Source organism: Balaenoptera physalus (genome assembly GCF_965194825.1).
Source record: "Balaenoptera physalus genome assembly, chromosome: X".
NCBI lineage: Eukaryota > Metazoa > Chordata > Mammalia > Artiodactyla > Balaenopteridae > Balaenoptera > Balaenoptera physalus.
This window is the reverse complement of record NC_138903.1, coordinates 45013418-45085506: the sequence shown is the minus strand read 5'-3', so window position 1 is coordinate 45085506 and position 72089 is coordinate 45013418. Positions and strand designations below refer to the sequence as shown.

General features: G+C 39.7%; 1 protein-coding gene across 1 annotated transcript; it reads right to left on the bottom strand.

Moving 5' to 3' along the window:
- Window positions 1-40689: 40689 nt before the first annotated feature.
- Window positions 40690-61330, bottom strand: BMP15 (bone morphogenetic protein 15). The gene is made up of 2 exons (XM_082445227.1): window positions 54262-61330; window positions 40690-50239 (listed from the first exon to the last, which is right to left on the bottom strand). Exons 1-2 carry the CDS (start codon window positions 54587-54589, stop codon window positions 49383-49385), a joined length of 1185 nt encoding a protein of 394 aa, XP_082301353.1. The 5' UTR covers window positions 54590-61330; the 3' UTR covers window positions 40690-49382.
- Window positions 61331-72089: the final 10759 nt, after the last annotated feature.

Sequence of the window (72089 nt, the reverse complement as noted above, 5' to 3'; positions counted from 1 at the left end):
TCTGTATTGGGAACGCTGTGACCACGTCAGCTTCCCTTCTCTGATTAGACAGGTGATAGAAGAACACCTCACGGGAAATCAGAACCTAGTCAGCACCTGACCCTGACGATGGGGATGCTGAGGGAGTTGGGGGCGGGGGTGGGAAGGGTGTAGAGCCAAGAATCATCTTCAGCAGCCTTGGCGTGCTTTAGTCTAGGGCTACTTGTGAAGATTTGATGCAGACTCATTTTCTCCTCACATCTACTGCAGAGTTAGACAAGTCGGGTCAGGACACAGGGTAGATTTGACCAGAACTTTGGGTCCTTAGGCAGAGGACCCAGGATGATCCCGCAGCATTTGATGCAAGTCCCAAGAAGATGTGGTTTTCCTTCCTACCTTCCTCAGTGGCCCATTTGCCCTTCCTTCAGTTTCACGGTTTTCTTTCCTTATCGCGAGTTATGGGGGCTTCGGGCATTCCACGGAGGTCTCTCTGCCTTCCAGAATATCTCGCCTATGCCAGCAACTCCACAAGTAGAGATTCCTTTGGGTACTTCAAGGTTATCCCCCTCGTTAAAATGCAAATTCTCCTTAGATGGGCAAACTGACTTCCAAATGGTAAGAGCCTTAGGAAGGGAGCTCAGAATCCACTCTCCGTTTCGAGAAAACAAAGGAGACAGACCCTGGGGCCGGGTGTAGGGCGGCCAGGCCCCGCAGGTCGGGGAGGGCGGGGTGAATTTTGCCGGGGCTTCCGGCTCCAGACTCCCAGGAATTTCCACGGGGCCCCCTCTGGACATTCGCGCGTCAACAGCTGGAGGGGAGCGCTAAGGATGCAGCCCCCTCCTTACCGCCCCCCCCACTCGCCCGGAGCCTGGGGAAGCCCTTCCGCGGGCGGCGCATCCCAGGGGCTCCGCGAGGGCGGACCCGCCGGGCCGGGCTGGGCTCGCGGCTGCGTGGGCGGCCTGGCGAGCGGCCGGCGGGCGGCGCGGAATCTACCCGCCCACGCGCCCCTCGGCGCTTCCCAGCGGGGGGCGGTAGAGCCAGCCCCCAGCCCGGCGCCCGGAAGCCGCGCGCTACGTTGTGCACTTTAAATAGATATAATTTTATTTTTTAAATTGCCCCAAAAATAGGAGGAGCAAAATTTTATCATGTTGCTCCAAAAATTTGATTGTCCACCAAGAGAAGTGAAATGTAGGTGAAGCAATAGAAAAATACCAAAAGTTAAAAAACAGCACTTATTTAGTTGGAATTATGTCAAATAAATATATGAAATTCTATAGTTTTGTAATATGTGATCAATCACAAAATGGAAAATAGTAAAAAAAAAAGAGTGCGTTTAAAACAATTATGAATTATGTCTAACAATAAACTTACGAAAAGTGTTCCATTGCTAAACAAAAGAACATACAAAACTTTACTGAAGGCCAAGAAAAATCTGAACATATACATATATCATATTCTAATAAGACCTGCATGACATATGAGAAAATTTTAAATTTTATAATTGACCTTAAATGTGATTTAGATGCATATGCATGGCTATATAAGAGATACATAACCAAGGTAGTACTGAAGAAAAGAAAATAATGTGTGAAATTGCCCTCAGTAATAGTAAACTTAATGCAGCAATTAAGCAATGTGATTCTGGCATAAGAATTGGCAAATTAATTAATGAAAAAGTATAGCGGGTCCAGAAATCAATCCAGGTATACGTGAAAAAGTCATATATATGCCATAGGGGAAGGAAAAGAAAAAGAAACTGGAAGAGATCATCAGCATTCTAGAGAAGCAACAGAATTAATTTCTGCAGGAAATTTTCTTATCTCTGAAACAGATGAAGCCCTATAGAGCCACATCACCTCCACCCCGGCTATCAGCTCTGGAAGATCCCAGGGAGGGATGGCCAACTGAATCCAGTGGCATTTCCTTATTCTTTCTCAGGTGACTGGGAGATAAGGACCTTGGTTTGAGATGGGGAGGCCTCAGACCAGCAAAGGATCCTAAGCCCTGACTGTAGCTAAGGGGATGACCCTAACATGAGGACAAAGGCCATACTAACACCATATATATTGGACCCTATAGAGTCTGGTTGGTCCCTGCTCTCACCCCTGGGAGGTCCCAGGAAGGACTGTCAGGATGAAACTCCCCAACTTCCTCCTCAGAGGTCTCCTGGAGGTGAGAGCTAAGGTCTGAGGGGCAGGCCTCAGGTCAGCAGAGAAGAAGAAGCCCATTCTATTCCAGGACTCAAGTTGAAGGCTCAGGGGACCACCCACTCCGGAACAGTGAGGATATCACAGAATCCCACCCCTGCTGTCAGCCCCAGAAGGGCCCTGGCAGGGGTAGCAGAATGAAGTGGGTTTTTTTTTTTACTTCCTTGCAGAGGTCTTAGGGAGGTGAAGCCTTGGTTAGAGAGGTGGGGGTGTTCAGGTCAGCAGATGGGAAGGAACTCATTCCCTGCCAGGAGCCAAGATGGGGATGCTGAGTGGGAATGAAAGGGACAACCCACTCCAGAACAGAGGGTGTCCCACAGAGTCTGATCCCTGCTATCAGCCATGGGAGGCCCCAAGCAGTGCTGCCCTTCTGAAGCTTCCCCTCACTTCCTCCTCAGGGGCCTTTGTGAAGCTTGGACTTGGTCTGAGGGGTCAGCCTCAAGTCAGCAGAGGGAAGAGTCCTAGATCCTGCCAAGAATCTAGGTAAGGGGCTTGAGAGGGGATTGAGGAGACCATCCAAGCTAGAAGGGAAATGGGTGTGGGGGAAGGTGCACAGATCCTCATTCCTGATATCTGCACTCAGAGGCCTAGAGTAGAGCTGACTGGAAGACATACATGATTATTTTCTACTTTTTTTTGTGAGGTGGGGCCTTTGTCTGAGAGGAGAAGCATCAGGTCAACAGAGGAAGGAATCTCAGGTCCTGTTAGGGGTCAAGGTGAAGATTTGCCAAATTCAGCAGTTCCTAAGCATCCTCACATCTGACACCAACTTCAAGTTTGAGAGTCCTCAAGACCATCCTCAGGTTTGATAATTCACTAGAAGGACCAACAGAATCCACTGAAAGCTGTTATACTCACAGTTATGGTTTATTGAAAAGATACAGACTAAAATCAGCCAAGAGAAGAGATGCATGGGGCAGAGTCCAGGAGAGTTATACACATTCCACATACAGAGCTTCCAGTTGTCCTCTCCTCATGGAGTCGTGGACAGTGCTAATTTCTGCTGACAGCAATGTGTGAAATATACATGGAACATTGCTAACCAGAGAAGCTCAATTGAGCCTTGGTGTCCTGAGCTTTTATTGGAGCTCAGTCATGTAGATGTGGTGACCACCCACGTAGCTAACTTTTCCTTCAGCTCCTCTTGAGATGGGACTCATACCATGTGCCCCCGCCCACCATAAAGCATTGCTAGCATAGACTACTGGTATGGCCCAAGGCCCCCAAATAAACAAAGACACTTTTATCAGGCAGGACATTCCAAGGGCTTAGGGATTACCTCCCAGGAGCCACAAGCAAAGTTCATACCTTTCTTTGGGCAAGGTTAATTCTTTACCACACCACAGTACCCACAGAAGGATGAAGGGGACCACCCATCCCTGACCAGAGGGGTCCCCACAGAGCCTCACCCATGCTGTCATTCCTGGGAGACCCTGGGCACAGCTGCCTAGTGGAGGACCCCCCTCACTTCCTCTTCTGGAGTCTCATGGAGGTGATGCCTTCATTTGAGGGAGCTGGCCACAGGTCAGAAGATTGGAAGGAGCTCAGGCCCTGCCTTGAGTCAAGGTAAGGACCTTGACTGAGGACTGAGGGGACTGCTCACCCCAGATCAGGCAAGAGCCCACATAACATGGCACCTGTTGTCCACTCTGGGAGTGCCTCCCTGCTGCTTCCTTTTCAGAGGTATCCAGGAATTGAGAGCCTTGGTCTGAGGGGCCAGGTCTCAGGTCAGCAGATGGCAGTGGGTGCAGTTCCTGCCTGGAGTTAAGGTGAAGATCCTGAATGAGGACTGAGGGGACTACCCACCCCATAACACAGTTGGCCCAATAGAACCCCATCCCTGTTGTCAGCCCTGAGCCCTGGGAGATCCTGGGAATTACTGCCTTTAACTTGAGGTATCTCTTCACGTCCTCCTTGGAGTATCAGGAGATGGGCCAACAAATAAAACAGGATATTTCTGGCTGTGAGCACCTTCAGAGCCCAGGAAATAGAGCTCAAGCTCTTCACTAACCCTGCCAAGTAAAGTCTTGGTGTCCAGGAGTATGAGGGACAAGGTAGGCAGCCATGACCCATGAGACTAACATGCACACAAGAAGGCTAAATCTACCCCAGTCCTTCCATATATTCTCACACCTCCACAGGAAATGGGGAGAGATCATTTAATCTTCTCTCCTAATTCTGCTATAGACATATGGGGGTTTGGGGTTGAGGAGCAGACTTGAGCATTCTCTGTGGAGAGTGGGGAGGGTGGTGGTTTAAATGGAAACAGCCTCAGTTGAGGGAGACAGGCCCTGCCAGGAGCCAAGGTAATGACCCCTGAATGTGGACTGAGTGCCCCACCATCTGCAACTACTTCTGTTAAGGCTGGGACGCACAGGACAGGACTGGTAGTCTGAAGCCTGAGAAGCTTCTTTACTTTCTCTTTAAGGGTCTCAGGGGACAGGATGATCAGAAGGACCAGAGCCTTGCTAAGGTCTAGATCAGTATTCTGAAGTACAAAAAGCAGTGATGGCCTTCTTCCAAGTCATGGTGGAGATTCCTTGCTGAGGCCACTCACACCTCCTTCACTTCATCCTCCTGTTGCCATTTCCACCCTTCCTCTGGGTCCGCATCTCCAGCCCTGCTACCCACATTCTTCTCAAGGCCCCTACAAGAGGCCTGCTTCAAGGTCAGAAGAGTTGATGCAGAGTCCACAAGAAATGCAAGAGTTGATGCAGAGCCCACAAGACACCAGAGTTTTCTCTCTCTCCCCATGCGCATGCACTGAGGAAAGGCCACGTGAAGACACAGCGAAAACGCAGCTGTCTGCAAGTTAGGAAGAGAGTTCTTACCAGAAAGTGACCATACTGTCACCCTGATCCAGCTACCAGCCTTCAGAACTGTGAGAAAATAAATTTCTGTTGTTTAAGCCACCATGGTATTTTGTTATGACAGCTTAATCAGATTAATAAAGTATTCCTATTACACTTGGGTAAATTAGTGATTTATCTGTTGTTTAGTATCTTTTAGCGTGTTGTCTAAATAGAATGTTCAATTCACTTCAGAATCTGTAGATTTATGTATGGAATGGGTCAAACGTTCTATTGTTCTTTCCCAGATATTGAGTAAAAGTTTTGCTATTTTGGGAAAGTTTCTATCATATTCTGTGATATGGAACAGATTACATGGTATTGAAAAAGGCTGTTTCTTGTGCAAGAAATTCACCAGTAAATAGTTGGGAATAGGGGAGAAAAATATAAGTATGATTATATCCTGGTTTTCCCCTTCTCTTTTAGTTTGTTGTTTTTCAAAATTGATATACACATGGATTTGCTTAAGTACTTAAAAATATAGAGAAAATAAAACCTGATAAATTAAACATAATGCCCCTTTTATCATTTATTCATCAAACACTGATTGAATATTTGCTATGTGTAAGTGAATTTGCTAAGTGTTGGAGGTATAAGGATATATAATATATCACCAAAGACGAAGGTAGGAAATTGTAAGCCTCAAACTACTAATATTGGTTAAAGGGGATAGTGTAGGAAGAAGGTAAGAGGAAGTAGGGCAAACTGCTTTAATTGTTCACAAAAAATCCCAAGTGTGCAAGTGAATTACAGACACATACACACACATATTTGTATGAGTGTGTGTATATATAGAAAAAGAGGTACGTTAAAGGATTGTCACTATATTTGCTATTGCTGTCATTACAAACTACTACAAACTTAGTGTCTTAAAACAAAACCCATTTATTATCTCACAGTTTTCATGGTCAGAAGTCTGGGAACAGTATGGCTTAAATGGGTTCTCTGCTTAGGGTCTCAAAAGGCTGAGATCAAAGTGCAGGCAGGGCCACATTCCTTTCTGGAGGCTCTGGGGGAAGAATCTGCTTCTAAGCTCATTCCGATTTTTGGCAGAGTTTAATTTCTCGTGGTTGTAGGACTGAGGCTCCCATTTCTCACTAGCTGTCAGCCAGGGTCCTTCCTCCCAGGAACTTCAGACTGCCTGCATTCCTTCTCACATGACTCCATCCTCAAAGAAGCAACAGCTTATTGAGTCCTCGTGCCTCAGATTTTTCTGACTTCCTTTTCTGTTTCCACCATGTACTTTTAAGGGCTCATGTGATTACAGCAGGATCACCTTAAAAATCCAGGATAATCACTCTATCTTAAGGTCAACTGACCAGTAACTTTAATTACATCTGCAAAGTCCATTTTGTTATGTGATACAACATATGCATGGGAATGAATAACACTAAGGAGTGAAGATTATGGGGGCCAAGCTTGTGCCTCTCATAGTCAGCAAAATATTAATTGCTATCACTTCAAAGTAGAGAAATTTCAAAGTGGAGAAATACTTTGAAATGATCTTTACTTTTACTCACATGCATTCCTGAGTTGTTTGAATTTTTAAAATAATTCACATGTACTAATTATAATCAGGGGGAAAAAAGCTATTTATTCCATAGGGAAATAAAGTACACTAGGGTAAGAGGCCTGGCTCTTCATTATGGATTATTGTTTGGTGGTGTGTGTGGGAATTCTACAGCTACCCAGTAGCCTTGCATCTAAAGGATGTTATTCCACTCTGTTACTCCCGAGCTTAAGATTATTCAATTGCTTCCCTCACTTTCACAGTCTGGGAAATGGCAAGATCCATTTTTGTGAATTAAAGCCTAGGTGGGTATCTGTATATCACTCCACCCCAGGTGCCCAAGATGGTGTACTGAGCCTTTGAAGCAGGTCACAGGGCTTGAATTTTCCAGGCCATTTCCAAGAGAAGATCATTTCAGCAGAGTCCTATGGAGATAAGCAGCCCCAGAAAAGCCCGTGTTTTCACCATCCTTTGGAAGAGAACAGGGGGACTAGTTCCCAAGTATCATGTGCCTGGTTAACAGGCCAATGTATTTCCTTCCCTGGCCACTCTCAGGCCCATGCAGAGGGAGAGGAGAGCAAACCCGTATGTCTGCTGGTATTTTCAAGGTTAGAGGTTAGCATTTCCGGGAATCCAGTCTTCCAGGTCAAAATGATTTCTGTTTTCGCATAAGAGAGCATTATAAATGAGATCGTCAGGGAATGAAGCAAGTGCTGTATGTCCTTTTTGATAACTGGTGAGGTGACTGACTTGAATACTTTCTGTGGAGGAAGGGAAGTGTCGAATGTCCCACTACGAGCTTCGTGGGGTTACCCTCAAGTTACGAGCTCATCACTGTATGGGGATGAGCAGAGGTCTGAAATATAGCCAGGGCCATTCTTGGCCACAGCTGAGCACAGGCTGCACAGAAGGCCTCTGTTCTGAGCAGGAAGGGTCTATTTGGGGCAGACTTTGCAGAGACACTATGAATTTTCCTAATATGGGAGGGGCCTACTACAGGTCTTCTTTTAGGTATAGGGTAGAATATAACTCCATGTAAGGAAAATGAAAAAAAATGTTGACATGTGTCTGTATTTACACATCTAAATATCTAGCTCTGCAGGGAGTATAGGCTGGAGCGTTCATAGTTGTTACCTCCGGCAGTGGTGTTGGGGGTCAGGAGAATATGAGGGAGATCATCCTCATTTTACACTCATTTTTGCCATCTGAAATTTTTAACAGGTGCTTGTATTATGGAAGAGAGTGGCATTAATATCAAGGCCTAGCAGCTTGTCCCTTGGTTTTGTGAGACCTGTCCCTCTTCCCTGGTCTGTGGTCATGATCAGAGTCTTGGCAGTGTCTCCCAACCTTTGGCTGGACTCTCAGTGCCAGGCTCAGTAGCCTCTGCTGTTCGAAACATTGTTTGCTCCCTCAAATGGCAAGTTCTGCATGGAGCCCGCCACACCAACTAAGAACTTAGGGTAATTAGATGAGATCTTTCATCCTACAGAAAGTGAAAAGCAATTCAGACTTACCATATGGGAAGGCAAGCAGCAAAATCACCAGTTGTACGTCATGCTTCAGGAAGATGTGATGAGCAGGGAAGTCTAGAGGGAATCCCTGGCAGCCACCAGTTGAGTTGCTTACTGTGCAGAAAAAAAGTAGTGAGTGGTCTATACCTTGCAATGATCTGCCTTGGCACACCCTTAGACTGCAGAAAGGACCTTGATCAAAAGTTGATATATTTCTGATGTGTGGCTCAGATCTCCTCATCATTCTTTCTCTAGTTTTTCTTTTTGCTGGGCCTCCTGGCCTTGTCTGAAATTTCCAGACTCAAAGTCATGTTTCAGCTTTGCTGAGCAGAATGGTAACAACAACAAAGCCCCAAACTGAAGAGATGATGTTGGAAATACTTCCATTGCATTTAATTGAACTAAAGCCTACTGTTGTTTTTCAAATATCTAGTAGCCTATTATGGTTTGTAAAAGAAAATATACAAAAACACACTTATTATATGGATATGAGATTATTTTTATTGTGAGATATAATATTATATTATAGATATACACACGCATGTCTGTATATGTCAAGAAATAGTCATTAGACCCTCCCAGATGTTTCCTGTGTTTCTTTCCCACTCACTAAGTCTTCATTTTTAAGGATAGCATTAAATATGTATCAGTAAATGGCAGTATATGATATAAAACATATGTGTGCACTCAAATAATAATTACAAAACATACACTTGTGTAACTATGACCTAATTTAAAGATTACGTCATGTAATTTATAAACCCTTAGTGTGCCCCTTCTCAAATATATCCCCACTCCATCAAACCTAAAGGTACCCCTTTCCTGGCCTTTGTAAAAATCTTTACCTTGCATTTATTGATATTTGTACCATCTTCACATACACCCCTAAACACGATAGTTTTGTCTGTTCTTAAACCTTTTAATATGCAATCATACTCTATGTTTACTCCTTTTGACTTACTAATTTTGCTCACTCTAATAAAAGTTGTTTATCTTGATGCTAGTAGCTATAATTTCCTCATTTGTTATTGTTGCATAAATTCCATTCTATGAACATTCCAAAATATATGCACCAGTTCTAATAATGAGGAGTATTTGTGTTGTTTCCAGTTTGGGAGTATTACAAATAATGATGCTACAAATAGCATAAAATAACTTCACATTAAAAGAACTCTCAGAGATATTTGACACTTTAGTTCTCAGTATTTCTAATGTCTTAAATGACAGCTTTACTATTTAAAAAAATTCTTATACATGTATAACCAAAAGTAGGAGATTTTTAACTTTTGACAAAAATGTTTAATGTTCACAGAACAATCATAATTTTTCCTACTGATTATTACAATTGCTCTGCATAGCTTCAGCTTGAATGGTCTTCAACTACCACGCAAAGCAAAGACTGCCTGTGCTATTGAGTATCTTCCTACCTTTTTCTTCCTCTTTGGTATTCTTGACCTACTGCACTACTGCATAATATTTAAAATCGCCTTGTCAAATGTCACATGCAATGATTGTTGGGATTTTTGTTTGTGATTACATTGAATCTTTAAAGTAATCCAGAGAGAACTGATATCTTTACAATATTGAGTTTCTCAGTCAGTGAACATAGTAAATTTCCCTATTTGTTGAACCATTATTATCCGTATTGCTTTCCTATGTATTAGTTTGCAGTTTAGTTTGCAGTAACAAAGTATCACAAACTGGGTTGTTTAAATAACAGGACTTGATTGTCTCATGATTCTGGAGGCTAGAAGTCCAAAATCAAGGTATCAGCAGGGTTGGCTCTTTCTGAGGGCTGTGAGGGCGAATCTGTCCCATGCCTCTCTCTTTTGCTCTTTTGCTTGTCTTCTCCTTGTGTGTCTTCACATGGTCTTTCTTCTATGTATGTTTCTTTTTCCAGATTTCCCCTTTTTATAAGGACACCACTCATACTGGATTAGGGTCCACCCTAATAACTTTATCCTAACTAATTACAACTGCAATGACCCTATTTTCAAATAAGTTCTCATTCTGAGGTACTGGGGGTTAAGATTTCAACATATGAATTTAGGGCGGTGGTGAGGGGTACAATTCAACCTACAGCAGCATCTCTGAATAAAGTGTTATAATTTTTCCACATAGGTCTTTACTTTCTTAGATTTATTCTCTGGTATTTGTGTCAGTTATCAATTTATTGCCTCTCAGCTTGGAATGATACTTTAATATATGCTCTGTGATAAAAAATGTATTAATAATTCCATTAAGCATTTCTCCTTTTAAGTAAGCACAGTGTTAAGCTTTCCCAGTAGATGGCAATAGAGGGACATTGAAAGAGAGGCTTTCCTTCAAGTTCCAGCTGCGGCAGGGTGAGTCCACTGTGTAAGTGTGAGGTCAGCTAGTAGACTTCTGCCCCAGCCACAGGCCCAGAACTCAGGGTCCCTCAATGACCTTGCAGCTTCTGTCTAGCAATAATCTGTCCACGGAACCTCTCAACACAGAAACGGGAACACCTAAGACTCTCTATGCCAGAATGCTTCTTTTTTTTATGTTTTTTAAAATTTTATTTATTTTTTTAATCATGTAACATTTTTATTTATTTTTATTTATTTTAACTGGAGTATAATTGCTTTACAATGTTGTGTTAGTTTCTGCTGAACAATAAAGTGAATCAGCTATATGTATACATATATCTCCTCCCTCTTGGACCTCCCTCCCCCCACCATCCCACCCATCTAGGTCATCACAGAGCACCGAGCTGAGCTCCCTGTGCTATACAGCAGGTTCCCACTAGCTTTCTTACCAGCATGTTTACTCAAAGGCTTCCCTCCTGTGCCTGTATCCCCGAAGGCCACTCACCCACACCAGTGCTCTGATTCTTCTGCAGGCCACAGCACAAGCCTGCCTGTGGCCTGAAGGGGTCCCATCCTCTCTATCCACCCACTGTACCTCCAAGTGACCAGTTTACTGATCACCTTCTCCCTGCCTATGCTCCAGAAGGTTGTATTGCCTTCTACTTGTCCAGAGACTGTAGACCAGTAGCAGCCTGGCTAAACCAGCCAATTTCTCTGCTATATAGAGGATTGGACTCTTGGCCCTAGGGTATCATATAGAGTTTCTTAATATCTTATAGTTCTTTTTTCACAGCTAATAATAATTTATGTCAAATTTACCCTCTTTCTTCTGCTGTGTGATGTGTCTTTCCTGATTAGACCCATACTGACATAGTACTTCATATTTCTGATGAAATTGTTGTTCCTACATTTCAATTTTATTCATTCTCTATCTCTCATTTGCAGATGTATAGGGCTGCAAATTATATATATATATATATATATATATATATATATATATATATTCCAATATCCATAGTTTAGTCTATAGATTATTTTGAGTTTTCTAGTTCATAATCACGTCACCTATGAGTAACGACAGATTTATCTCTCCATTTATAACCCTTATACTTTTTATTATTTTTGCCTTACTGAAAGAATTAAGATCTCCAGTAGCATTGTCAAGAGGAACTATTTCTCAATCTCAAAAGGAAAACTTTTAATATTTCACCATTTAGAAGGATGTTGTAGGGATTTTTAAGATAAACTTTATTGGGTTAACAAAGTTCCTTTCTATTTTTAAATATCTGAAAAAAATATTATGAATGAAGCTTGACTTTTGTCAGACATTTTTTTTACTGCATGTATATGATTTCCATGCTCTTTTCTGTTAATATGGTGGATTACAATAATTTATTTCCAACCTTGGTCTTGATGTATCACTTTGTTTATACTTGCTGAATTTATTTGCTAATATTTTCTTGATGATTTTTCAGCTATTTTCATGAATGTAATTCATCACTTACTCTCCTTTACTTATAATATGCCCATTGCCATATTTACTACGAAAATTATTCTTACCCCACGATATGAATTGGGGTAAGGATAATTCTTACATATGTTATAATTCTTACCTCTCCTATGTTCCTTGTAAGGCTTTGTAGAAGACTGGGATTATTTTCTCCTTTAATATTTGGTAGGCCTAGAATATTTTATTTTTGCTTGAATTATTTTGGAAAGATTTTTAAAAATACTTATTCATTTGTTTTAATGGCTATAGTCTATTCATGATTTCTGTATCTTCTTGAATCACGTTTGTTAAGTTACATTTTTCAAATTAAAAAAAAAATCTTTATTTATTTATTTATTTGGCTGTGCCAGGTCTTAGTTGTGGCACACGGGACCTTCGTTGCTGGTTCAGGATCTTTGTTGCAGCATGTGGGATCTTTAGTTGCAGCATGCGAACTCTTAGTTGCAGCATCTGGTATCTAGCTCCCTGACCAGGGATCGAACCCGGGCCCCCTGCACTGGGAGTGTGGAGTGTTAGCCACTGGACCACCAGGGAAGTCCCTCAAATGTTTATTAATTGATTTAAATTTTCAAGTAGGTTGTCATAAAATTTTGCATATTTTCTCATTATTTTTAAGTTTTTATTTTGATATATCACATATATACAAAATGTGAAGGAAATATAGATATGCATATAAAAATGAACACCTATAGATTTCCACCAAGGTCAAGAAATAAAACATTGTCAACATTCTTGAAATCCCCATGTGCCTCTTCCTTGCTACGTGCATCACCTTAACTCCTTGAAGTATCCACTATTTTTTTTTAAGAAGAAATTACTTCTTTTCTTTGCTTTGTAATTTTCCTACATACACATATCTCTGAAACAATATAGTTTCATTTTCCATGTTTCTTAGATTTATATAAAAGAAATCAGAATGTATGTGTAATTTGTGTTTGGCTCAACTTACCCAACATTATATTTGTGAAAAAAATTCATGTTATTGCTGCATAATGTTCCATTATATTAACATACCAAAATGTACTTGTGCAGCCCACTGTTAATGGACATTTGGGATTTTCCAGTTTTTAGCTATCATGAAAAATGCTGCTGTTAATATTCACGTCTATGTATCCTTCTGCACAGATGCATACTTTTCTGTTAGGTACATACGTAGAAATGAAATTAGTGAGTCATAGGAGAGTGATAGTGAGTCATAACCTCAATTCTGCTAGAAAATGCCAAAATGTTTTTCAAAGTGGTTGTATCCTTTTACACTCCTGCCAGGTATATGTAAAAGTTCTTGGTTCTCCACATTGGTGACAACACTTAGTATTGTGAGATATTTTCATTTTGAGCAGATAGATGGTTTTCTCATTGTGGTTTAAATTTGCTTTTCCCTGTGGGGTCTGGATCAATAAGGAGGAGTAGGAAGATCCTGAGCTCACCTCCTCCCACAGGCATATCAATATTACAACTACTTACAGAGCAACTGTCTCTGAGAATGACCTGAAGACTAGCAGAAATGATTTTTCACAATTAAAAACACAAAGAAGGAACCACAACAAAATGGGTATGAGGGGTGCAGATGTGTTCTAGCCAGGAACCACACCCCAGTGCAGCAACCCACAAGGAGGAGGAAAATCACAACCATGGAAGTCCTCCCCAAGGAGCAAGGAATCTGATCCCCACATTTTGCTCCCAAGCCCAGGGGACCTGCACCAGGAAGACAAGCCCTCAAAACATCTGGCTTTGAAAACCAGCAGGACTTATGTTCAGGAGGGTCAGAGGTTATAGGAAACTAAGACTCTACTCTTAAACGGCATGCACAAAAACTCACTCACTCTGAGTCACAGTGCAGAGATAGCAGTTTGAAAGGTGCCAGGGTCAGACCTACTTGCTGATCTTGGAGAGCCTCTAAAAAGAGACGGGGCAGCTGGCACTCCCCTTGGGGACATAGATGCTGGCATCAGCCATTTTTGTGATCTCATTCTACTGTGCTGACACTGGTGCTGGTGGATCCCATTTTGGAATCCTCCTTCTAGCTTATTAGTCCTGGGGGCATGCCACGCCCACCAGCATGTCTACAGCAGTTGTGTACCACTGGGCCACACAGTCAGCTGTCCCCGCAGGAGTTGCATGCTGCGGGGCCTCACAGCCTGCTGCACTGGGGGCCTGCCCCACCAAATAGTGCACCCATAGCAGTTGCACACCATTGGGTATCACAACCAGCTGCCCAGAGGCCTGCCTAGCCTGCCACCATGCCAGCAGTAGTAGCATGACACTGGCTGCACAGCCAGCCATGATGGGGGTCTGCCCTACACACCCATGTGCCTGGAGGAGTTGCATGCTGCCAAGACTCACAGCCAGCTGCAGTGGGGGCCTATCCTGCCCACCAGCAAGCTTGCAACTGTTGCATGCTGGTGGATCTAATGGACAGCTGTGCTGGGGGCCTGCCTTGTCTACCAGTGTGTGCATAGCAGTCAGCCTTGCCACAACAGAAAGGCACACACAACCCACATAGGGAATACTCTTGAAGTATTTGGCTCTGGTGGCCAGAGAGGACCCTGTTGCTAGGCCCCATAGGACATCTCCTACAAAAGGTCACTTATCCAAGATCAGGAGGTGTAATGAAACTACCTAACAAAGAAATAAACACAGAGAACTAGGCAAAATGAGGAGATAGAGGAATATGTTCCAGATTAAAGAATAGGACAAAACCTCAGAAAAAGAGCTAAATGAAATGGAGATAAGCAATGTACCCAATATACAGTTCTAGGGTATGATCATAAAGATGCTCACCAAACTTGGGAGAAGAATGGATGAGCACAGTGAGAACTTTAACAAAGAGGTAGAATATACAAAAAGAAACCAATCAGAGTTGAAGAATACAATACCTGAAATGAAAAATACACTATAGGGAATCAACAGTAGATTAGATGATATAGAGATCAGTGATCTGGAAGACAGAGTAGTGAAATTACCCAAGCTGAAAAGAAAAAAAAAAGAATTAGGAAAAATGAAGATAGTTTGAGGGACTTTTGGGACAGCAACAAGCATACTAATATTTGCATTGCAGGCGTCCCAGAAGGAGAAGAGAGAGAAAAGGGGGCAGAAAACTCAGCTGAAGAATTAACAGCTGAAAATTTCCCTGATCTGGAGAAAGAAACAGACATCTAGGTCCAGGAAGCACAGAGAGTCCTAAACAAGATGAACCCAAAGAGGTTCATAACGTGACAAATTATAATTAAAATGTCAAGAAATTAAAGATGAAGAGAGACTCTTAAAAGCAGCAAGAGAAAAACAACTAGTTACATACAAGGGAACTCTGAGAAGACCATCAGCCAACTTTTCATTAGAAACTTTACAGGCCAGAAGGGCATGGCATGACTTATTCAAAGTGGTAAAAAGGAAAAATCCTACAACCAAGACTACTCTACTTGGCAAGGTTGTCATTAAGAATTGAAGGCAAGATAAAGAGTTTTACAGACAAACAAAAGCTAAAGGAGTTTATCAACACTAAACCTGTCTTACAAAAAATGTTAAAAGGACTTCTTTAAGAGGAAGAGAAAAGGCCATAACAAGAAATATGAAAATTATGAAAGGCAAAATCTCGTTGGCAAAGGCAAATATACAATAAAGATAGTAGATCAACCACTTATAAAGTTAGTAGGAAGGTTAAAAGACAAAAGTAGTAAAATCATCTGTATCTACAATAAGCAGTTAAGGGATAAAAAATTGTAAAATATGACATCAAAAACATAAAACGGGGGGATTAAAAATGTAAGAGTTTTAGAATGCATTGGACTTAAGAGATCATCAACTTAAAATGCTCAGTTATATACACAGGTTGTTACATATGAGCCTCATGTTAATCACAAACCAAAAATCTATAATAGAACCACAAAAAATAAAGAAAAAGAAATGCAAACATAACACTAAAAATAGTCATCAAATTACAAGGAAGGAGAGCAAGAGAAGAGGAAAGAAACAGAGAAGAACTGCAAAAACAACCAGAAAATAATTAACAAAATGGCAATAAGTACATACTTAGCAATAATTTTTAAAAGTAAATGGATTAAATGCTCCAATCAAAATACATAAGGTGGCTGAGGGATTAAAAAAAATAAGACCCATTTATATGCTGCTTACAAGAGACTCACCTCAGATCTAAAGACACACACACAGACTGAAAATGAAGAGATGGAAAAAGATATTCCATGCAAGTGGAAACAAAAAGGAAGATTTTGTCTGATATTTTGTCTGATATAGCAATACCTAGACAAAATAGATTTTTTAAAAGGCTATAAGAAGATAGTAAGAAGAACATTACATAATGATAAAGGGATCAATCCAACAAGAGGATATAACATTTGTAAATATCTATGCTCCCAACATAGGGACACCTAAATACATAGAGCAAATATTAACAGACATAAAGGAAGAAATAGACAGTAACACAATAATAGTAGGAGACTTTAACACCCTGCTTGCATCAATGGTTAGATCATCCAGACAGAAAATCAATGTGGAAACATTGGTTTTAAACGATACTTTAGACCAGATGCACTTAATAGATACCTACAGAACATTCCATCTGAAAGCAGCAGGATACACATTCTTTTCAAGTGCACATGAAACAATCTCCAAGATACATCACATGCTAGGCCACAAAAAAGTCTCAGTAACTTTAAAAAGATTGAAATTGTATCAAGTATCTTTTCCGACCACAATGGTATGCAACTAGAAATCAATTACAAGAGGAAAACTGGAAAACACACAAACACGTGGACGCTAAACAACATGGTACTAAACAAACAACCAATTGATCAACAAAGAAATAAAAAAGGAAATAAAAAAATACTTTGAGACAAATGAATGGAAACAAAATGTAACAAAATCTACAGGACACTGCAAAAGCAGTTCTAAGAGGGAAATTTATGGTGATACGGACTTACCTCAAGAAACAAGAAAAACCTCAAATAAACAAGCTAACATTACACACAAAAGAACTAGAAAAAGAAGAAAAAACAAAGCCCAACGTGAGTAGAAGGAAGGACATAATAAAGATCAGAGTGAAAATAAATGAAACAGAGACTTAAAAAATAAAAAATAAAAAAGGTCAGTGAAACTAAGAGTTGGTTCTCTGAAAAGATAAACATAATTGATAGCCCTTTAGCCAGACTCATCAAGAAAAAAAGAGGGCCCAAATAACTAAAATTGGAAAAGAAAAAGAAGTTACAACCAACACAACAGAAATACAAAGGATCATAAAAGATTACTATGAACAATTATATGCCAACAAATTGGACAACCTAGAAGAAGTGTATAATTTCGTAGAAAATGTACAAACTTATAAGACTGAATCAGGAAGAAACAGAAAATCTGAACAGATTGATCACTAGTAGTGGAATTGAATCAGTAATAATAATAATAATAATAAACTCCCAACAAAAGTACAGGAACAGATGGCTTCACAGGTGAATTCTACAAAACATTTAAAGAAGAGTTAATACCTATCCTCCTGAAGCTATTCCAAAATATTGGAGAGGAAAGATCACTCCCTAATTTGTTTATGAGGCCAACATTACCCTGATACCAAAACCAGAAAAAAACACTACCAAAAAAGGAATTTACAGGCCAATATCCCTGATGAACATAGATGCAAATCTTCAACAAAATACTAGCAAACCAAATACAAAATAAATTAGAAGGATCACACACCACGATCAAGTAGGATTTATCCTAGGGATGCAAGGGTGGTTCAATCAATGTGATCCCCAAATCAATCAACATGATATACCACGTTAACAAGACAAAAAATAAAAATCTCATTATCATCTCAGTAGGTACAGAAAAAGCATTGGAAAAATCCAACATCCGTTTTTGATAAAAACTCTCAACAAAGTGGATATAGAGGGAACATACCTCAACATAATAAAGGCTGTATATGATAAACCCACACATAACATCAAATTCAATGGAGAAATGCTGAAAGCTTTACTTCTAAGATCAGCAGTAAGACAAGGATGCCCACTTTCTCCATTTTTAACCAACATAGTATTGGAAGCCCTAGCCACAACAATAAAAAAAAAATGAAGAAATATAAGGAATCCAAATTGGAAAGGAAAAATTAAAACAGTCACTATTTGCAGATGACATGGTACTATATACAGAAAACCATGAAGACTCCACCAAAAAAACTATTAGAACTAATGATTGAATTCAGTAAAGTTGCAGGATACAAAATTAATATACAGAAATCTGTTGCATTTTGATGCACTAACAATGAACTGTGACAAAGAGAAATGAAGAAAACAATCCCATTTACAATTGCAACAAAAAGAATAAAATACCTAGGAACAAATTTAACCAAGGAGGTGAAAGTTCAGTACTCTGGAAACTCTAAAACATTGAGGAATGAAATTGAAGATAACAAAAATAAATGGAAATATATAACGTGTTCATGGATTGGAAGAATCAATATTGTTAAAATATCCATACTAACTAAAACAATCTACAGATCCCATGCAATCCCTATCAAAATACCAGTGGCGTTTTTCACAGAACTAGAACAAATAATCTTAAAATTCTTATGGAACCACAAAGACCCCCAATAGCCAAAGCAAACTTGAGAAAGAAGAACAAAGTTGGAGGTATCATGGTCCCTGATTTCAAACTATACTGCAAAGCTATAGTAATCAAAACAGTACGGTACTGGCACAAAAACAAACATATAGATCATTGGAACAGAATACATAGCCCAGAAATAAACCCACACTTATATGATTAATTAATCTATGACAAAGGAGGAAAGAATACACAGTGGGGAAAAACAGTCTCTTCAATAAATGATGTTGGGAAAACTGGACACCTACAAGCAAAATAATGAAAATGGACCACTTTCTTACACGATATAAACTCAAAATGGATTAAAGACTTAAATGTAGAGGAGGAGCTTCAAGATGGTGGAAGAGTAAGACACAGAGATCACCTTCCTCCCCACAAATACATCAGAAATACATCTACATGTGGAACAACTCCTACAGAACACCTACTGAACGCTGGCAGAAGACCTCAGACCTCCCAAAAGGCAAGAAACTCCCCACGTACCTGGGTAGGGCAAAAGAAAAAAGAAACAACAGAGACAAAAGAATAGGGACAGGACCTGCAACAGTGGGAGGGAGCTGTGAAGGAGGAAAGGTTTCCACACACTAGGAAGCCCCTTCGCGGGCAGAGACTGCGGGTGGCAGAAGGGGGAATCTTCAGAGCCACGGAGGAGAGCGCAGCAACAGGGGTGCGGAGGGCAAAGCAGAGAGATTCCCTCACAGAGGATCGCTGCCGACCAGCACTCACCAGCCCGAGAGGCTTTTCTGCTCACCCGCTGGGGCGGGTGGGGGCTGGGAGCTGAGGCTCGGGCTTCGGTTGGATCGCAGGGAGAGGACTGGGTTAGGCTGCGTGAACACAGCCTGAAGGGGACCAGTGCACCACAGCTAGCCAGGAGGAAGACCAGGAAAATGTCTGGAGCTGCCGAAGAGACAAGAGACATTTTCTTGCCTCTTTGTTTCCTGGTGCGCGAGGAGAGGGGATTCAGAGCGCCACTTAAAGGAGCTCCAGAGACGGGTGCGAGCCGCGGCTATCAGCGCGGACCCCAGAGACGGGCATGAGACGCTAAGGGTGCTGCTGCAGCCACCAAGAAGCCTGTGTGCAAGCACAGGTCACTATCCACACCTCCCCTCCTGGAAGCCTGTGCAGCTTGCCACTACCAGGGTCCCGTGATCCAGGGACAACTTCCCTGGGAGAATGCACAGAGCACCTCAGGCTGGTGAAACATCACACTGGCCTCTGCTGCTGCAGGCTCGCCCCGCATCCGTACCACTCCCACCCCTGGCCTGAGTGAGCCAGAGATCCAGAATCAGCTGCTCCTTTAACACCGTCCTGTCTGAGGGAAGAACAGACGCCCTCAGGCGACATACACACAGAGGCGGGTCCAAATCCAAAGCTGAACCCCAGGAGCTGTGCAAACAAAGGAGAGAAAGGGAAATTTCTCCCAGCAGCCTCAGGAGCAGCGGATTAAATCTCCACAATCAACTTGATGTACCCTGCATCTGTGGAATACCTGAATAGAAAACGAATCATCCCAAATTGAGGAAGTGGACTTTGGGAGCAATGATATATATATATTTTTCTCCTTTTCTCTTTTTGTGAGTGTGTATGTGTACGTTTCTGTGTGTGATTTTGTCTGTATAGTTTTGTTTTTACCATTTGTCCTAGGGTTCTGTCTATCCGTTTTTTTTGTTGTTGTTCTTATTTTTTATTACTTAAAAATTTTTTTTCTTAATAATTATTTTTTTATTTTTTATTTTAATAACTTTATTTTATTTTATTTTACTTTATTTTATCTTATCTTCCTTTCTTTCTTTCTTTCTTTTCTCCCTTTTATTCTGAGCCATGTGGAGGACAGGCTCTTGGTGCTCCAGCCAGGTGTCAGGGCTGTGCCACTGAGGTGGGAGAGCCAAGTTCAGGACACTGGTCCACAAGAGACCTCCCAGCCCCACATAATATCAAATGGCGAAAATCTCCCAGAGATCCCCATCTCAACACCAAGACCCAGCTCAACTCAACGACCAGCAAGTTACAGTGCAGGACACCCTATGCCAAATAACTAGCAAGACAGGAACACAACCCCATCCATTAGCACACATGCTGCCTAAAATCATAATAAGGCCATAGACACCCCAAAACACACCACCAGCCATGGACCTGCCCACCAGAAAGACAAGGTCCAGCCTCATCCACTAGAACACAGGCACCAGTCCCCTCCACCAGGAAGCCAACACAACCCACTGAACCAACCTTAGCCACTGGGGACAGACACCAAAAACAACGGCAACTATGAACTTGAAGTCTGCGAAAAGGAGACACCAAACACAGTAAGTTAAGCAAAATGAGAAGACAGAGAAACACACAGCAGATGAAGGAGCAAGGCAAAAACCCACCAAACCTAACAAATGAAGAGGAAATAAGCAGTCTACCTGAAAAAGAATTCAGAATAATGTTAGTAAAGATGATCCAAAATCTTGGAAATAGAATGGAGAAAATACAAGAGACGTTTAACAAGGACCTAGAATAACTAAAGAGCAGAAAAACAGTGATGAACAACACAATAAATGAAATTTAAAATTCTCTAGAATGGATCAATAGCAGAATAACTGAGGCAGAAGAACGGGTAAGTGACCTGGAAGATAAAATAGTGGAAATAACTACTGCAGAGCAGAATAAAGAAAAAAGAATTAAAAGAAATGAGGACACTCTCAGAGACCTCTGGGACAACATTAAACACACCAACATTCGAATTATAGGGGTCCCAGAAGAAGAAGAGAAAAAGAAAGGGACTGAGATAATATTTGAAGAGATTATAGTTCAAAACTTCCCTAATATGGGAAAAGAAATAGTTAATCAAGTCCAGGAAGCACAGAGAGTCCCATACAGGATAAATCCAAGGAGAAACACGCCAAGACACATATTAATCAAACTATCAAAAATTAAATACAAAGAACAAATATTAAAAACAGGAAGGGAAAAACAACAAATAACACATAAGGGAATCCCCATAAGGTTAACAGCTGATCTTTCAGCAGGAACTCTGCAAGCCAGAAGGGAGTGGGAGGACATATTTAAAGCAATGAAGGAGAAAAACCTACAACCAAGATTACTCTACCCAGCAAGGATCTCATTCAGATTTGACGGAGAAATTAAAAGCTTTACAGACAAGCAAAAGCTAAGAGAATTCAGCACCACCAAACCAGCTTTACAACAAATGCTAAAGGAGCTCTTCTAGGCAGGAAACACAAGAGAAGGAAAAGACCTACAATAACAAACCGAAAACAATTAAGAAAATGGTGATAGGGACATACATATTGATAACTACCTTAAATGTAAATGGATTAAATGCTCCCACCAAAAGACATAGACTGGCTGACTGGATACAAAGACAAGACCCGTATATATGCTGTCTACAAGAGACCCAGTTCAGACCTAGGGACACATACAGACTGAAAGTGAGGGGATGGACAAAGATATTCCATGCAAATGGAAATCAAAAGAAAGCTGGAGTAGCAATTCTCATATCAGACAAAATAGACTTTAAAACAAAGACTATTACAAGAGACAAAAAAGGACACTACATAATGATCAAGGGATCAATCCAAGAAGAAGATAGAACAATTGTAAATATTTATGTACCCAACATAGGAGCACCTCAATACAGAGAAGAAGAGCAAAACTTTCAACAAAATTCAACACCCATTTATGATAAAAACCCGCCAGAAAGTAGGCATAGAGGGAACTTTCCTCACCATAATAAAGGCCATATATGACAAACCCACAGCCAACATCATCCTCAATGGTGAAAACCTGAAATCATTACCACTAAGATCAGAAACAAGACAAGGTTGCCCACTCTCACCACTATTATTCAACATAGTTTTGGAAGTTTTAGCCACAGAAATCAGAGAAGAAAGAGAAATAAAAGGAATCTAAATTGGAAAAGAAGAAGTAAAGCTGTCACTGTTTGCAGATGATATGATACTATACATAGAGAATCCTAAAGATGCTACCAGAAAACTAGCTAATCAATGAATTTGGTAAAGTAGGAGGATACAAAATTACTGCACAGAAATCTCTTGCACTCCTATACACTAATGATGAAATATCTGAAAGTGAAATTAAGAAAACACTCCCATTTACCATTGCAACAGAAAAGCATAAAATATCTAGGAATAAACATACCTAAGGAGACAAAAGACCTGTATGCAGAAAATTATAAGACACTGATGAAAGAAATTAAAGATCATACAAATAGATGGAGAGATATACGATGTTCTTGGATTGGAAGAATCAACATTGTGAAAATGACTCTATTACCCAAAGCAATCTACAGATTCAATTCAATCCCTATAAAACTACCACTGACATTTTTCACAGAACTAGAAGAAAAAATTTCACAATTTGTATGGAAACACAAAAGACCCTGAATAGCCAAAGAAATCTTGAGAAAGAAAAACGGAGCTGGAGGAATCAGGCTCCCTGACTTCAGACTATCCTACAAACCTACAGTAATCAAGACAGTATGGTACTGGCACTAAAACAGAAATATAGATCAATGGAACAGGACAGAAAGCCCAGAGATAAACCCATTCACATATGGTCACCTTATCTTTGATAAAGGAGGCAAGCATATACAGTGGAGAAAAGACAGCCTCTGCAATAAGTGGTGCTGGGAAAACTGGACAGCTACGTGTAAAAGAATGAAATTAGAACACTCCCTAACACCATACACAAAAATAAACTCAAAATGGATTAAAGACCTAAATGTAAGGCCAGACACCATCAAACTCTTAGAGGAAAACATAGGCAGAACAGTCTATGACATAAATCACAGCAAGATCCTTTTTGACCCACCTCCTAGAGAAATGGAAATAAAAACAAAAATAAACAAATGGGACCTAATGAAACTTAAAAGCTTTTGCACAGCAAAGGAAACCTTAAACAAGATGAAATGACAACCCTCAGAATGGGAGAAAATATTGCAAATGAAGCAACTGACAAAGGATTAATCTCCAAAACATACAAGCAACTCATGCACCTCAATAACAAAAAAACCAACAACCCAATCCAAAAATGAGCAGAAGACTTAAATAGACATTTCTTCAAAGAAGATATAGAGATTGCCAACAAACACATGAAAGAATACTCAACATCATTAATCATTAGAGAAATGCAAATCAAAACTACAATGAGATATCATCTCACACTGGTCAGAATGCCCATCATCAAAAATTCTAGAAACAATAAATGCTGGAGAGGGTGTGGAGAAAAGGGAACCCTCTTGCACTGTTGGTGGGAATGTAAATTGATACAGCCACTATGGAGAACAGTATGGAGGTTCCTTAAAAAACTAAAAATTGAACTACCATACGACCCAGCAATCCCACTACTGGGCATATACCCTGAGAAAACCATAATTCAAAAAGAGTCATGTACCAAAATGTTCATTGCAGCTCTATTTACAATAGCCAGGACATGGAAGCAACCTAAGTGTCCTCTGACATGTGAATGGATAAAGAAGATGTGGCACATATATAGAATGGAATATTACTCAGCCATAAAAAGGAACGAAACTGAGTTATTTGTAGTGAGGTGGATGGACCTAGAGACTGTCATACAGAGTGAAGTAAGTCAGAAAGAGAAAAACAAATACCGTATGCTAACACATATATATGGAATCTAAAAAGAAAAAAAAATTGGTCAGAAGAACCTAGGGGCAAGACGGGGATAAAGATGCAGACCTACTAGAGAATGGACTTGAGGATATGGGGAGGGGGAGGGGTCAGCTGGGAGAAAGTGAGAGAGTGGCATGGACATATATACACTTACGAAACGTAAAATAGATAGCTAGTGGGAAGCAGCCGCATAGCACAGGGAGATCAGCTCTGTGCTTTGTGACCACCTAGAGGGGTGGGATAGGGATGGTGGGAGGGAGGGAGATGCAGGAGGGAAGAGATATGGGGACATATATATATGTATAACTGATTCACTTTGTTTTAAAGCAGAAACTAACACACCATTGTAAAGCAATTATACTCCAATAAAGATGTTAAAAAAATAAGAGTTAAATGTAACCATAAAATTCCTAGAAGAAAACCATAAAATTCTTAAGCAGTAAATCTTTGACATTGGTTTCTTAGCAACATCTTTTTAGATCTGTCTCCTCAGGTAAGGGCAATAAAAGCAAAAATAAACCCATGGGACTACATCAAACTAAAGTTTTTTTGCACAGCAAAGGAAACCATGAACAAAATGAAAAGGCAACCTACTGAATGGGAAAAGATATTTGCAAATGATATATCCCATAAGGTGTTAATATCCGAAATATACAAAGAACTCATACAACTGAGTATAAAAAAATCCCTCAAAACAAAGAAACTGTCTGATTAAATAATGGGCATAGGACCTGAATAGACATTTTTCCAAGGAAGACATACAGATGGCCAACAGACACATGAAAATATGCTCAATATCACTAATTATCAGGGATATGAAAATCAAAACCAAAGTGAGATATCACCTCACACCTTTCAAAATGGCTATTATCAAAAAAACAACAAATAACAATTGTTTTAGACGTCATGGAGAAAAGGAAACCCTTGTACATGTTTGTGGGCATGCATATTGGTGCAGCCACTATGGAAAACAGTATGGAGGTTCCTCAAAAAACTGAAAATAGAACTACCATACAATTCAGCATTTCCACTTCTGTGTATTTACATGAAGACAATGAAAACACTAAATCAAAAAGATATATGTACACTTGGGTTCATTGCAGCACTATTTACAAAAGCCAAGATATAGAAGCCACCTGTGTCCATCAATTAATGTATAAAGAAGATGTTTTATAAATATTCAAAACCAAGCAGGACCCTATGGGGCCTTCCTAGGACAGACCTCCTAGGCCTTCCCTGAATTCCAAAGAATAAATTTTGTCAGAGAAGTGGGAAAATGCAGAAACAAAGAAAAACAGTCAAGCAAGACAAAATAATGTCAGTTTAGCCATTAAACAAATTCAAGGACATTTAGTTCCTTTTCAAGGGCTATAGATAATATTCTGAGCCAAATTCTTTCATCCTTTTTGCAGATATTGAAACCACCACCAGGTGGAAGAAGTTAACTGTATGCTGCTCACAAGCACATTAGACCCAAGACTGGTTGGAACCAGAAGGTTGATGATGTTGACTCCCCATTATCTCACCACCAACCAATCAGCAGACCTTCCATGAGCTGATCACACACCCCGCAACCCTCTTCCTCACCCTATCTTTAAAAAGCCTTTCCCTGAAAGCCACTTGGGAGTGCTAGCTGCCTGGGCTCCTTGCTTGGTACCCTGCAATAAATGCTGCACTTTCCTTCACCACAACCTGATGTCAGTAGATTGGCTTTACTGTGCTTGGGTGAGCTGACCCAACTTTGGTTCAGTAACATTTTATATATATATATATATATATATATATATATATATATATATATATATATATATATATATATATATATATATATATACACACACACACACACACACACACACACACACATAGACACACATATATATAGTTATATGTATATAATATATATATAATATATATTTCACACACACACACAGAATATTATTCAGCCATAAAAAAGAATGAAATCTTGCCACTTGTGGCAAAATCGATGGATCTGCTATTTTGCTAAGTGAAAGAAGTCAGAGGAAAACAAATACCATACGATTTCTCTAATATGTGGAATCTAAAAAACAAAACAAATGAACAAACAAAACAAAACAGAAACAGACTCATAGATACAGAGACCAAATTGGTGTTTGCAAGGGGGAGGGAAGAACAGACAATAGTTGAAGGGGATTAAGAGGTGCAAACTTCCAGGTATAAGTCACAGGGGTATAATGTACACGTAGGGAATATTGTCAGTAATATTGTAACAAATTTTGTATGGTGACCAATGGTAATTGGATTTATTATGGTGATCATTTCGTAATGTATAAAAATATTGAATCAGTATGTTGTACACCTGAAACTAATATAACATTGTGTGTTAATTATAACTCATTTTTTAAAAAGAGTTAAAAAAAACTCCTCTCCTCTTTCTTGATAAGTTTGTTCACCAGGAGGTTGAGTTTGGTGTAGATGTGAACCTCATAATCTGACTCCCTCAGATAGATCTGTCATTTACTGTCTGGGCTTGCCATATGAGGACTGTAATTACCTTACCTGGCACTCCCTCCACCCACCAGGAGGTGACGTGGACCAGAAACTTGGGGTGGGGTAGGGAGGATAGATCAAATGTGTAAGGGGGGGCAACAATATCCTAAATAAGGGAGCTGTGAGAGAATATCCCTCCTCTCACACATCTTTCTGGAAAGTTACATGACTCAAGGACACGGGAAGATACTTTCTTTCAGGAGGTTTACTGGTTATCCAAATTTTTAATAGGGGTGTGATCATCACCAGAAGGTATTATTTGCCTTTTGCTCCCCAGGAATGACCAAAGAGCAAAGCCCAAATTAAACAAAACAAGACATTGTTATCTGAAGTCAACAACAATCTCCCCAACTGAGTCCTCCTAGCCTAACCTATGGAGTAAAGCTTTACTTGGAACAGTCTGTATTCTTGAAAAAATTTATATAAATTACACCTGTTCCTTTGGTTATGCATTCATTCAACACTGTTCAAGGCAATATATACATGTAGCAAATCATCGTATTGTACATGTTAAACTTACACAATGTTATATGTCAATTATATCTCAATAAAGCTGGAATAAAAAGTGCATGAACATTGGCTTTTGAGCAAGAAATTATAGCAGAATTTTCTTCCAACTCTGTACCAGCCAAATGGACCTTCAGCTAGAGTTAGGAACATATGATTCTGGAGGTAGTACTTAGGTCTTTAACTATGGCACTGTGGCCCACAATTAGCACCCTAGTTTTGTGCAAAATGTTCATATCTTGAAAAGATAAAATTAGAGGAGGGAACAACCATTTCTCTATTTAACATGAGAGTTTGAACTTAAGGCCAGGCTGAGAGCAGATCTAAAATGTGTGTTTTGAAAGCCATCTTTGGAAAATAGACCCTCTTTTTCATGAGAATGGACCCAGTGCAAATGACAAGAACCATAAATACTGTTGTTCCAAATTTTTTGTATTGACAACTTCTCTAGACTCCAGGAGACTTTTTATGGAGAAGAGGACCTTAGAGCATACTTGGAAACCTGAGCTCAGGTCCAGTCTGTAGGAAAACAGTGATTAATCTATAGAAAAATGGTACTGTCCCACCCCTATGCTACCATCTCACTCTAACACTCACCATGTTGTCTGTCACAAGCAAACACAGGGACTCCATGAGATCTGGAAACTGTGTAATGATGTAATAGTAAGATTAGAGAAAGAGCACTGGATGAACAAAGAAAAAGCACTGACATTACTGAGCCATTACTGTCTGCCACACCCTTCACATCCATTTACTATTCACCACAATCCTATGAGATGGGTACTATTTTTCCACACAAGAAGTTGAGGCATGTAGATGTGAAGTAATTTGTCTAAGGTCAAAGGGTAAGTGCAAGAACAGGGACTCAAACCCAGGTTTGACTGACTTCAAAGTCATACATTTTCTGTGGTAGCATTAGGACATCATAATTCCACTCATAGGAGTGGCATCCTAATACCAGCTGAGTGGCTTAGAGTATAAGAAATATCCTTCTCTTGGGGCCTCAGGTTCTTCATCTATACAGTGAAGAAGTAGATATAGAGTTGGATTTCTAAGTGCTCTTTTTTTTCTGATCCCATTTGATTATCACATCATCCTATGAAAGAAATTGGGCAAATATTGTGTCCATTTTATAAATGAAAAATGGAAGTTCAGAGAGGTTTTGGGTCTTGCATACAGTCACATAACTAGTTTCTGGGAATCAGACTGAACCTATGTTTCTGAACTTCGAGAATGAAGCATCACAGGCCACTGGTCAAGATCATGTGATCCTCTGTTTCTTCTCACCATGGGAAAATTCCCCATTCCCATAGACCAGGGCTCCCATGAATAAAATGTTTGCACATTATAGTATGATCTGAAATCCTCACATATTTTCTCTGAATCTGAATAAGTCATCAGTTAGAGGTTTGTTCTTGCTGTTCCAGAGATAGAATAACCCATGACTGACACCTTTTTCCAAAGGGTTTTGATGGGAAGAAGTGATGTTTAAAATGCAAGAGCCTATTGTATATACTAGATCCTGGACATTATTTCTGCAGTTTCTAAGCTTGTTTGATAATCATAATACCTAGAGAACTTGTTAAAAACACAGATTCCTACAATCCACTGAGAGCTGCTGATTTGGAATAAGAATATGAATTTTTAATAAGTCCCCCCACACAGTGGATCTTCGCCATGAGCTAGGGCTGTTTTTTAATCAGTCAGCCTGTTTTTATGGCTGACTAGTTGGTTTTTGGGCAGTGTACATTCTGATTGGTCAGAGCACATGCCATACCAGTTGTTAAATATTCTGAACACAATCAGCAAGGTAGAGGTCAATATGTTCATCTGAGGAACTAACGTCCCAGGAAGCTCAATAGCTTGCAGAGATATTAAGCAGGTAGGATGGGGAGGTGAAAGTATAGCATGCTCATTTTTTTCAACTGCAATAAGTGGTCACTGTCAATGATAGCAGACCACAGAGTGTGTATCAGTCAGGGTTCTCCAGAGAAACAGGACCAATAGGAAATATATAAATAAAGAGATTTATTTTAAGGAATTGGCTCATGTGATTATGGGAGCTGGCAAGTTCAAAATCTATAGGCCAACAGGATAGAAACTCAGGCAGGATTTCTATGTTACAGTCTTGAGGCAGAATTCCTCCTTTCCCAGGAAACCTCAGCTTTTGCTTTTAAGGCTTGGATCAGGTCCAAGCACATTATCAAGGGTAATTTCCTTTTTTTTTAAGGGTAATTTCTTTTACTTAAAGTCAACTGATTTTACTTGAGAAAGAAGAAAAAAGCTTTAGGCAACTTGCTCCCTGATTTCAAACTGTATTACAAAGCTACAGTAATCAAAACAGTATGGTATTGGCATAAAAACAAACACACAGATCAATAGAACAGAATAGAGGACCCAGAAATAAACCATGTATATATGGTCAATTAATTTATGACAAAGGATCCAAGAATATAGAGTGGGGACAGGACAGTCTTTTCAATAAATGGTGTTGGGAAAACTGGACAGCCACATGCAAAAGAATGAAACTATACCCCTACTTTACACTGTACCCAAAAATTAACTCAAAAAAGTCTTCAGATTTGAATGAAGGGGTGAAACCATAAAACTCCTAGAAGAAAACATAGGTGGTAAGCTCCTTGACATTGGTCTTGGTGGTGACTTTTTTTTTCTTTTTTTTGAGATGACTCTAAAAGAAAAGGCAACAAAAGCAAAAATAAACAAGCGGGACTGCATCAAAAAGAAAATCTTCTCCACAGCAAAGGAAATCATCAACAAAATAAAAAAAAACAACTAAATGGGAGAAAATATCTGCAAATCATATATCTGATAAGGTGTTAAGATCCAAAATATATAAAGAACTCATACAGCTTGATAGCAAAATACAAAAAAACACCAATCCAATTAAAAAATGAGCACAGGACCTGAATAAACATTTTTTCAAAGAAGACATACAGATGGCCAACAGGCATATAAAAAGATGCTCAACATCACTAACCATCAGGGAAATGCAAATCAAAACCACAATGAGATACCACCTCACACCTGTCAGAATGGCTGTTATCAAAAAGGAAAGAAATAACAGGTGTTGGCAAGGATTTGCACTGTTAGTGGGAAGATTAAAAAGGGGGAGCGAGTTCTGTACACCCTCCGAGCATTAGGAATTACCTTTCCTGATCCTCAAGACAGTAATAGAGGACTTCTGGAGCTCTTTGTCTGTGCCATTGTGCCCACTTCTTTGTTTCAGGCTGTGTTAAGACTATGGGATACTAAAGGGGGAAAAAAGGTTAAAAATGGTAAACTTACTGCTAAGAGGGTGATTCTAATTCTGGTATCCATTCTTAAAAAACTAAAAATAGAAGTACCGTATGACCCAGCAATCCCACTCTTGGGCATATACCTGAAGAAAACCATAATTCAAAAAGATACATACACCCCAATGTTCATTGCGGCACTATTTACAATAGCCAAGACATGGAAACAACCTAAATGTCCATCAGCAGAGGAATGAATAAAGAAGATGTGGTACATATATACAATGGAATATTACTCAGCCATAAAAAGGAACAAAATAGTGCTATTTGCAGAGACTGTCATACAGACTGCAATGTTTATATGAGTATATGGAACCTATAATTTTTATATAAAGGAAAAATCATTATTTTTTTGCTCCTTTCTTCTGCCATTACTTTTTCCCCTTCACCTGCCAAAGCTATTGTTATTCCCTAATTTAAAGAAAAAGTACAAAATGTGTGCACCTTATTGTACATAAATTTTATCTCAAAAGAAACAAGGAACTGCAAAATATTGATCTCTAGTTAATTATATGCATCCAATAAAATATTCAGATGTAAAAGGAAGAATCTAATTCATGTATTTGTAGACTTGTTTATTCTCCTTTTTCCATGGAAATTTCAGTTCTCAGAGGGCAGAAATTCTCTTAGTCTTTCTTGTTCACTGCTGTATCCTCAGTATATAGCATAGCACTTTACACATAGTAGATTCTAGATGTGGCACATATATACAATGGAGTATTACTCAGCCATAAAAAGAAATGAAATTGAGTTATTTGTAGTGAGGTGGATGGACCTAGAGTCTGTCACAAAGAGTGAAGTAAGTCAGAAAGAGAAAAACAAATACTGTATGCTAACACATATATATGGAATCTAAAAAAAAAAAAAAAGGTTCTGAAGAACCTAGGGGCAGGACAGGAATAAAGACGCAGATGTAGAGAATGGACTTGAGGACACGGGGAGGGGGAAGGGTAAGCTGGGATGAAGTGATAGAGTGGCATGGACTTATATATACTAACAAATGTAAAATAGCTAGTGGGAAGTAGCCACATAGCACAGGGAGATCAGCTCAGTGCTTTGTGACCACCTAGAGGGGTGAGATAGGGAGGGTGGGAGGGAGATGCAAGAGGGAGGAGATATGGGGATATATGTATATGTATAGCTGATTCACTTTGTTATAAAGCAGAAACTAACACACCATTGTAAAGCAATTATACTCCAATAAAGATGTTAAAAAACAAATAAGTAAAAAAAATAAAAATAATTTGTTCAGTGAATGAACATCTTTTGTATCTTACTTTTATGCATACATTTTAAAATTGTAAAACATTTTTGGTAAAGGCTATGTTTAGTAGGGCTTAATATTCTGTTTCATTAAATGTATTTCAACAACATCACCTCAAGAGCTGCTTCATTGCATTGGGTGCTTTTGCATGAAGTGGCATAAGAATCTGCATTCAGCCATTCCTCCAGTATCTAATTTGCTTTGCGCTGGAATTATAATCTTGTCTTCATTCATCTTGTCATTTTCTCATCCTTTTAAGATTTTAGATGTCTTTTCATAAAGCATTTCTTCACTGAAATCATCTTTATTAGATTACTTGATTATTTTTATGCTTACCCCTTAACAATATAAGCTTCAGAATTACTATTTTGTTCACTGCTCTATCCTTAATTTCCAGAACAGGCACTCCATCAATGTTTGTTGAATGAATACATCATATTTAACTTCTTCAATTGCCTCACTTGTAAAACAGGGATGGTACTACCTATGTCATTGACTCTTAGAGAGAACAGTAGTGCTGTATCATGACGTGGATGCTAGAGGGCATATGAGATGCTGTGACTAGCTAAGGGTCTGGTTGCTACATACCAGCTTCCACAGCAACGCTAATTCAAATCTGTGTTTCAGCAAAACTGCAAACTCTAACCTGAAGTTGAACATTGGCATTGCACTTATATAGTTAAAACTGCAAGTGTGAAATCCCAAAGTGTTGTTTCCACTCCATACGAAGACAATGAGTCCTGTAAAGAACTTTATATGCTGGGAAATAGGGGTGAAATCGATTATGAAACACCTCATTTCTAAAATCAGGGAATTTCAGAACTTGGGCTTGATGTAGTGGGCACTGGAAATAATTTTAAATTTGTGAGCAGGGGGGCAGTGTTATAAAAATGGTGTTTGCACGAAGACTGCCTCCGTGTCCTACCTGTCGTCTGCCCCACGTGGTGGGGTGTCTCTCCAGGACCTTGCTTCAGGCGTGTAAGCTCTCCCATCCTGTAAACCACTGATGTCTCAAAAAAATGGTGTCTGTGTGTGAGTATGTTTTTCATTGCCAAAGGAGAACCAACAGTTCCATGCTATTGATTCTGGTGGTGCTGTTGGTCAGGTAAATGGGAAGAGTAGGTAGGTTCTTTGTGGGACTTTCAGTATTGGGAAAAGCTTCCCAGCAGCAGTGTTTGGTGGTGGGGGAGGGGTGTGGAACAGAGTAGGGATGAGGGACTTTTTTGTAGCTGTGTTTGTTTGCAAATTTAGACTATTTTGCTATGTTTCATGATAGGTAAAATGCCAATAATATAAAGGTATTATGTGTTCTAAGCCTCCTCCCTTTCACACACATTCCTTGAGGCTACCTCAGCTTGGGTAGCTCTTTGCTTTTCACTCAATAATTACCTTTCTCAGTATGCTGCAGTGAGCTTGGAAAGTACTGATGTCTCATTCAGTGATTCATCCTATTTACTGCCTAATTTAGAAGGACAGTGAAAGCACTCATAATTGCTTTGTGATTTTCCACATTGACAGCTTAGCTAAGATATGGCAAGTCCCAAAGTAATTCAAGTATTTTCAAGTTCTCTGCAGCCTGGCAGAGTGCGTGTCTAGAAAGAGAGAACTTTACAGGGATCCAGTCTTAACACTAGACTCTCCAGCAGTCTTTGCTGTCATTCCTCTGCCAAGCTAAGAGCTATAAGGAGACTTCTTTAATCTTCTGCCTCCACCTGAATTGGCTTGTCAGGAAGATGGCCACCTTAAGTCTAAGGTCTAGACTTTACACAAAAGTATGCTTTGGGAGCATCCCTAAAAGAACTCCTGCCTCCAAATCCCTCCCCCACTATCTTGCCACACTGCCTAAACATTCCAACTGTATGAATTAATTCCTGTATGACATTACCAAGAACATATGCTAAAATTATGTATAACAAGGAGAAAGATAACTGTTTAATTCTGGAAGGCATCCTTTTTTGTCCATGTAAAAAATCTATCTTCATCATGATTCTTTCCATAGCCTAAAGAAATTACAATTTAACTTCTAAAATTCCTTCTTTTAGATTCATGCTTTTTGCATCTACATGACTCCTGGTTTGAAATACAAACTCTGTTTAAGTTAGGAGTTAAGCCATTTGAAGCCATGGGTATCTTGGGATGCATTAGTGTGGCAGAGTGGACAAAACCCAGGCTTAAGTCCCGCATATCTGGGTTTGAATCCCTGCTATACCAGTTAGTAACTGTGTGGCTTTGGGAAAGTCCCTTTAACTCTTTGGGTTTCAGTTTCCTGAGGATGGTGTTACTTAATTCTTAGGGTTTGATTAGGAGAGGGAAAGAGAAGAGAGGGCCAGTTTATGTGGGTAATGTAGAGCTATTGTGTGGCCAGCTTTAGAGTCTCCATAATTTCTCTGTAAGAGGTTGATAATGGGGTGAAAAGAACAAAAGTGGTGGGCACAGGCTAGGGGGCTTGCTTGTCCTGTTTTAATGTGGCATCATACTGTTTTTACTCATATATCTATTGGGGGTAGCTAATGCTGATGTGGAGGAGAGGGGCTAAAGCCCTCCAAGTTTCCTGCTGTCACTGGATCTCAAGAACAGGCCAGGGCTTCCCTGGTGGCACAGTGATTAGGAATCCGCCTGCCAATGCAGGGGACACGGGTTTGAGCCCTGGTCCAGGAAGATTCCACATGCCACGGAGCAACTAAGCCCGTGTGCCACAACTACTGAGCCTGCACTCTAGAGCCTGCGAGCCACAACTACTGAGCCCACGTGCCACAACTACTGAAGCCCGCGTGCCTAGAGCCCATGCTCCGCAACAAGAGAAGCCACCGCAATGAGAAGCCTGCGCACCTCAACGAAGAGTGGCCCCTGCTCGCCGCAACTAGAGAAAGCCCACACGCAGCAACAAAGACCCAACACAGCCAAAAATAAATTAATTAAATAAATAAATTTATTAAAAAAAAAGAACAGGCCAATATCAAAAGAGGTCTTGAATACAAATTTGCTGACTTCACACTATTGCAGAGGTCTCTACCTAGGATGCTGCTGCTGCTGCTAATAATAATAGTAATAATAGTAATAATAGCAACAACATTAACAACAAAACCAGCTAATATACAGCTAACATTTATATAATGATTATTAATGTGCAAGGTATTGGTTTAAGCACTTTAATTCGATTTCATCCTCCCAAAACCCCTAAGAGGTAAACAGAATTGTTATCTACATTCTATAGATGAGGAATGTCATCTGTTGGATGACAGATATATGACAAAGGTAGGAAACCTCTTATTTTTTAGGTCATTTGTAGGCAGGACTCTGATCTCTCTCCTTGCTTCTAACCTCAGTAATTTCCCTTTCAGGGACAGAGAGAGCATGGTCCAACATAATAGGCACTGTATTTTTAAATTTATTTATTTATTTATCTATGGCTGTGTTGGGTCTTCATTTCTGTGCGAGGGCTTTCTCTAGTTGCGGCAAGCGGGGGCCACTCTTCATCGCGGTGCACGGGCCTCTCACTATCGCGGCCTCTCTTGTTGCGGAGCACAGGCTCCAGACGCGCAGGCTCAGTAATCGTGGCTCACGGGCCCAGTTGCTCCACGGCATGTGGGATCTTCCCAGACCAGGGCTCGAACCTGTGTCCCCTGCATTGGCAGGCAGATTCTCAACCACTGTGCCACCAGGGAAGCCCGGCACTGTATTTTAAATCTGGCTGAGTCACTGAGTCTGGAGGTTCCAATCCTGATAAGCACTTTGGTGAGGCGGTAGCAGATTTTGTCTTTGGGGATCAAACCCATGCTGCCCCAAAGATGTCCACTCCCCCCAAACACCCCATAATTGTTAGTTTTATATGTTAATTTGGCTATACTATGGTGCCCAGTTGTTTGTCAAACACTAAACACTGTTTTTGTAGATGTGATTAATATTTACAATTGGTTGAGTTTTTCACAATTTTAAAATTTACTTTTATTTTTTTATTGAAGTATAATTGACATATAGCACTATATTAGTTTCAGGTATACAACACAATTCAATATTTTTGTACATTGCAAAATGCTGACCATAATAAGTCTAGTTAACATTTGTCAGCATACATAGTTAGTTGTTTTCTTTTTTCTTTTTTATGATGAGGGCTTTTAAGACCTACTCTTAGCAACTTTCAAATACGCAATACAGTATTTTTAACAATAGTCACTATGCTTTTGACCCCCCGTTCACTTGTTTTGTCCATCTCCCCCTGCCACCCGACAACCACCAATCTGTTCTCTGTATCTATGAGCTTAAGTTTTGTTGTTGGTTGGTTGGTTTTGTTTTTAGATTCCACATATAAGTGAGAACATATGGTAGTCGTCTTTCTCTTTCTGACTTACTTCACTTCGTACGATAATCTCTAGGTCCATCCATGTTGCTGCAAATGGCATTATTTCGTTCTTTTTAATGGCTGAGTAATATTCCATTGTGTATATATACCACATCTTTTTTATCCATTCATCTGTTGATGGACACTTAGCTCTCACTTGCAGTATTTGATTTCACATTCTATGGTCTAGCGCAAGCAGTCCCAACATATTTGCCATGAAGGATTCTATAGAATGTAGTCATCCTAGCCACCTGGAGATGATTGGTAGACCCATGCCATCTAATGGTTTTGCCACAGCCTCACTTACAGCTTCAAAAACATTATCTTCAGCTGGGTTTGAGTAAGGGTCTGAAAAAAAAGGAAAAAGGAGAAAGTAGATTCAATCTAGTGCTCAATCCCATCTCACCCACCTCCCAAGGCTTAATATTGTGAAGTTCTATCAGACTTACCAGCTGAGGTGCCAGCAGCAGTAGTAGCAGCAAAACATGTCATGATTCCAGTAAGGTATAATATGCACATAGTGCCAGAAAAGAATCCTGGCAGATTTCAGCTGAGTTTCTGTTATTTCAGTGAGAAGTAGTACAGTTACACTAAGCTTCCTTATGCTCCATAGCCCATCCCCCCACACCCACTCTTGAGATTGCTCCTCCTACCTAACAGACATTGTTCAAGTATTTGATACATTTCTGGTGTATGGAAATCCCTTTGCCTCTGCCTCTCTGACCCAAACACCTCCCATCTTCTTTCTCTGATATTTTTCTGTTGGTACTCCCAGGGTCAGATAAAAGCACAAGGTTTAAGGTTAATTTTCCACTTACTGAACATAAAAACACTCAAAATCACAAATATGAGAAAGTGATAAAAGCATTTGATTCCCGTGTGTAGGGACACCGTCTTCCTCCACATTAACTCTCCTTGCAAACGAATTCTAGCAATGAACTCTAGTTGCAAATGAGACTGCATATTGGACAGATGGATGGATAAATGAATAGATGAATGGATGAATAGATAGATGGACATATATAGATTTATATCCATCTATAAATAAATCTATATATGTAGAAGGTGGGATATATGTGTAGGTATGCAGAAAAGCATAAAAGTATATAAACTCTCTGGTTTCTCAGTCTATTTAAAACTTAGAGAATGATTAGATATAGCTGAATTATAGGGGTCCTAGAAGAAGAAGAGAAGAAAAAAGGGACTGAGAATATATTTGAAGAGATTATCATTTAAAACTTCCCTAATATGGGAAAGGAAATAGTTAAACAAGTCCAGGAAGTGCAGAGAGTCCCATACAGGATAAATCCAAGGAGAAACATGCCAAGACACATACTAATCAAACTATCAAAAATTAAATACAAAGAAAAAATATTAAAACCAGCAAGGGAAAAGCAACAAATAAAATACAAGGGAATACCCATAAGGTTAACAGCTGATCTTTCAGCAGGAACTCTGAAAGCCAGAGGGAGTGGCAAGACATATTTAAAGTGATGAAAGGGAAAAACCTACAACCAAGATTACTCTACCCAGCAAGGATCTCATTCAGATTCAACAGAGAAATAAAAACTTTACAGACAAGCAAAAGCTAAGAAAATTCAGCACCACCAAACCAGCTTTACAACAAATGCTAAAGGAACTTCTCCAAGCAGGAAACACAAGAGACGGGAAAGACCTACAATAACAAACCCAAAACAATTAAGAAAATGGTGATAGGAACATACATAGCGATAACTACCTTAAAAGTAAATGGATTAAATGCTCCCACCAAAAGACATAGAATGGCTGAATGGATACAAAAACAAGACCTGTATATATGCTGTCTACAGGAGATGCACTTCAGACCTAGGGACACATATAGACTGAAAGTGAGGGGATGGAAAAAGATACTCCATCCAAATGGAAATCAAAAGAAAGCTGGAGTAACAATTCTCATATCAGACAAAATAGACTTTAAAATAAAGACTATTATAAGAGACAAAGAAGGACACTACATAATGATCAAGGGATCAATCCAAGAAAAAGGTATAACAATTGCAAATATTTATGCACCTAACATAGGAGCACCTTAATACATAAGGCAAATGCTAACGGCCATTAAAGGGGAAATTGACAGTAACACAATAATAGTAGGGGACTTTAACACCCCACTTTCACCAGTGGACAGATCATCCAAAATGAAAATAAATAAGGAAACACAAGCTTTAAATGATACATTAAACAAGATGGACTTAATTGATATTTATAGGACAATCCATCCAAAAACAACAGAATACACTTTCTTCTCAAGTGCTCATGGAACAGTCTCCAGGATAGATCATATCTTGGGTCACAAATCAAGCCTTGGTAAATTTAAGAAAATTGAAATCATATCAAGTATCTTTGCAGACCACAACGCTATGAGACTAGATATCAATTACCGGAAAAAAACTGTAAAAAATACAAACACATGGAGGCTAAATAATACGCTACTAAATAACCAAGAGATCACTGAAGAAATCAAAAAATACCTAGAAAAAAATGACAATGAACACACGACTACCCAAAATCTATGGGATGCAGCAAAATCAGTTCTAAGAGAGAAGTTTATAGCAACAGAATCTTACCTCAAGAGACAAGAAACACCTCAAATAAACAACCTAACCTTACACCTAAAGTAATTAGAGAAAGAAGAACAAAAAAAACGCCAAATTTAGCAGAAGGAAAGAAATCATAAATATCAGATCAGAAATAAATGAAAAAGAAATGAAGGAAACAATAGCAGATATCAAAAACTAAAAGCTGTTTCTTTGAGAAGATAACAAAATTGATAGACCATTAGCCAGACTCATCAAGAAAAAAAGGGCAAAGACTCAAGTCAATAGAATTAGAAATGAAAAAGGAGAAGTAACAACTGACCCTGCAGATATAAAAAGGGATGAGAGATTACTACAAGTAACCATATGCCAATAAAATGGACAACCTGGAAGAAATGGACAAATTTTTGAAAAGCACAACCTTCCAAGACTGAACCAGGAAGAAATAGAAAATATAAACAGACCAATCACAAGCACTGAAATTTGAGACTGTGATTAAAAATCTTCCAACAAACAAAAGCCCAGGACCAGATGGCTTCACAGGTGAATTCTTTCAAACATTTAGAGAAGAGCTAACACCTATCCTTCTCAAACTCTTCCAAAATAGAGCAGAGGGAGGAACACTCCCAAACTCATTCTACGAGGCCACCATCACCCTGATACCAAAACCAAAGATGTCACAAAGGAAGAAAACTACAGGCCAATATCACTGATGAACATAGATGCAAAACTCCTCAACAAAATACTAGCAAACAGAATCCAACAGCACATTAAAAGGATCATACACCATGATCAAGTGGAGTTTATCCCAGGAATGCAAGGATTCTTCAATATATGCAAATCAATCAATATGATACAGCATATTAACAAACTGAAGAATAAAAACCATATGATCATCTCAATAGATGTAGGAAAAGCTTTCAAGAAAATTCAACACCCATTTATGATAAGAACCCTCCAGAAAGTAGCCATAGAGGGAACTTATCTCAACATAATAAAGGCCATATATGAGAAACCCACAGCCAACATCGTTCTCAATGGTGAAAAACTGAAAGCATTTCCACTAAGATCAGGAACAAGACAAGGTTGCCCACTCTCACCACTACTATTCAACATAGTTTTGGAAATTTTAGTCACAGCAATCAGAGAAGAAAAAGAAATAAAAGGAATCCAAATCAGAAAAGAAGAAGTAAGCTGTCAGCGTTTGCAGATGACATGACACTATAAATAGAGAATCCTAAAGACTCTACCAGAAAACTTCTAGACCTAATCAATGAATTTGGTAAAGTAGCAGGACACAAAATGAATGCACAGAAATCTCTTGCATTCCTATACACTAATGATGAAAAATCTGAAAGAGAAATTAAGGAAACACTCCCATTTACCACTGGAGCAAAAAGAATAAAATACCTAGGAATAAACCTACTTAAGGAGACAAAAGACCTGTATGCAGAAAACTATAAGAAACCGATGAAAGAAATTAAAGATGATAAAACCAGATGGAGAGATATATGATGTTCTTGGATTGGAAGAATCAACATTGTGAAAATGACTATACTATGCAAAGCAATCTACAGATTCAGTGCAATCCCTATCAGATTACCAATGACATTTTTTACAGAACTAGAACAAAAAATCTTAAAATTTGTATGGAGAGAAAATAGACCCCGAGTAGCCAAAGCAATCTTGAAAAGAAAAATGGAGATGGAGGAATCATACTTCCTGGCTTCAGACAATACTACAAAGCTACAGTAGTCAAGACAATATGGTACTGGCACAAAAACAGAAATATAGATCAATGGAACAGGATAGAAAGCCCAGACATAAACCCACGCACCTATGGTCAACGAATATATGAAAAAGGAGGCAAGGCTATAAAATGGAGAAAACACAGTCTCTTCAATAAGTGGTGCTGGGAAAACTGGACAGCTACATGTAAAAGAATGAAATTCGAACACTCCCTAACACCATACACAAAAATAAACTCAAAATGGATTAGAGACTTAAATGTAAGACTGGACACTCTAAAACTCTTAGAGGAAAACATAGGCAGAACACTCTATGACATAAATCACAGCAAGATCTTTTTTAATGGAAAGTAAAACAAAAATAAACAAATGGGACCTAATGAAACTTAAAAGCTTTTGCACAGCAAAGGAAACCATAAACAAGACCAAAAGACAACCCTCAGAATGGGAGAAAATATTTGCAAATGAAGCAACTGACAAAGGATTAATCTCCAAGATTTAAAAGCAGCTCATGCACCTCAATATCAAAAAAACAAACAACCCAATCCAAAAATGGGCAGAAGACCTAAATAGGCATTTCTCCAAAGAAGATATACAGATTGCCAACAAACACATGAAAGAATGCTCAACAGCACTAATCATTAGAGAAATGCAAATCAAACTACAATGAGGTATCACCTCACACCAGTCAGAATGGCCATCATCAAAAAATCTACAAACAATAAATGCTGGAGAGGGTGTGGAGAAAAGGGAACCCTCTTGCACTGTTGGTGGGAATGTAAATTGATACAGCCACTATGGAGAACAGTATGGAGGTTCCTTAAGAAACTAAAAATAGAACTACCATACGACCCAGCAATCCCACTACTGGGCATATACCCTGAGAAAACCATAATTCAGAAAGAGTCATGTACCACAATGTTAATTGCAGCTCTATTTACAACAGCCAGGACATGGAAGCAACCTAAGTGTCCATCAACAGATGAATGGATAAAGAAGATGTGGCACACATATACAATGGAATATTGATCAGCCATAAAAAGAACCGAAATTGAGTTATCTGTAGTGAGGTGGATGGACCTAGATTCTGTCATATAGAGTGAGGTAAGTCAGAAAGAGAAAAACAATACCGTTTGCTAACACACATATATGGAATATTAAAAAAAAAAGTTCTGAACAACCTAGTAGCAGGACAGGAATAAAGACGCAGATGTAGAGAATGGACTTGAGGACATGGGGAGGGGGAAGGGTAAGCTGGGACGAAGTGAGAGAGTGGCATGGACATATATACACTACCAAATGTAAAATAGATAGCTAGTGGGAAGCAGCCACATAGCACAGGGAGATCAGCTCGGTGCTTTTTGTCCACCTAGAGGGGTGTGATAAGGAGGGTGGGAGGGAGACCCAAGCCGGAGCAGATATGGGGATATATGTGTATGTATAGCTGATTCACTTTGTTATAAAGCAGAAACTAACACACCATTGTAAAGCAATTATACTCCAATAAAGACGTTTAAGAAAAAATGAAATAGCCTATTATCTGGAGAATTTCCTATCTGTTGAACAAATGAATGAGTAGAGAAGACATGGAGCTATAGATCTCTGGCGAAAGTCACAGTGAAATGGGGCTAATAGAAGACCACTTCAGCAATCGTGCAGCAAGGAGCTCCAGAAATCCACTCAATAAAATCAGTAAGAACACTGCAAAAAATATATATTAAAAAAATCAACTTTTGGGGAATTCCCTGGTTGTCCAGTGGTTAGGACCCCGTGCTTTCACTGCCGAGGGCGCGCGGGTTCCATCCCTGGTCAGGGAACTAAGATCCCGCGGCACTGCATCCCCACCCTAAAAAAATCAACTTTTTCAGAATTCTGGATTTAACCAAAGGATTGCAACAATCCAAAAAGCAATTATTCAAGGAATATGACTAAACCTCCATGAGAATACTGAGCTGTATGGCATTTTAACTTGTTCTATTCTAATCCCCATCTCGTCACCTCCATAGTAGCCCTGAAAAATAACAGCCTGACAACAACCAGTAGTTGTGAAAATCTGTAGCCTAGAAGCCACTGGAGGGGGCAGACTGGGTTTGAGGTCCCCCAAAAGCCCCATTCCCAGAGAATTGTCACAATTTGACCTGTCTGGCAGTTCTTGGAAACACCCACTCACATGACTCATCATTATTTGCCCTGGCTCAGAGCTCACTGCACACAAAAAAGCCTTTTTTTGTTTTAATAGACTTTCTTTTTTTAAGAGCATTTTTGGTTTTAGAGAAAAACAGAAGAAAGTACAGAGAGTTTCCATATACTACCCTTCCTTCCTCTCCCCCCACCACAGTTTTCCCCTATTATTAATAGCTTGTATTATTGTGGTACACTTGTTACAGCTGAGGAACCAATATTGACACATTATTATTAACTAAAATCCATAGTTTACAGGAAGTTCACTCTTTCAGTTGTATATTGCATAGGTATTTTGACAAATACGTATGCCATGTATCTACCATTACAGTGTCATACAGAGGCATTTCACTGTCCTAAAAATACCCTATCCTCCATGTATGCATCCCCCACTTCCCTCCTTCTGAACCACTGGCAATCACTGATCTTTCTTACTGTTTCTATAGTTTTGCCTTTTCCTGAATGTCATATGAATGGAATCATACAGTATGTAACCTTTTCAGACTGGCTTTACTTAGCAATATGCGTCATAGCTCATTTATTTTTTATTGCTGAATAATATTACATTGTATACATGTACTAATTTGTTTATCCCATTTACCTATTAAAAGACATCTTGGTGGCTTCCAAGTTTTGGTAATTATGAATAAGGCTGCTGTAAACATTCACGTGCAGGTTTTTGTGTGGACATAACTTTTCAACTCATTTTAATAACAAGGAGTGTAGTTGCTGGATTGTATGGTGAGACTATGTTTAGCTTTGCAAGAACTGTCAGACTGTCTTCCAAAGCATCTGTACCATTTTGCATTCCTACCAGCAACTGGTGCTGTCAGCGTTTTGGGTTTTAATCATTCTAATAGTTGTGCAGTGGCATCTCGTTGTTTTAATGACGTATGATGTGGAACGTCTCTTCATATGCTTATTTGCCATGTATATGCCTTCTTTGATGAGGTTTCTATTCATATATTTTGCCCATTTTATAATTTGGTTGTTTGTTTTCTTACTGTTGAATTTTAAGAGTTCTTTGCATGTTTTGAATACAAGTCCTTTATCTAATATGTGTTTTGAAAATATTTCCTTCTAGTCTGTGGCTTATCTTTACATTCTCAACAGTGTCTTTTGCAGAGCAGAATTTTTAATTTTAATGAAATCCAACTTATCAGCTTTTTCCTTCTTAGACCATACTTTTGCTGTTACATCTAAAAAGTTATCATCAGGGCATCAGACAGATTCAGGTTAGGATCCAACTACCCACTCATTTGCTATGCTTTATGACTTTGGGCAAGTCTCCAGAAACCTTCGTTTCCACAAATGTAAAGTGAGATGATATTTGTTCAAGCCAAGATGAAATAAAATGATAAAAAGCCCTAAAAGAGCAAAAAGTAAAATATAGGAAAGAAATAAAAGTCATCACCAAAGCAAAGTTTACCTATGTTATCTTCTAGAAGTTTTATAGTTTGTGTTTGACATTTATGTCTATGCTCCATTTCCAATTAATTTTTGTAACAGGTATAATGTCTTTGTACAGATTCATTGTTTTGCATGCGGTTGTCCAGTTATTCTAGCACCATTTGTTGAAAAGATTATTTGTTATCCATTTAATTGCCTTTGCAGCTTTGTCAAACATTAGTTGACTATATTTGTGTGGGTCTATTTTGGGGTTCTCTATTCTATTCCATTAACCTATTTGTTTATTCTTTCACGAATAGCACACTGTGTTGATCACTATAGCCTTAAAGTAAGTATTGAAGTTGGGGAACTATGAAAAACCACAGTTAACAAATTTATTGGTAAAAGACTGACTGTTTTCCCTCTAAGATCAGGAAAAAGAATGTCTGTTCTCACTACTTCTATTCAACATTGTATTGGAGGTTCTAAATAGGGTAATTAGGCAAGAAATAAAGAAGAAATCCAGATTGAAGGAAGTAAAACTATATATATTCACAGATGACATGATCTTGTATATAGAAAATTCTAAGAAATCCATACGAACTATTACAGCTAATAAATGAGTTTAGTAAGGTTGCAGAGTACTAGTTCAGTATACAAAAATAAATTGTATTTCTATATACTAGCAATTAATGGCCTGAAAAAATCCTTTAATAATAGCATCAAAAAGAATAAAAAAACTAAGGAATGGATTTAAAGTGTGAGACATATACTGAAAAATGACAAAACTGTTGAAAAAATGAAAGAAGTCCTAAATAAATGGAAAGACATCTCATTTTTACAGATCAGAAGATAATAATATTAAGATGGCAATACTCCCCAAACTTATCTATAGATTCATTTCAGTCTGTAATCAAGAAAAACTCAGCTGGTATTTTTTTAGAAATTGAAAAGCTGATTCTAAAATTCATATGGAAATACAAGTGACCCAGAATAGCCTAAAAAATCTTGGTAAAGAGGAAAACATTTGGAGGAATCACATTTCCCAATTTCAAAACTTACACAAAGCTACAGTTATCAAGAGAGTGCTGTCTTGGCATAATAGACATATGGATCAATGAACAAAACTGAGAGTCTAGAAATAAACTCTGATGGTCAATTTTCGTCAAGAGTGCCAAGATAATTCGATGGGGAAAAAAATTAGTCTTTTCAACAAATGGTGCTGTGACTATTGGACATCAACATGCAAATTAATGAAGTTAGACCTTTACCTCACATAATATGCAAAAATTAACTAAAATGGATTAAACACCTAAACATTACAGCAAAAACTATAAAACACTTAGAAGAAGACATAGGTGTAAATTCTCATGATCTTGAATTATTCAATGTTTTTTAGATGACACCACAAGCGTAAGAACAAAAGATAAAAACAGATAAATTGGATTTCTTCCAAATTAAAAACTTCTGTGTTTCAGAGGACACCATCAGGAAAGTTGAGACAATCCACAGAATCAGAGAAAATATTTGCAAATCATACATCTGATAAGAGACTAACATCCAGAACATACAAAGAACTTTTACAACTCAACAATATGAGAAAACCCAAATAAAAACAAATGACTTGAATGGACATTTATCTTAAGAAGATATGCAAGTTGCAAATAAGCACATGAAAAGATGCTCAACATCATTAGTCATTAGGGAAATTCAATCAAAACCACAACGAAATACCACTTTACCTCCACTAGTATGGCTAAAATAAAAAAGGCAGACAAAAGAAGTGTTGGTGAGGATGTAGAGAAATTGAAACCCTCAGACATTTCTGGATTGTAAGATGGTACAGCCACTTTGGAAAACAGTTTAACAGTCCCTCAAAATGTTAAACATAGACATACCATATGATTCAGCCTTAATACTCCTAAGTATATATGCCAGAGGATTGAAAATATATGTCCACACAAAAACTTCCACATGAACATTCTTGTCAGCATTATTCATAATAGCTGAAGAGTAGAAGCAACTCAAATGCCCATCAACTGATGAATGGAAAAATAAAATGTGGTATATACTACAATGGAATTTTATTCAGGAAAAAAAAAAAGGAATGAACAACACAGATGAACTTTGAAAGCATAATCCTAATTTGAAGTAAGTCACAAAAAGCCAAATATTGCATGATTTGACTTGTATGAATATCCATAATCTATAGAAAAAGAAAATGGATTAATAGTTGCCAGGGGCTGGGGTCAGTGAAATGGAGATTAACTGCTGCTAATGGGCATGGGGTTTCTCTTTGCGGTGAAATCACTTTGTAGTGTTTTTTGCACAACTCTGAATATACTAAAAACCACTGAATTGAACACTTAAAAATGGTGGCTTCTATAGTATACAAATTATATCTCAATAAACCATTCTTTTTTTAAATGGGGCTAATAGCTCCTGCTTTATAGTGCTGTTGGGAGAATTAACTGAAGACATTTGAAAACTTACAAAATCAGGCACCCAAATATTTGGTGAAACTGAAGATAAATTTCACCTGCTTCCTAACTTTGCCCAGAATTGGACAAAATATACTACCTAGGTAAATGTAACAGAGCTCCAGGGTCAGAAGAAAGCTTAATCGCCTGCTCCTTTTGCACCCACACATTGAACAGAGTTCTGGCCTATTCACTGGGGGAGCTGGGACAAGGTGGACTTTGTGCTCTGCTTTCCCTTTCTGGACCAAGTAACTATTTCTCCCCACCCACCTGGGCACAATCCCATACACACACACTCCTTCACTAGCAAGCATGTCTCCTTCCTCCTAGAGAAAGGTTTGAGGTATAGATCTCTCACTTTGGACTTGAGAAAAAGTGCTGAGCTGAAAGAAATATTTCAAAAGAAAAGAATCCGTAACATCAGCCACAACTGATTCTGTCCTGCCAGTGTTTTCTTTGGGTATTCTGACAACTCAGGGCTTAATGGATAATGGGGCCAATTAACCCTGAGCCCTCCATAAACAGATTAAGTTTCAGACATATTCAGGACTCAAGGCTAGGAGACCATGATTTCCTGAAAATTCCAAAGAACACTGAGATGCTGAATTCAGAATCTGGTCCGGTGACCAAGGTCTGTATTCAGGCCTGTTAGGTATTTGTGCCTACCCCAGCTAGGCTGGGGGAGTGACTGGCCTGGAAGCCCATATTTACATTCCCATTTTAACTCCCAACATATATAACAATTCCATGAACTGCCTTACTCAAGAACACAGCTGTCACATTCTATTGTAATCTGAATCACGATTTTGAAATAATGGGGCACAAGAATTCATCTTACTTTATATACAAAGTATATCTTGTATTGCATTTATTCCAATGGAAAATGAGATGTGAACATTGAAATAGTCCATGTTAGGAAGGATGCGTCCCTCACAAAAAAAAAAAAGTGTGACTGTCCTATGTTTGTATCCATCAAGGACCTACTATGTGCCAGGCTCCAATAATATGGAAATGGATAAAACACAGTTGAAACTCTCAAAAGGAGCTCCATCTTTTGGCAACAAAGACAGTTACAACAGAGTGTGTTAAAGGAAAGCAAATAATGCTGTGAGCACAGAGAGGGAGATCCTACCTGAGTCTGGGGTATTATGGGGGCATTGAGATGAAGAGAAATGCCTGAGCCTATTCCTAAAGATACAGTAAAGAAGACAGATGGACAAAAGGATGTTAAGGAATAGCTCCTCAGGCAGCAGAATAAAATTTGTGTATTTATAGACATGTAAGGTGTTTAGCCTAGCTGGAACCAATTTAAGGGGGTGGTAAAAATGAGTTAATCTACAATGGATACGGGAGAAAGAGATAGGGATTTACATTTGGCAAATATATGAAGCCACCCTAAATCAGTCCCATTCCACTGATAATGACCATAAGACTAGTCAAGGAACAGTTGGGCAGGGGAAATGCCTTACTGGGCTTCCTCAGCGGGGCCCTTTGGTGAGGGCTGATTGCTAGCAGGGCTGCCTTAAGAGAGAACTTCATTGGCGCCTCCAGCCCCACCCTGGGGGATTAGGGTTGAGTTCCTGGCCATAGCTAAAGGGAACAAATGAAATAAATCCCTTCCACCCACTCTCTCCCAATCCCCAAAACATTCAAGATTTTCTTTAACAGCAAAAAATGATTTATTTGCAACACAGCCCAGTCCCCATCATTTCAATACAGCACAGGAGTAGGAAAGAGTCACACTGCAAGCATCATTTAGTCCAAGGCAGAGCTCCATGCCTCCCAATACAGCAAGCCCATCTCCCCCAGAGACCCATGCCCGGAGCCCAGCTGAACACACAAACAGGCAAGCTCAGAATGAAGAGGGCCCCAGGCCTCATCACATTTCACCCTTCCCCCACAGCCCTTTTAAGCTTCCTAACTGCAGCCATCTACCCCCTCCACTTCCAACCAGGCCAAGTCCCAGCCTCCGAGCCACCAGGGAGCTTTCTTTGTGGGATCATTAGCAGGGGTTTAAGGGTTACCTAAAATGAGAAAATACCCTGTGAAATCTATTGTTCCATAGAAAGTTTAAAATGACTCACCCATACATAATCCTAATCAGCAATGACAGCTCTTCATCTCTTCACTATAGACACAGGCGATTTTGAAGTGACTGTCATCTCAGCTCCATACACATTTCCCTACTGGCCTTATTAAAGACTGCTCTCCTCACCCTAGGGTATAAAGGAAACCCAGGTATTTCCCCCAGGTTCAGAGCCTGAGAGGAAAAGCCCTGATGGCTTAGAAAAAGATTCCCTTCCTTCTGTTCCCCTCAAAAGATTTTTATGGAGATTATTGCTTAAAAGTTTTCTAGTCCATCTGAGAAACGGTTTTAGATTTAGAGGGAAATCCAAACACAGAAGCAGGCAGTCTTTCCGATAAGGTACTAGTTTCTAGGATTCAGGAGGCAAGGAAGAGGAGTATAAAATCTCAAGTTGCTTTCTTCACCCCAAATCTTCTAGATCCTCAGAAGCTGGACTCTAGGACGATTCCACCTCTCCCAGGACTTGGCAGTACGATTCCTAAAGTTCTACCATCATGGACTGGTGACGTTTGACAAAGTCACAATAAAAAAAAGACAAGGAAATAGAGAGGGCCTCTCCAAAGGAAGATCTTAAACATTAAGGGCTCTGACTAATGGTCAAAACATACTGATGTTTGATATCAGAACTATTTTTATAAAGTAAGGAGCTCATAAGTAGGGGAAGAGACGTAAGTAACAACACTGAAGGCAAGGAGTAGAGCCTATAGATTGGGTAGAGCATCACTTGCAGCTTTAACATTAATATTAGTTTATTTTAAACCCTTTTCTAATTTCTCAGGCAAACCTGAGCTAGCTGTACTTCTGCTATCACCTGCACGTGCAGGACTGGGCAATCATATCTTCATATTCCTTGTACAGGATACTCCCATTTGCTTCAATAAGAAGAATGCTAATGGGAACATACTTATAAGGGACACAGGAGGGCTGAGGGACGCTCTGGTCCACCAGCTCATTGACAAGGTTCTGGATGATGGCATGATTGGGAGAATTGAGACCATAGTGTAGTACCCGAGGGCAGACTCCCTTACAGTAGTTTGGGGTATAGAGATGGGGAGCAATGATCCAGTGATCCCAGCCCAGCTGCTGGAAGCTGACTTGGAAAGGGTGGAGGGAACACTGGTTACTTTCAGGCCCATCACTCTCCCTGGAGCGGCCAGGAACCTCAGATGCAATACTGCCTGCTTGACGAGCCCTCCGCAAGAGAAGAGAAGGGTCTCTTTCCGTAAACTCTTCCAGGCCTCTGGGGAGAAGTTTGGCCTTCTGAACACTCTGAGTGTCATTGAAATAGAGTAACAAGAAAGCAGTGTCCAAGGATGAAGTGCCATGCCACCGGAACTCAAGAACCTCGCTACCTCTTGGCTGCTGACACAGGAAGCGGAGTCGTAGAACCCTGCGCCCCTTGTGATTCCAGAGTTTTTGCCCAACATGTTGCGTGATATCCATCTCTGTCCAAGCTTCGGGCAGCAGGGAAGGCTTTGAGGAGCCTCTTCCTGAAGAAGAAAAGTGATCGGTTGGGCTTTTCTGGACCCAGGGCTCCACATGGCAGGAGAGGTGGGAGTGAGCTAGGTGAAGTTGATGACGGTAAACCACAGTGGCTCTGACTAGTTGGTATGCTACCCGGTTTGGTCTCAGAGGAAAGTCCAGGGTCTGTTTGTGCCAGGGGCCTGCATCAGTAAGAGGGAACAAGAGCAGAGCATTAGCTTCTTACCTCCTAGCCTGAGTCTCGCTCACAAACCTGCTCAGTGCAAACTGACAAGCAGCCCTAAAATGAATTCAAGATCATAATAATAGCTATCATCTATTGAGCACTTACTAATGTATTAGATGCTTTACATGCATTAGCTCTTGAATCTGCAAGAGCCTTATGAGATAGTTATTTTCCCCATTTTGTAGACAAGGAAATTGAAGCTCAGAGAAGCTATGCCAGAGGACACACAGCCAGTGTGTTAGAATAAAGATTTGAGCCCAAGTATTTTTCCCTTAAGAAGACAAATTGTGTCTAACTTTTAGATCACTCACAGCACCAGGCTGAGAAAAACACCTCAAATGCAGAATTGTGTGTATATATTGTATGTATTAATAGCTGACTATTAAAAGTGACCAATTAGGAGGGTCATTGAGACATACATGAATAACAAATCCTCATGCTATATCACTATACAGATGCAGCTTTAGGGTGACAGTCCAATACTGGGGGCTATGGTCCGCCATCACTTCAAATCCAGGGCTGAGATGGCACAAAATAATTTTGTCTATCCACTCCTAGTGGGGGCAGGTATTTACCATTTCTGCCTTCTATTTGAATTTGTTCTTGAGCAGCTATTCCCTTCTTGGGCCGTTTTCCCCCTTAACCCTCAGTCTCTCCCTTTTCCATTCCTTACTGGAAATGATTCTTCATTTACCCCATTCATTGTAAATACCACTTTCAACAAGGCCCTGTTCATGTAAATATTTCGTTAGCTAAGAAGTCTACTTAGAAGCTACATGCCTCTTAGTGATTAAGAGTTTTAATCTAAACTGTGATGCTGACACCCAGTGGCCAAAGGGTTGGAAAGCTGGGCCTGCAGTGCTCTGACCTTCTGCGCCCTCTCCTGGCAAAGGTCAAGAGCAACAATTACAAAAACCACGCACAGCAAGAAAAAGCCTTCTGTCATCTTCAAACATCAGTAAACATTCCCATGTTAATTTACATATTATTCACCTAACCTTCCTTCTCCACTGAATCCACGAGCCTGGAATTCTTCATAGGCCTGGGACGTTCAACATAGAAACTCTTTAATGTTTTGATGCATCAGGATTTTTTAAATATTATGTATCTAAGTTTCAGGTGTAAAGCATCATAATTCAACATCTGTGTACATTACAGTGTTATCACAACACAAGCCTAGTTACCATCATCTGTTACCACACAGTTGACTCCCTTCACCTATTTCACCCACTAACCCCCCAACCCCTTTCCCTGGTGGTAACCACTAATCTAATCTCTCTATCTGAGTTTGTTTTTATTTTTTTTGTTCATTTGTTTTGTTTTTTTATATTCCACATATGAGTGAAATCACACATCAGGATTTTTTTTTAAGTTCATGTTCCAACTCATGCTTAATACACCCTCAAGTTTGGGGCACTTGGATATCATTCAGACAAGGCCCAAGCCAGGCTTGTATTTGCTTTCTCAAATTACTCCATACTCCCATCCTACAATAATCTTTCCAAGAGACCCACGCATACATCTGCCCCACCCTGCCTGAAAAGGAATCCAAACCCAGCCTCTAACAGGCTGTCTGGTGAGGAACTGCCCTTTCCTTTCAGACCCTGACATCACATATTTCCTGAAGCAGGGTGGGGTTGCTAAGGATCAGAGCCAAGAAGGGTCTGCTCAGAACTTTTCAGGGAAATGGCTGACTCACACATCCTGTGTGATTGAACCTGGAATAGCTCTCCAGGCAAGCTTGATTCAGCTGGGTCATCTCCTGATGGAAAGATCAGGCCCAGCTCTCTTGTCATCCATTTCTGGATCCTTTCCAGAGTCCCTAGATGCCAGTGTGTCCCACAGGCAGACCAGGGTACTGGCCTAATTCTAGGCATCTTCCTTTCTAGCCTCATATCGTCTGTACAGAATTGATTTGTGCAGCTTCCGGTTGCACTTGGGAGTGAAACCCAGATCCCTTGTAATGACCTCTGAGTCTCATATCCCATTGCTCTCCACAGTCTCACTAGGTTCCAACCATCCTGATCTTCTTTCTGTTCTTCAAGTCGGACAAGCTTCTTTCCACCCTTTAGGCCTTTGCACATGCTGTTCCCTCTGCCTAGATCAGACTTCTCCCTCCTCTTCTCATGCAGAGCTTCTTATCTTACAGGCCTCAGCTCGAATATCACCTCTTCAAAGATGCCTCCCCTGACAATCCCATGCAAAGGGAAGATCTCGTTGCTATTCTCTATCAAAACCACCTATTTCATTCTTTGATAGCATTTACCACAATTTACAACTATCTGTGTTTACTTACTTGTCTCACCCATGAGAACCATGCCTATCTTGATCATATTCCGCCACCTAGTACAATGCCTAGCACTTAGCAGTTACCAAATAAATATTTGTTGAGTAAATCTCCACCCACACCAAGTTATCTTCTTTTTCCTTAATCAGAATGCATTCCCCTCCTTGTATGCATAATCTCTTTACTCCTTACGCAAAAGTCCAGCTCAAATGCCACCTCCTCAATGAGGCCTTCCGACTGTCTCACTGCTTCCCTCCCCTTGCACTAAGCAGCAACCTATTTCTTCTTTGGATTCCCGGAAGCCCTGCTGCTTATCCTTTTCAAAGCATTTGCCACACTGCACCACCACTGTGTGATTACTTATCTATCTATTCTACCATAGTGGGGGCTCCTAGAGGTCAGGGGAGCGGTTATTTGCCTCTTTATACCCAACCCAAACACAGTGCTTGGTGCTCAATTAAAATCTGTTAAGCAGTCAGCACAACAGGGTAATTAAAAGCACAGGCTCTGGAGCCTGAAACCCTGGGTTAGAAACCCAGCTCTGTTAATTACTAGCTGTGTTACATTGAGCCTCAGTTTCTTCACCTATAAAATGGGTATGTTCATAGTACCTACCTTGTATGATAGTGGGGAGGATTAATGAAAATAATGTTTGCAAAGTACTTTGCCCAATGCCTGGCACATGGTAAGCTCACACTAAAGGTTAGCTTAGGGAAATGGTAGTTGTTTTACTTGGAGGGAAGGAGGGTAAATCGTGTCTGTTGTCATCGCTGAGACTAGCAAAGGCTTAAGACTGATCTCACCAGGTTCCCAAGATTTCCCTGAATGATGGCTTTCTGCATTTCATAGAGAGCCCCACACTGCAGGAGCCCACTACTGCCCTGGAACAATGTCTAATGCAGATGTTTAAAGCAGAAGCAACCATAATGGGAACAAAGAAAACTCCAAAATACATTTGGTACCAAAAACCCAAAGTAGCAACCACAGTCTGAATAGAAAAAGTGTTTGGTGTACAAGGATATCAGGGTACCACATTCAAACACAAGTAGTTACGGACAGACTTGAACTCAAATCCTGTCTCTGCCACCCACTGTCCTTGTGACCTCTGCAAGTTATTTAACTTCTGTGTTTTACTTTTCTTATCTTTAAAAATTAGGCTAAGTGCTCCAGGACAGCTAATGAGAGTAGCTCTCATTAAGGATTAAATACGATAGCAGATGCTCATGGAGCCAGGTATACAGGCTCTCAGATGTAAGCCTGTTTCTGTCCTTTCTGAGGCCTTGTAAATTTCCCCACTTCAGCATCCTGTACCCTTTGCCTTCTAAGAATAAAACAACACAAACAGCCCTGCACAGGAACATATATGGCTATTTCTCAATTATAGCTTTCAGTGATATAACAAGCATTAAGACTTTCTTTGAAAGATAGGAGCTGACACATCACTCAGTTGCCCTGGGGCCTGGAAGAGCTTCCTCAGGTAGGCCCCAAGGCAATCTGTTCTTAAATTGGGCCCCTGAAGGGAAGCAGGCTTGGAGCCAGCTTCTCCCAAGTTTGCCATCTTTTGAAAACCAAGCCTGAGAAAACCACCTTCCGGGCAATGAAGCCTGACAGTAAACTCGCAGATCCCCTTTTCTCTACGCTCTTCTTCCCCATTTTTCTCCCCTCCAGGACAATATGGTATGATAACTCACCTCTGAGAGGTCTTGCTACATTAGCCAACGGCCTCACCAGCCTCACCATGGTGGCCCCAATGGTGCGGTTCTCCCTAGGGTGCCCACTCTCATCAGCTGAATGCTGGTACAACTCCAGCATATACCGCAAGGGAGGCCCCAGGACCCGTGGCTTCCTCTCCTGCTTGCCAGGGGCTTCTTCTAGCAGCTCCCAAATCAGGGGCAAGGTAGGGGCCTCAGGCAGGAGGGCAACAGAAGGCTGCCCTACCTGTACCATTTGGACCCCGTGTTCCATAAAAAACACCAGTCCCCAAAGAAGAAGGATTCTAAGGATGCTCAGGAGGACCATCTTGAAAGGCTTGGTGTTCAGCAACACTTTCCGGCACAAGCCCAAAGGACGCCACTCTGACCCTTTCCTTTCACAAAGGTAACAGCATCCAGGCTCCACTACCACAAAGGATAGGGCAAGAAAAGATGAAAGGCAGGCAGGCAGGTTCTATGTTGCTTCCTCTAGGAGGATCTCCTGGACCAAAAGGAGGTCTTCTAAATTGTCCTCTTTGCATCAAAACAAACAGAAACGCAGGTGGGACAAGGCAGCATGCCCCTCCTGCTCTCCAGGGCCAGGAACAAGACAGCACTTAAAAGGAGAGGTCCATCCCAGGACCTGCTCCCTTACCTTATCCACTAGGATGAAAAGAAGCAGCCCTATCCTGCTCCACTCCAGAGCTTTAAAGGCAGCCTCTTAATCAGTCCTTAAAGGGCCAGAGGCCTCCTGCTCCCATCCCACTTCCATGCAGTACTTTTCCTAATGCAGCATTTCCCAAAATGTGGTCTCCTAAGGACTTGCAGTGAGACTATCTGAGGTGATTGTTAAGAATTCAGGCTCCGGGGCCCAGCCCAAAACATGAACTCTCTGAGGGTAGGCTCCAGAAATCTGAATCTTAAATCCTCCAAGAAGTTCCCACTAAAATATGGGAACCTCTGTGTGAGTATGGCTGCTGGAGCTTGAAGAAGATGCCTTAACAGTGGTTCTCAATCTTGACTCTGCACTGAAATCACCTGGGGAGTTTTAACTACTATGGATTCCTGGGTACCATCCCCAAAGATTCTGATGTTGTGGGTCTGGGGTGTTACAAGGGCATCAGGATTTTTTAAAGTTCTGCAGGTGATTTTAATGCGCAGCCAGGTTTGAGAACTCTGACTTAGAATTTTCTGGTTTCCCCATGGAAGGTGTTGAGATCCTGAGTGGGCTTCATCAGAGAAGCCTGGGGCAGTGGGAGATGAATCTGGAAGTTGGCTGGGAGCTGACCTAGCTTGGCTGGTTAATGGAGGCATCAGGGCTGAGCCAGTTGAGGTTACCACAGACCAGGATTCTTCAGAAAAGTGGTAGGTGTAGTGCTGGCCCTGTCCAAGTAGAATCAGTTTGCTGGGGCTCTAAGGAGAAGGTGGGGCAGGAGGTCAAGACGTGGCTCTTGTGGAACAGGCATGGACTTTGTAAACAGACAGACCTGTGATTCTGTCTCTTATTAGCAGTCATTTAACCTCTCCAAGGCAAATCTCTTCATCTCCCTGAGCCTCAGTCTCCTCACCTGTAAAATGGAGATAATATGTTTTATCTCATAGCTTGTTGTGAGGATACAAGGAAATAATCTGTGTTAATTCCACAAAACCTAATTAGGCATATGATATATGGTTACATGCTAGAAATTGTTTCCTTCCTCTGTTTTTTCTAACATGGCCTTGGTCCCTGGCATGTATTGTAAAACAAAAGATATGGGCCCTCTAGTTCTGGACTCAAATCCCAAGTCAACAACCCATTAGCTGGTGACCTCAAGCAAGGTTACTCCCAGACTGAGTTTCTTCATTTGTACTGCTGGCTCCTACAGAGAGTTGTTGTGAGTGTTGTATTGTGTACAATGACATACAAGTAAGGGATATAAGCAGATGATTCACAATAGGCAAAACCTGAATGGCCAAAACATGAAAAGATGTAAAAGAAATCAGAAAAATGCAATTTAAAACCACATGTGCTTCCACACCCATTGAATTGGCAACATATTAAAAGTCTGATGCTATTAAATCCAGGTGAGGATGTAGAATGCAGGTAACTCTCTTACACTGCTGGTGGGAATGTGATTTGGTACAATTGTTTTAGAGAGCAATCTGGCATTACCTCTACTGAGTTTGAAGATGTGCAATTCAGATATTGCTACTAGTGCTAGAACAGTAGCTTTTAGATATTTTGGTCTGTGATTCACAGGAATAAATATATTTTACATCAGACCCAATATAAACACAAGCACACACACACACACACACACACACACACACACACATATCTGAAGTAAACATTTCCTGAAACAATTTTTATCTTTCCAACATGTTGGGAGGGATAATATATCATGATGGGTAAGAACACAGCTCTGGAGTCAGGATCCTAATTTCAAACTCCAGCTCTACCACTCATTAGCTTGACTTCGGGTAAGTTACTCAACTTCTCTGTGCCTCAGTTTCCTCATCTGTGAAATGGAAACCATAGCCTCTCTCTGCTTCAATTTTCTAATATATATGTAAAATGAGGTTAATCAAAAGACTTACCTCATAGGATTTTTGTGAGTACTTAATGAGTTAACACATGTAAAGCACTTAAAAGAGTGCCTGGCACAAAGTAAGTACTAGACAAAGGTTAATTATTATTACATTTGATGCAAATTGTGCTCTCCAGAAAGCTGGGCTCACCCTGAAGTGCTAGTTCTGACCTCATATGAGCTGTGGAGAGGTGGCCCATAAGTTTCTTTGTCCTCCATGTCCACACCGCTTCTCCCTGCTTCCTTTCCCCCTTCTCTGCCTCCCGACATTCTCTTTGGCCCTTGACCTCTGTTACCAATTTAAACTTCCTATTTTCTATCCAACATAACTCAGTAAAAGAGCAAGTTATCAGGACAACTAGCAAAGGATCCATACAAGAGTTCCCAGCACAGTTTTCTTTGATGTTTCTGTGGTATTTGAGTGGGATTATATACGTCAAGAACATTTTTCTGCCATAGTAGTGAGATTTTGATACAGGATCAAAAGAAGTAAAAAGAGACAACATATTCACTGGAAATAACATGATTTGGGTTAGAATTCCTGGTTCTGCCATTTTTGTTTGTTGCTTAACCTCTCTGCATCTCAGCTTTCTTAACTGTAAATTTGGAATATTCTTTAGGGCTGTGGTGAGATTTAAATGAGATAATGTATACAAAGTATTAGCATATAGATACTCTTAAATAAATGTTAAAATTTATCATTAATAACCTATGATTTTAAACTGTATGTAAAGTGTAACTGACTGAAGGAAATATCTACTCAGCATCCTTCTAAAGTTCAGCTGAATTTTTATTCCATCCCTCTACTCACCAGGGCTTCAGAAGACTCACCTGAATGAATAGGTCAGCTTTCTTATTTTCAGAAAAAGATCCCAAAACTAACTCCATTCTTACCACCAGAGTTGAAAGAAGCTGACATGATTATTTCCTGGAAATGCCCCCTGGTGGGCCCGATGTATGCTACTGCCCCAAACCCCCAGAAGAGGGCACCAACTGTCTTTCCAGCCTTTATGGTTGGAGGGGTGGGGTGGAGTGGAGGGGCAGGTTATAGGTGATTGGAACAGGATCTACTAAATGATATTTACCAGGCCTTTCTGCTTTAGAAAAAGCCAGTATGTGAAAACACTAATTATTTAAATTGGACAGTTTAGGAGGTGATTATTGACATGACTAAAAGGGTTCTTGACACAACAAAATAGGTCACCACGAGTTGCTTTGAGCAGCAGGAAACCTTAATGCACATTGTGGGTTAACTTTTCAAACTATGATATGCTGGGCACACTGGTAAAAGGCATGAAATTTACAAAAGAATAGATTTTTATCCAATTTGGGGGAGCATGGGTATTGTTTAAAGTCCATATGTACTTTAAACATCATCTTTTACATGATTATAATTTACATTTCCTTACAATTGTGTTCATTCAACAAATATCTAATAAGTACCTCCTATGTGGTTGTGTAAGGTGTTAAGGGTACAGGCCTATTGCCAGACTGCCTGGGTTCAAATTCCAGCTCTACCACTTAACTAGCTTGGTAATTTTTGCAATTGACTTAACCTCTCTGTACCTCAGTTTCCTCATCTAATAACAAGAATAATAATAGCAATATTTTAGAAGACTGTTGTGAAGATTAAATGAGTCAATGCATATAATAAGCATACTATGTTCTAGATACTGTACTAGACGCTAGGAGTACAGAAATTAATAAGACAAGTTCTTGGTCTTTAACACTCCCAGTACTATGCTTGGCACTGCAGTAGGTTGGGGGACACCACGATCAAACAGTTTCTATCTCAAGAAGATAACAACCTTGATAGAGACATAAAAGATAGGAAATATTTCCCATAACCATGATATTTCCTCTGATTACTCTTCTGAGTTCTTAAAATATGGACCTATTTTCTAGATGTTCTGTTAAAAAAATCATTTTCCTTAAAACAGAGAGTATGGTATATTTTATAGAAATATTTATTTATTTGACACTAGACTGTATCATTTTACATATTATATCTCATTTTATCTTCATCTCAACTCTGTGAGTTAAGTATTATATTCCCATTTATAGGTAAAGAAGTTGAAAATCAGAAAAGGAAACTTGTCCAAGGTTGTACAGCTCACAAATGGTGGAATCCACTGGGATTTGGACCCAACTCAGAGGATACTTCAGAGCCCCTCTCTTTGTATCTTGTAGGTTGCTATATAAGCTGCCAATGAACATTTAGCCCCTTAAGAAGACTCAGTTCCCCAATAAGATAATCCCACAAGGATTCCTGAGTACAGAATTTTAACTCTCATCATTGCTTATAGACCATATCATTTCCAGACAACTAGAAGACCAGGTTTTCTTTTAGCCAAGTAAGCAAGCGAGAGCTAAGTAAGAGCTAAGCATGATACACTCTGAAGTTCCTTTTGGCCTCAGAGACACCTGCTGTCTTTGGAGCTTTTGGTCATTTTTGGGTAATCAAGTCATCAGTAATCATTGACCGTATTCCCATTCTATGGCCTCCCTCTGTTTGGTCCCAGTAGCTACTTGTATTTCTTTAATTTGATAATAAAGGAAATAACTAGGTAACTCATTTCCCACATTAAAGGTAGGGAGACTGTGCTTCCCCTGAAAGACCTGCAGAGACTGGTTGCATACGTATCACTCCATCTTCTATTGTATGTCAGCTTCGCAGGGATTGGCATGGCTGAATACAAATGGATCCTGAGCCACAACAACTCAGTACAAGGAAGACATTCTGGATACTTGGGACAGGGAAGAAGGATGTTAAGAGTCACCTCTTCAAAGATTCAGCAGCCATTCTGCTCTGCAGGTCTACAAGCCCTGCTCTCATCATAAAAGTAGAGTCTGGTGTTAAAAAGGGAAAGATCTAGAGCATGGACCTAAGCCAAGCACTTGAGATCAACAGTGGGGAGTATAAGGGCTTTTCTTATTTTATTTATTTATTTTTATTGGAGTATAGTTGATTTACAATGTTGTGTTAGTTTCAGGTGTACAGCAAAGTGAATCAGTTATAATTCTTTTCCCATATAGGCCATTACAGAGTACTGAGTGGAGTTAAGGGATTATTTTAGAATGGTCACTTTCTCTCTCTAAATAAATTGTTGACACTGTCTTGCTGAGTCAGACAGGGCTAGAAATGACTTTATCTAACTTTTCACTTCTGACGTCAGGAAGAAAACGTGCAGGTTGATGTTTCTTCTGTCCATAAGAAGTATTCCCTTCCCCTACTACTATGGCAAGACTTCTGGAAAGACCAGAGCATAAGCCCCCATTGACCTGGAAGCCAGAATCTGGGACACAGACACTGTGGGTCATGAGGTTTGGAAGTACAGATTCCTTGTCTCACCTTTTACACCTTAGACTCTAAGATTTACTGCTCCACTGGGGCCATGAGGAGAGTCCAGTTCCATCTCTCACCCTGAAACAGAAAGTTGAAGGAGAAGCAAATTTGTGAAAGATAAATTAGTTGCATAAACTTGGAGACATCCCCAAACTTCAGCCAAATTTCAAAGCAGACTTCAAATCTTTTGGATTCTCAGGAAAATCTAGTGACCACTTTAAGGCTATTTTTCTTTTTATCTCTTCTCAGGTTAAGGAAAAGCTGGTAGATTCTATTTAACATAATATTGGAAGTCCTATCCACAGCAATCAGACCAGAAAAAGAAATAAAAGGCATCCAAGTTGGAAGGGAAGAAGTAAAACTGTCATTTTGCACATGACATGATACTATATATAGGAAACCCTAAAGTCTCCACCAAAAACTATTAGAACTAATAAACAGATTCAGTAAATTTGCAGGATACCAAATTAATATACAGTAATCTGTTGCTTTTATATATACAAATAGTGAATATCAGAAAAAGAAAGCAAGAAAACAATCTTGCTTAAAATCACGTCAAAAAGAATAAAATATCTAGGAATAAATTTAACTAAGGAGGTGAAAGACCTATACCCTGAAAACTATAAAGCACTGATGAAGATATGAAACCATAAAACTCCTAGAAGAGAACATAGGCAGAACACTCTTTGACATAAATTGTAGCAATATTTTTTTATCAGTCTCCTCAAGCAAAATGAACAACAGCAAAAATAGACAAATGGGATCTAATTAAAAGTAGCACAGCAAAGGAAACCATTGAGAAAATGAAAAGACAGCCCATGGAATGGGAGAATATAATTTGTAAATGATATGACCAAGAGGGGTTAATGTCCAAAATATATAACCAGCTCATACAAATATCAAAAGTATTAAAATATCAAAAAACCCAGACAACCTGATTAAAAGATGGACAAAAGACCTGAATAGGCATTTCCCCAAAGAAGACATACAGGTGGTCAACAGGCACATGAAAAAATGCTCAACATCGCTAACCATCAGAGAAATGCAAATCAATACCACAATGAGATATCACTTCACACCTGTCAAAATGGCTATCATCAGAAAGAACACAAATAGGTTGCTTCCATGTCCTGGCTATTGTAAATAGAGCTGCAATGAACATTTTGGTACATGACTCTTTTTGAATTATGGTTTTCTCAGGGTATATGCCCAGTAGTGGGATTGCTGGGTCATATGGTAGTTCTATTTTTAGTTTTTCAAGGAACCTCCATACTGCTCTTCATAGTGGCTGTATCAATTTACATTCCCACCAACAGTGCAAGAGGGTTCCCTTTTCTCCACACCCTCTCCAGCATTTATTGTTTGTAGATATTTTGATGATGGCCATTCTGACCGGTGTGAGATGATATCTTATTGTAGTTTTGATTTGCATTTCTCTAATGATTAATGATGTTGAGCATTCTTTCATGTGTTTGTTGGCAATCTGTATATCTTCTTTGGAGAAATGTCTATTTAGGTCTTCTGCCCATTTGTGTATTGGGTTGTTTGTTTTTTTGATATTGAGCTGCAAGGGCTGCTTGTAAATTTTGGAGATTAATCCTTTGTCCATTGCTTCATAGCAAATATCTTCTCCCATTCTGAGGGTTGTCTTTTCGTCTTGTTTATGGTTTCCTTTGTTGTGCAAAAGCTTTTAAGTTTCATTAGGTCTCATTTGTTTATTTTTGTTTTTTTTTCCATTTCCTTAGGAGGTGGGTCAAAAAGGATGAATGGATAAAGAAGATGTGGCACATATATACAATGGAATATTACTCAGCCATAAAAAAATGAAATTGAGTTATTTGTAGTGAGGTGGATGGACCTAGAGTCTGTCATACAGAGTGAATTAAGTCAGAAAGAGAAAAATAAATACCGTATGCGAACACATATATATGGAATCTAAAAAAAAAAAAAGGTCATGAAGAACCTAGGGGCAAGACGAGAATAAAGACACAGACCTACTAGAGAATGAACTTGAGGATACGGGGAGGGGGAAGGGTAAGCTGGGACAAAGTGAGAGAGTGGCATGGACATATATACACTACCAAATGTAAAATAGATAGCTAGTGGAAAGCAGCTGCATAGCACAGGGAGATCAGCTCAGTGCTTTGTGACCACCTAGAGGGGTGGGATAGGGAGGGTGGGAGAGAGGGAGATGCAAGAGTGAGGGGATATGGGGACATATGTATATGTATAACTGATTCACTTTGTTATAAAGCAGAAACTAACACACCATTGTAAAGCAATTATACTCCAATAAAGATGTTAAAAAAAAAGATGTTAAAAAAACAAAAAAGAAAGAAAGAACACAAATAACAAATGTTGGCGAGGATGTGAAGAAAAGGGAAACTTTGTACACTGTTAATGGGAGTGTAAATTGGTGCAGCCACTATGGAAAACAGTATGGAGGTTCCTCAAAAAAGTAAAAATAGGACTGCCATATGACCCAGCAGTTCCACTCCTGCGTATAATATATCTGAAGAAAACAAAAACACTAATACATGCACTCCAATGTTCATAGCAGCACTATTTACAGTTGCTAAGATATGGAAGCAACCTAAGTGTCCATCAATGGGTGAATGGATAAAGAAGATGTGGCACATATATGCGATGGAATATTACTCAGCCATAAAAAGAATGGAATTCTGCCATTTACAACAATGTGGATGGACCTAGAGAGTGTTGTGCTTAGTGAAATAAGTCAGACAGAGAAAGACAAATACTCTGTGATCACTTATATGTAGACTCTAAAAGATAAAACAAACAAATGTATATAACAAAACAGAAACAGAGTCACAAGACATAGAGAACAAGCTAGTGGTTAACAGTGGGGAAAGGGAAGGGGGAGGGGCAATATAGGGGTAGGAGATTAAGAGACAAACTATTTAAAATAAATAAGCAACAAGGGTATATTGTACAGCACAGGGAAATATAACCTTTATTTTGTAACAACTTTAAATGGAATATAATCTATAAAAATATTGTACACCTGAAACTAAAATAATACTGTAAATCAAGTATGCTTCAATTAAGAAAAGAAAAGCTGGTAAAAATCCCCAGGGAGAGATCTTGGGGCAAAAAAAGAATAAGGGAGTATAATAGCCAGATCCAACTTGGGAAATGATTATAAAAATGTTTGGGAACTTTGTTGAGAACTGCAATGGGTTGTCAAAAACAGATGTCAATCTTTCAGACTATCCACTCATCAGATCCTGAAGTAGGCCCCCCAAACTCAGAAGGCCTTTCTTCTTTAGTAGGAGGGTGTATGCTCTTTGAGAAAAACCTGTACTCATTCACTCATTCATACCTATATTCACTGAATGAATATTTATTAACTACCTGATATGTGTCAGTTCTCAGTGTGGAGGACATAAAAGAGAACAATACTGATAGTGTCCCTGTCCTCGTGGAGTTTACAGTCAAGTAGGGGAGACAGATAGTGTGTAGACATCCTCAAAATATGAATAAATATTTCAAATTGTAATGGAGTGCTAAGAAGAAAAATTATGGGCCCCGGGAGTGTAATTCAGGGAGAGATGAAGGTGTGATGGAAGAGCCAATTTAGTCAGATGGGTCCAGGAAGGTTCATGCAAGGAAGCGACATTCAAGTTGAGACATAAAGGTTAAGTAGGAGCTCACCAGGTAAAAATTTGTGGAAAGAATGTTCCAGGAAGAAGATTCATCAATATAAAGAGTTTGAGGCAAAAACAAAACAAAACAAAACAAAAACCAGCCGGGTGTCCTCAAGGAATGAAAGAAGGCAAGTTTGGCATGAGCATAGAACATAAAATGAGGCTGGAGAATTCAACAGTGGCCAAACCATGCAGTCGCCATTTAGACTATATTAATTATTTTGTATTTGGGAAAGGAAGGTATCAAGAATAGTTGAATTCTGGTATGCTTCACTGGAGGAATGGTGTTCTTTTTACTGAGTTACAGAGCACTGGAAAATGAGCAAGTTTGAACAAGAGGGAAGATAATGAGTTTGATTTTGGATATTAATGATTTCGGATGCATGTCAAGTAAGTGATTGAATATACTATTTTGAAATTTAGAAGAGAAATCTAGAAATACTGGGAGTTGTTGGCATATATGTTATTATTGAAGACATGGGGCTGGTTGAGCTCATCTGGAGGAGAAAGTACAGAGTGAGAAAAGGAGAGGGTCTAGGGTGAAACTTAGACGATTCCAACATTTTAAGATTAAGTAGAAGTTAAGAGGTCCGAAGAGGCAGGAAGAGAGCCAGGAAAAGGCTGAACTCAGAAGCTAAAGAAAGATAATATTTCAAGAAGGAAATAATGAACTGTATTGAATTATGCACAGAAGTCAAGAATATGAGAACAAACAAGTGATCATCAGATTTAGCATCAAGGTCATTGACAACCTTAGTGAGAGCTGTGTTTGGTGAAGTAATGGTAGCACTAATCTGATTGTATTGGGTTGGGGAGTGAACAGGAGGTGAGACAATAAAAATGTGAGACTAGAAATTCTTTTCAGAAGTGTGGTTGTAAAGGAGAAAAAAGAAATAAAGTGATAGCTAGAGGAATGTGTGGGATCCAGGAAGTTTTTTTAATGGGAGAAACTCATAAGTGCTGATGGGAAAGTATCATGTACCAACTCTATTTTTCAGGCTCCAAGGACCATAAATTAGTCAAGGTCAGACCATAGATAGAATGCTTGGGCCCACTGCCAACAAAAGCAGATTCCCTTGGGGTGTCCTGAGCAGACACAATTGCACTGCTCTCAGCTGCTTTTAAATAAGCTATACTTTAATTTTTCTGATGACACCTATAAAGGAAGAAGGGTTTTCCTGTAACTTTTATAGGCTAAGGACCTATTTTTCACTTGGATGATATCTTGAAGCTGTCTTTCTCCACTACCTTCAAGACAAAGTCCCAAACTCCTCAGAATGACAAGCAAGGCCCTTTCTGATCTGACCTGTAACTATTTCTCAGGTCTCATCTATATTCACATGCACATTTGCATCTTGCACTTCATTTAAGCTCAAGAACTTACAGTTCTTGGAATCAGGCAAGCTCTCCCTTAATTCCCCCATCTTTTCTCATGTTGTTCCCCTTGCCTAGAATGCCTTCAGCTGAGGTGCTCAACAAAAATTGTTAAATAAATGAATAAGTGAATGAATGAATGAATGTGTTTATCTCAGCTTCCTTGGTCATTTTTGAGAGCGGCTACATGGCTGTGCGTGATCATGAGTGGGGTATTTATTTGGGGAAGTTGGAGGATATTTACATGGTAGGATTTCAGGGAATCATTGAGATCCTCACTGCATTAAACCATCACTCCTGTTAGCTTATCACTGGACCTTATCCCATGAGCTTTATTTCCCTGAACAAAGGCTTAGTGTTACTGGAAGTCTCTGAGGGAGGGAGGAGTGCTAAAAAAGAAAGAGGGGGCCAGACAGAGAAATTGGAAGTGGGAAGCAGCTGATGGGAAAAGCTAACAGTACCACTTTGCCCAGAACAGATATTGTTGTGATGACACTGGAGCAGAAACAAGCCAATCTGAAATATAACAAAGTGCAAGGGGAAAAAATTGACTTAGAGCCTAAAATATACTGTGGGCAATTTTAATCATCCTGTTGTTGACCTAAAAGGCAGATTAAAATCACGTATACTCCTAATCCCAGATACCTAAGGTAGAGAGCTGGGTGGAACGCAGCAGGGTTTTGGGCCATTTCCGGAGATAGATCATTTTCAGTAGAGCCCTTTGGGCTTGAGAAGGAACGGCATGGGGCATGGGTGGGTTAGGATCCCCTAGCAAAGCCAAGTCCATTAGACAAACAGCTCTAAAAAACCACAGGCTTTTCATAGTCCCTGTGGAGGGACAGGAGAGGCCTGGATCGCAGATATCAAAAACCTGGTGAAAGACCAAGATATGTCCTCTTCTGGTCACTTTCAGGCCTACCCAAAAGACGATCAAACTCATCTAGTCTACTAGGCTTTTCTGGGATGGCTAGGATTGATGTTTATGGGAGTCCAGTATCCCAGGTCAAAAGATTTCTACCCTTTTCCAAGAGCCTGGACTGGAATAGTAGGTGAGAAATAAGAGAATCAAATCAAGCTCCATTGTACTTTCCCTCTATACTCTGCTCCCTGTCAACTACTAAGCATAACTTCCTTCCATTGGTGAATTTTATTAGTTCTTTGAAGAAACAGGAAATTGGAGAATTGAATAGGAGATAACACTTGGGAAAACATAGGATACAAATGAGCATTCCGGGCCTGGTTAAATAAAGGTCCCATAGAAGTTGTCCCATAGAGGGGTAGTGGAAAGCATACAGACCTTGGACTCATTTTGTTCAAATTCCCCTTTGCCAACTTATTTGGTACATAATCTTAGAAAAGCCCCTCATTGAGCCTCAGTTTCTCACCTGTAAAATGAAACTAATAGTACCAACTTTGCCCATATGAAGGTTGAATGCCTGGCACCTAGGTTGTAGTCAATCAATGTTAGTTAATTTTCCCCTATTTGTGGAAAATCGTGGAGTGGTAGGTGAATCTGGTCCTGAGAGACAAGAATTTTGAAATCCTGAGGTCTGGGTTGAGCAGAAAGGGCTTGGCTAAGCACTCAGATCTTATAGATTTGGTATGTAGAGGGGAAGGTCATTGGATGGATGAAGTACAACTCTAGCTGGGAACTATTGTCTGGGTACTTTCTATATGGGTAAGCTGAGTTTGGGGGGTAATATGTAAGTGGATGATGTAATAGGGCGTGTGATACCATAAAATCTGGGCTTCTCATCCTGTCTGGCTCAGCTTTGCACTTGTTGTGTTATCTTGCATAAGCCACTATGTTTTCCCAATTCTAATCACTTTCTCTCCTCTCCTGCCCTCACTCCCACAGTCAAATCAAGATGTTATACAGAGTAATTATTATTTACAACTATGAAGCTCTGAATTCTCTGTGGAGAAGGATAAAGGAGAAAGGAGGGTAAAAACTGAGAGAGAACAGAAAAAGAGAGAGAGGCAGGGTGTCATCAGTGGAAGAAGGACGTTTAGAGAGGTTCTCTGGAAAGACGTTTTGCGTAAGAAGGAATATGGTTTGGCATTTAACATATGGAATTTGAGACCAGAAGTCATAACTATCTTCATCAAGAGTGGAATTTGATTGATTGGCCCAATTGGAGGGCCTTGCTTTGAGCCATGTAAGAAAGAGTTTGAGAACATGAATTTATATTGTATGACATGTACATTTTTACAGGATTGGTAAGGGTTTGTGGTGTGAGTAGAGGTGGGGAGGACTGGAAAATAATATTTGCCATGCAATCAATTGGGTGATTTTTAAAAATTGCTCAATCACTTATGTAAGGAAATCTACAAGTAGCCATATTAAACAAGCTTGTCTCTCAATGTTTCTACTCCCTAGAGATATAGTCTGTCTCTTTCCCTCCTTTTGCCATCAAACTTCTGGCTTCATAATACATAATTGTATACTGACTTCTGGTCCTGCTATTCAACCAATACTATTATCTCAGATGTTCCAACAATCTTCATATAGTGTAAATCTCTGTCTTCCCTTTTCGTGATCCTCTAACGCTGCTGATTTCTTCCTCTTTGAAATTATTTTTTCTTCCCCCTAGGCTTCCATGAGCCAGCACACATCAGGTTCTCTTATTACCTTTCTGACAGCTCTTTCTTTGCCTCTCAAGGCTCCATTTTTCCTCTGGCCCACTCAGAGTAAATTTTCCTCATGATTCTCTGCCCAACTCTCTTCTCTTTCTGCAGATTCTTTCTTTGCCATCACATTCCCACAACATCAGCTATCTTCTCTGAGTGATTTTGGTCTCCTTATTTCAATCTCAAGCTCCAGTTAGTATTTCTAATTGCCAGCTGGGCACCTCTGCCTGAATTTCCTGCTGTCATCTGCTACTCTTGTCCTAACAACACATATCTACTTTCCCAAGCCAGTTCTGCATCATGTATTCCCTTCTCTTATTGCACTACCACTTTCTATGCCAAAAAAACCCAGTCATCATTGACTCGTTTCTCTCCTTCAGCCTTCATATTTGGTCCCCACATCCTATTGATTCTACCCCTCAAAAGTATCTTCTCCCCACAGAAATTACAATAACCTCTTTATACATTTCATTACTGTTACAACAACTCATTTCTTCAACAAACATATATTGAGTCAATTACAGGGTGCTGGGCACTGGGTATATACCACTGTGTATCTGATCTCAAGGAACATGCAGTCCAGTAGGGAAGGCAGACAACTAAAAAGGAAATAAACATACAGTGATAAGTGTCAGAATAGATGTAAATATAGGAAACTGTGGGACACAGAAGGACAGTTCCTAAGCCATATTGCAGGGTTAAGGAAAGCTTCACAGAGAATTATAAGAGTTTATCTGGCACAGGAGGATTAATGGAACATTCTAAGCAGAGGGGTAAGCACGAGCAAAAGCATGGAAGAGAGAGCACACTTTTGGGAAATGTAACTTATTAGAGATGACTAGAGTGCAGGAAGAGAAGTGGGGCAGGACACTAGACTGATTGGCAGGGGTCAGATCATGAAAGGTCTAGTATCCCTGCTGAGGAGTTTAGAGAGTTTGGGAAACTCAAAATATTTTAATCAAGAGAAGAACAGCATCTGTTTTGTACTTGAAGTTTGTCCTGGCAGTAGTGTGGAGGCTGAATTGGATGAAGGCAATTCCAATGAAAATCCTAATAATAATAATTAGAATCCAGAAAAATACAATTGGAAAAGTAAACGGCAAAATAATTAAGAAAGTTGTACGAAGGGCCAATTAATAAGTGTCAAGGAGGGTGGGCACTAGTAAAATAGTCCCATGGTTAAACCCACTGTGATGGCTAATTTTGTGTTAACTTGATTGAGCCAAGGGGTACCCAGACATTTGGTCAAACATTATTCTAGGTGTGTTTGTGAGGGTATTTCTGGATAAGATTAACATTTGACTTGGTAGACTGAGTAAAGGAGATTGTTTTCCCTAATATGGGTTGGCCTCGTCCAATCTGTTGAAGGCCTGAATAGAACAAAAACGTTGACTATTCTGTGAATAAGAGGGAACTCTTCCTGCCTGAGTGCTTGAGCTAGGACATAGGTCTTTTCCTGCCTTTGGACTCAAATTGAAAAATCAGTTCTTTTGGTGTCTTGAGCCTGCTGGCTCTCAAACTGGAACTTACACCACTGGCTCTCCTGGTTCTCAGGCCTTTGGACCCAGGCTGGAACTACACCATCAGCTCTCCTGGGTCTCCAGCTTGCCTACTGCAGACCTTGGGATATCTCAGCCTCCACAAGCATGTGAGCCAATTCCTTATAATAAATTATATATAAATATAAATATCCTGTTAGTTCTGTTTCTCTGGAGAATGCTGATTAATACAGATTTTGGTAACTAGAAGTAGGGTGCTGATATAACAAGTACCTAAGAATGTGGAAGTGGCTTCAAAATTGGGTAATGGGTAGAGGCTGGAAGAGTTTTGAGGAACATGCTAGAAATATGGATATTAAAGGTGATTCTGGTGAGATCTCAGACAGAAATGAAGAATAGGTTATTGGAAACTGGAGGAAAGGCGATCTTGTTATAATGTGGCAGTGAACTTGGCTGAATTGTGTTCTACTGTTTTGTGGAAGGTAGAAGTTGAGAGTGATGAAATTGAATATTTAGCCAAGGAGATATCTAAGCAAAATATTGAAGATGCAGCTTGGGTCCTCCTTACTTTTTATAGTAAAATGTGAGAGAAGAGAGATGAATTTAAGAAGGAATTGTTAGGTAAAAAGGAAGTAGAACTTGGAGATTTTGAAAATTCTTAGTTTAGCCATATTGCAAAAAAATGAGAAAGGTTGTTCTATAGAGAACAGAAAAGGTGTGGCTGAACAATCATTTGATAAGGAGATCATGGGCGCAACTCATAAATTTGATCAGTCATCTCAGCAGAAGCTAGGAATAGAGATGGGATTACACCAACAGAAACGCTGCCAGTTGGGCCTAAAGAGGACAGAAAAAATGAAATGAAGGAATTTTGCCTCAGGATAAATTGTACCTCAAGTCTCACCCATATCTTATTTAGATGATATTTAGATGAGACTTTGGACTTTAGACTTTAGAGTGATGCTGTAATGTATTAAGTCTTTTGGGGGCTATTGGAATGGAATGAATGTATTGTGCATGCAATAAGAACAGAAATTTGGGGGGGCAAGGGACAGAATGCCATGAACTGATTTGTGTCCCCCTAGATTCATATGTGGAAGCCCTAATCCCCTGTGTGACTGTATTGGAGATAGAATCTTTAAGGAGATGATTAAGGCAACATGAGTTCATAAGTGTGAGGCCCTGATCTGATAGAATTGGTATCCTTAGAAAAGAGGCTGAATCACCAGAGATATCTCTCTCCACTATGCAAGGACACTGCGAGAAGGCTGCTCTCTGCAGCTCAGGAAGAGAGCTCTCACCAGAAACTGAACTCTGCCAGAACCTTGATCTTTGACTTTTCTGTCTCCAGAACCATAAGAAAATATATTGCTGTTGTTTAAGCCACCCTGTCTATGGTATTTTGTTATAGCAGAGTGAGCAGACTAAGACACCCACAGACTCTGCTGCATTGCTTGAGTTCAAGTCCCAGCTTTATCATTTACTGACTGAGTGAACTTGGAGAACTGACTTGGCTTTCCTGTGTTTTAGTTTCTTCACCTCTAACACATAGTTTCATGTTTCTGCACAGTTTTCGTAACTATCATTTAAAATTTGAATAGCCTTTACCATGTTGTTGGGTTTTAGGTGTTTTCTGTACTCTTACTATTATAAAAAATATTCATACATTTAGCTTTTTTGTTTTCTATTGAATTTTCCCCTTAGGATTGACTCTCAGGAGTAAAATTACTAGGTCAAAAAATATTTTTATTGCTGCAGATCCATATTGCCAAATTGCTTTCCGAAAGGACCAAACCATTATGGACCGATTTAATAGATATAAAAAACTTCCTATTTATTATTTCACTTCACATTTCCTTTGTTATTAGTGACCTTGAACTTGCCCCCAAATGTTTGTTTACTCTTTATATTTCTTATTTTGTGAATTATCTTCATGTTCTTTGTCTATTTATCCATTCTCAATACCCCATACATGTAGGTATTAATCTTTTACTATCATACTTTATGTACATATTTCCTTAACTATTTAATCCTTACTTTTTAGTTTTGTTCCTTTTCTCTAAACAGAAGATTTAAAATATATAGTAAATTCTACTGAGCTCTACCTTTATAATTTTTAAAAACAGAATTAAAATGTTAAAACAATTCCAAAGGATATCTAAAAATTATTCCAATCCTCCTTTTTCAAAGTTTCTTATGATTGAGTTTTAAAATGTATTCTTTATTCTACCTTGAATTTACCTTTGTGTACATCATAAGGTTTAAATCTAAATTTTCTATTCCTGATTGTTAAATAATAATTCTAATATCAATAATTAAATATCCTGGGGCTTCCCTGGTGGCACAGTGGTAGAGAATCTGCCTGCCAATGCAGGGGACACGGGTTCGAGCCCTGGTCTGGGAGGATCCCACGTGCCACGGAGCAACTGGGCCCGTGGGCCACAATTGCTGAGCCTGCGCGTCTGGAGCCTGTGCTCCGCAACAGGAGAGGCCGCGATAGTGAGGGGCCCGCGCACCGTGATGAAGAGTGGTCCCTGCTTGCCACAACTAGAGAAAGCCCTAGCACAGAAGCGAAGACCCAACACAGCCATAAATAAATAAAATAAAATAAATTAAAAATAATAAAAAATAATAATTAAATATCCTTTCCACACCCCCATTGGTATATATTTTTTACTTCATCATATAGGCAATTATGTTAATAATAATTAATATAATAATAATTATATATATTTATGTTCTA

What these genes read in the sequence shown, in the direction of transcription:
- BMP15 (XM_082445227.1), bottom strand. Translation starts at nt 54,589, where the DNA reads ATGGTCCTCCTGAGCATCCTTAGAATCCTTCTTCTTTGGGGACTGGTG. An exon ending in TGTAGCAAGACCTCTCAGAG is followed by an intron (nt 50,240 to 54,261) that starts GTGAGTTATCAT and finishes TTACTGATGCAG; the next exon opens with GCCCCTGGCACAAACAGACC.